Source organism: Nuphar pumila, chromosome 10 (assembly GCF_984573655.1).
Source record: "Nuphar pumila chromosome 10, dmNupPumi1.hap1.1, whole genome shotgun sequence".
NCBI classification, from domain to species: domain Eukaryota; kingdom Viridiplantae; phylum Streptophyta; class Magnoliopsida; order Nymphaeales; family Nymphaeaceae; genus Nuphar; species Nuphar pumila.
The window spans coordinates 47,620,060-47,692,148 of NC_143258.1; the positions used below are offsets into that span (position 1 = coordinate 47,620,060).

At 37.4% G+C, this 72,089-nt stretch overlaps 1 protein-coding gene across 1 annotated transcript; it reads left to right on the forward strand.

The window, feature by feature from the left end:
• The first annotated feature begins 28,604 nt into the window (after nucleotides 1-28,604).
• LOC149826798 (putative serine/threonine-protein kinase WNK5) lies at nucleotides 28,605-35,464 on the forward strand. The gene is made up of 8 exons (XM_090018382.1): nucleotides 28,605-28,697; nucleotides 29,729-29,766; nucleotides 29,898-30,125; nucleotides 32,225-32,448; nucleotides 32,640-32,797; nucleotides 33,046-33,478; nucleotides 33,958-34,320; nucleotides 34,833-35,464. The coding sequence occupies exons 1-8, from the start codon at nucleotides 28,605-28,607 to the stop codon at nucleotides 35,366-35,368; spliced, it is 2,073 nt and encodes a 690-aa protein (XP_089874508.1). The 3' UTR covers nucleotides 35,369-35,464.
• Nucleotides 35,465-72,089: the final 36,625 nt, after the last annotated feature.

Genomic DNA, 72,089 nt, shown 5'->3' on the forward strand with positions numbered 1-72,089 from the left:
AGGGATGCGACGGCCAACGGGCCGTGGGGCAACAGGAGGCCGATGGGGGGTCGATGGGAGGAGGGTCGAAGGCGACTGGAGGCGGGTTGGGGGGGCGACGGGAGGTGGGACAGGGGGCAACAGAGGCGGGACGGGGGGAGACGGTAGGCGGGCCAGAGAGACGCGGTGAAGAGGGAAACAAAAAGAGAAAGAAAGGGGGAAAATTAGGGATTTACAAGGAAATTAGCGACGGCTTAGCGATGGCCGCATTCAGTCTCTAAGCGATCGCTATTTGGCGATGACTCAGCGATGAAATAGGTATGTCATTGATCCATCGCTAAGCTGTAACGGATATAGTGACAAAATAAAATCCATCGTTGATCTGTCGCTCGGTTGCGATGGATTATTGACAAAAAAGTTTTTGTCGCTAAAGTCATAAATAATTGGTATTTTGGCGACGAATATTAGTCTCTCGCTAATCCATCAACAATTTGCGATGGATTTTTTCTGTCACAAATGTTCGTCGTTAAATAGGGTTTTTCTTGTAGTGGATGAAATCCAGGGGAAGCATGTAGTGAAGAAGATGTTCTCCCTATAGTCGACAATCTGAAATCAAATAACCAAGGAGATGTTGATGAAGAACCAGATCGTGCAGGGAGCTCAAACAAAGATAATGATCAAGTTGTCGAGCAACCTTGCAGATTATCTCGAACTACTCAATCTCCTACACACCTGCGAGACTTTTATACCTACCTGGTCAGAAGGTCAGGCGACCATCCTATTGAAAGTTATGTTGATTTTTCAAAGGTCTCGAACAACTACTTTGCTTTTCTTAGCAAAATGTATTCTCAAGGTGAGTCACAAAACTTCTCAGAAGCTGAAAATGATCCAAACTGGAAAACTGCTATGAAGAAGGAATTGACTGCTCTTGAAAAATTGACACTTGGGATATCGTGCACTTACCTCTAGGAAAAAACCCTGTAGGGTACAGATGGATCTACAAAATCAAATATAACAGTGACGGGTCATTTGAAAGATATAAAGTCAGAGTGGTTGCTAAAGGCTACACCCAAGTGGAAGGCGTGAACTATGATGAAACGTTTGCTCCAGTTGCAAAGATGAGTTCTATGTGAATTCTTTTCTCTGTGGCTGCAAACAAGAAGTGGAAAATGCATCAGCTTGACATAAAAAATGCTTTTCTCCATGGCAACCTTATTGAAGAAGTTCACATGGAAATTCCTCAAGGCTTTCAATGCTCAGGTAAAAATCTGGTATGTAAATTGAAAAAGTCGTTGTATGGCCTAAAGCAATCTCCTCGAGTATGGTTTGCCAAACTTAGTGATGCTCTTGTCACATTTGGGTTTGCTAAAAGTGAAGTAGATCATTCAATGTTTGTCACAAAACAAAACAACAAGACCACTGTTGCTTTAGTCTATGTGGATGACATAATTCTTACCAGTGATAATGATTTCTTAATTTCAAAGCTCAAGGAATATCTTCATAAAAAAATTAAAATTAAAGACTTGGAGATATTAAGATACTTTTTGGGAATTGAAGTAGCGCACTCTGAACAAGGAATATTTATATGCCAATGAAAGTATACGTTGGATCTCTTAAAAGAAACGAGAATGTTGGGTTGCAAACCATTTGAAACCCCCATCGAGGTCAATCACAAGTTAAGACAGGATGCTGAAGAACTCATTAAGGATATCTCAAGCTTCCAGAGATTGATCGGTAAGCTCATCTATTTGACTGTTACTCGACCAGATATAACATATGTCGTTAATGTCATTGGCCAATATATGCACTCTCTTCGAACACCACATTTGGAAGCTGCTCACAGAATTCTTAGGTATCTAAAGTCTACTCCCGGTAGAGGAATCTTCATGAGTAGAAACAATAATCTCAATATTGTTGGGTATAGTGATGTTGATTGGATCAGAGACATAAATGATAGAAGATCTACTACAAGCTATTATACTATGGTTGAAAAAAATCTTGTTATATAGATAAGTAAAAAGTAAAGTGTAGTAGCTCATTCAAGTGCCTAGGCAGAATACATAGCAATGGCCTCAACAACATGTGAGTTAGTGTGGATAAAACAACTACTCCAGGATAGAGGAATCAAAGTTACAGAGCCAATGCAAATGAGATGTGATAACCAAGCGACAATTCACATTGGTGCAAATTCAGTATTTCATGAGAGGACTAAACACATCGAGGTGGATTTCCACGTCGTTAGAGAGAAGGTTCGAAGGAAGGTTATATCAACCTCGTTTGTCGGAAGCAATGAGCAACTGGCAGATATTCTTACCAAAACCCTGGAAAATGACAAATTCACAAAAATATGCAACAAGTTAGGACTCATTGATATGAGCTCCCCAACTTGAGGGGGAGTGTTAAGATAGACGCCTAATTAGAAGGACGCCTTTTTTGGAAGGATGATCTCTTTCCAATCTATCATGTTATCCTCATCTCTTAGAAAGTTTCTTCTTTTTGCCTTTGTCTCGTGTATTATAAATGTATTGGACCTCTCTTTAGTTGGGAAGTGAATATATCAAAGCAAGCTTCTCATGGATGTAGGCTGTATAGCCGAACCAGTAAAATTTCTGTGTTGATTGTGTCTTTCTTCCTATGGGTGTCTACAAATCGTAACAATCCCAGTAGTTACACCAGGTAAATCGTAACTCGATGTTGCATGTAAATCATGACATAACAAGTATAGAAATCGTTATATGGCTTTACCTGTAAATCGTGACTGAGACTGCGTATAAATCGTGACAGTGTAATGACTAAGACAATGGCTCGATGGAACACGACGAGACCTTGGCGCTAGTGCTGGGTGTGGACAATTAGACGTGACGCTTAGCTTCCACGGTGGGTGACCAAGACAGGTGCCACGCACTTAAAAGGGTGTCAATGAAGCCCTTAATTTTTCTGAAACCTCAAATCAGAAACAAGAATCCTCATAACATATTATGGGAGTCCCATGCTTTCTTCAACGGCAACACATGGACGACCTTAGTGACAGAGACTCCAATGGGGTAACCTCGATAGTGGACTTCGGTGGTTGTTTCTTCTTCAGCAATGCAGGGGTGCCTTTTTTCAAGGCGGCTAACTGTGGGGGAGACACAAGCTATTTGGATGGTGGCCGTGCTGGTTTTGCTCATACGAGAGGCAGAGACCACCAACAGAGCAAGAGACTTCGGTAGTTTGTATGGTGGCAGTGGTGGTGGGTTGTACAAAGGTCGGGGCTAGCGGCGACATCCGCCAAGCTTATCGGCAGTGGAGAAGAGGAAGTCTCTGGCGATTCTGCTGGTGGTTTTCACACAGGCGGCAGGTGTCTCCCAGCGTCATGCCTGAAGCGATCCATAGGGAGGAAGAGTTGAGATGGAAAGTTGAGTGAGAAAGGGGTCCAATGGATCTGAGTCAATGAGCGTGACAGAAGAGGGAAAGGCGGGACATTAAAAAAAAATATTTAAATGAGACCGTTGATCAATTGAGATGGACGGTCCATTTTGGACTGGCTGAACCAGTACAAAAGGTGGGACTGGTTGAACGCATTTCTCGAGAGAGAAGTAAGTCTTAGTTATCTTTCGTGCACTCCATCCCAACTCCATTGCGAGTCATTCCAATGCAACAAAAGGTCAAAGAGGTTGGTAGCATTAATGTGCCCTTCCCATGGTCAATAATAAAGATGGACTAGATGATTCCGTTAAGGGATGGGTTTCAGATGGGCGATGGTTATCTATCACCCCATATGCCCTTCCCCTGGTTGAGTTCCAAATATTTGTGAAGGTCTTAGTAATATGACTATTATTATCACCAATTACCATGCCTCAACTCCCCATAATAATTTCACTTGACCTGCCTCCATAAGCAAAATCCAAACACTCATCATATTGTCCACCAAGTCAAGCCTCTCGTCAAGTCAGAGATAATCCCACTGTATCATCTATTTGGACAAAACTTTCCTAGCTAATAGTAACTCTAATATGATCCACAAAAACTAGGGATGGCAGTGTGGACCGGGGGAAAGCGGGGCCCGCCCCACCTCGCCCTGTTTGGACCGGGGATGCAGAGTATGAAATGGGGATGGAGGCGGGGACGAAGGTTAAAATCCATCCCCGTTGGGGGATGAAGGCAGGGATGGACTTACACCACAATCCCCTCCTAGCCCCGCCCTGCCCCATCTCCAGTCCTTCTAAAGGATGGCAATAGACTACGGGAAAATGGGCCCCAGCGCCCCCACCTCATCCCCATTTGAACCAGGGACTTTGGACATGAAGGCGGGGGGTGGAGGTTAAAATCCATCCCCGTGCGGGGATGGAGGTTCTAATCTTGAGCCGGGGCCGGGGTGGAGACCCTGTCCCCCGCCGCCACCCGGGTCCATTGCCATCCCTAACAAAAACGTATTATGTAGATCCGATCTAGTCATTGTATCGAGTGTTCAAGCATTAATTAATCCAGGGTAACTGGAACATTAGAATATGTAACCAGCAAATATTTTTATAAGTTTTTTTTTGTCATTTTTCTAAAATTTCACCGTACATATACAATCTAGATGTTTGGTTTTATAGAAACACTTTTAGATCATCTGATTACAGTGTACAAGAAAGATCTTTTTAAGGCTTTAAAATCAAGGATTCAAAATTTTAGTAAATATTCAAGCATACGATTACAATGATCCAATAGTAAATTCTAAGCAAATGGACTACGCCGAATGCCTCTGCAGGGTTAAATTTGCAAAAAACCTATAAAAATCTTGAATCATACTAGTTTACATATTTTACTGGTTTACGTATTCCAGTTTCTGATACTTGAAAAATATCATAATATTTGCAGCGGTATATTGGACTCTAAAAAAAATGTGATAAAACCATGATATTTAACATGTTATCATAATATTTGAAGCTGGGTGTACTTTCGGGTGGGCAGAGGGACCTCAAAGGTTTTACCAACCATAGGCTAGCCAATATGCGAAAAAAAAAAACAAAATAACCTGAATCTAGCTACTTGTCAACGGTTTGGAGTAGGGATGCCAACAATTCGGATTTTAGATAGATGTCTGACAACTCTGAATCCATTTAATCGAACGGGTTTGGTAGAGTAAACGACATTTGATCAACAATGGGATTCAGATTTTATGTAAAGTTTTACATCTAAATCTCAATACCTGAAAAGGTGTATCCGCTTAGCATTTTAAAGCTAGTGGGATTCGGATTCAGATTCAATGTTAGTTTCTTCCATCCAGCTCGATCTGAGTACAATCACGCAATCTTCACATAGGTCAGCTTTGGTAATGTCCCCTGCCCAAGCTGAATCCAACCCGTTTATCACCCTATATAGTGTATGATTTCTCTTATGATGGGTCCGATTGAATCCCTAATACGGACTTGGTACCAGCATCTCAAATCAGGTATGTCTGGTTTCACCTGAGTCCGAATCAAATCCAACCCGTTGATGATTGTGGATTCAGATCATACACTACCCCGACGTACCAAATACAGATGCTTACATCAAAGTTTTAACGCCCCGCATGCGTTTTCGGTTGGAAGTTTGCGCGTGCACTCTGCCTTTGTGGAGATGGTACGGCACATTAGGGCGCAGAGTAATGGATGTGTTAGTGTGCACCCATGTCTGAAGTCATGCATACGTGTTTGACACGCGCAGGCAGTTGCAACACAATCTCTCTCTCTCTCCCCGTAACGTATGAGAGGAATCCTTTCCTTTATCTGTGGAGATTAATGGTTTTATTTATTTATTTATTTTGGAACTTATTTTATAGTCCTCTCTTTCTCTCTCTTTAATGTACTCATTAACAGAGAAATTATTTTTTCCTAAAAAAACAGAAATTATTTTCCTTTATAAATGGTGGTTAATGGGTTGTCAGAAACTTATGATATAAAGTGTTAGGTGTTAAGTTGAGCGGTGTAGTTGACAAAAGACCTGTTCATAATGAACATGTTAATGCAAATGTTAGGACCTAAAATGAACCGGGCTCAAGTCAGTCCAGGTCTTATGCGATCCGATCTGCAAGGCCTAGGCCAAATGGAAATCAAGTTTTAGATATTTAATTTTTTTATGGAAAACAAAGATTTAGTTTTTCTCAATATTTTCCCTCGCTACCTAAAATTAACTCCCAATATCGAAATCAGTGGCATTGGCTTCAATCTACACCACGATGATTTGGGGGACTCGAGGACCCAAGATTCGTATTCAACTCGCAAGTTTAAAAGATCTTTCCAAAATGGGACACGAGGACACAAAATTTCTTTTAATGTTTAATCAATAAAAAACCTATTTTTGAATTTTTAACATTAAAAAACAGTTTTTTCATTGAAATAAAATTAATATATATTTAAAAATACTAAACCAATGTCGTACACGCAGCCAAAATGGCATGTCCCTGTGACATAGGCTTCAACATTAGGGCGCGACTCCATCCAACTGCAACAGGAAAAACATATACTCTCATGTTCAGGCGTTGACATGAACCCTACAAATGTAGGGCACAGATGAATGCTCATGACATTGGAAATTGAGAGGGGCCCATGGCGTTCACAGCTCTGGATAGGGACTTAATTGACATAACTTTGAATAAATTTTCACCGCAAATAAAATGATATAAGCATGCACACTACAATAAGGAATTGGAATGATGCAAGCAAAAACAACGTTCACTTATTGTTTCTATAATATGACAGAATCACAAGCTTAAAAATCAACAAAAATGGGTTCCAAAGTAGCTTGATGTATGGATATGCATGTGGCCATAAAGCTATTAATGAAACAATGATCCAGAATGAAGGAAGGAGTAAATTCTCCTTAATGAGGATCCAGGACTGTTGAGAGAGGGTCATCTCAACGGCCTAAAATCCTAAATATGTGCACAATCCAAACTGTAATTAATTAAGAAGTCTTTGTACATAATTTTGTTATTTTTTATATTTAAATAAAACTGTAATTTTGTCATCGTGGGGCTGGAGTCGTTTCCCTTGGTGAAACGTCTCCCTTGATCCTCTCATTTTACTGCTGACATGCATATCTAATTATTTATTTAATTATATTTAATTAAATATATTTTTATTTTATTTTCAATTTTAAGCTCATGCATTTGTCAGTTTCCATGCATGTAAAGACTGGCCAAGGATGGACATGTCCTGGTAACACCTACACCTGAGATTTGAGTATAATTTCAACCCGTTATGTGAGGGGCCCATAGCAATTTGAAAATATGGGAACAATAATGGCCCCTTGCAAAATTAGTATAATGAAAGGATAATAAATAAAAAAAAAAATCTTTTAAACTGTCAAATGTCAACCGATTATTGAATTATCCAAATGAAGTTGCTGAAAGTTGAGGAAATGAATTAATATATCTTGAAACCACCCTGGTTCTCAAAAACTGATGGCAGTGGAAAGAATGGAAAATAAACCCTAAAAACAAAACCATCCTTCTTTATTTTTGTTTGTGTGTGAAAATATTTGTATAATCTTGGTTAGTTCAAGCCTTCAACATCCAGCTGCGAAGTTTTTCAAACTGCAACATAGCATTTTTCAACTTGAGAATATAATTGTATATAAAACCTCTAGCGTGAATAGACTATTCCCATCATCTTAATCAAGTTTACCTTATTTTAAATGATGATGAAGTATATCAAACCTCTAGCGTGAATAGACTATTCCCATCATCTTAATCAAGTTTACCTTATTTTAAATGATGATGAAGTATATCAAATTTGCATATGTGGTCACTAATTAGTTTGTGTATTACACATTGCTTTTTTATTATAAGAAGAAGAAGCTACTATGGCTTGAATGTCACATTACGAGCCGGAGATGTCAACATTAACTTGAGACTTGGTTTGGTGTCTGCACTATGTTCTCCTCCCTAGCTACCAAAGATATTTTTTCATTGGTTTATGCCTCACGGCAAGGGATGTGCACTTAGGGATGGAAGTGGACCGGGGTAGGGGACAAGGTCTCCACCTCGGCCCATAGGGGACAAGGTCTCCACCTCAGCCCAGTCTCAAAATCTAGCCCTCCATTTCATCCCTGCACGGGTTTTGAGTTTAACCACCATCTTCACCTTCATCCCCATTTCATGTCATTCATCCCTGGTCTAAACGGGGTGAGGTGGATTGGGGGCCCCGTTTCCCCTCGATCCATTGTCATCCCTAAAGAAGGACTGGGAACGACGAGGCGGGGTGGGGCGGGGAAAAGCGTAAGTCCATCCCCATTTCATGTCCTCCATCCCTGGTCCAAACAGGATGAGGTGAGGCGGGTTCCGTTCTCCCCTGGGTCCACTGCCATCCCTAAGTGCACTATGTTCTTCAACTTCAATGGCTTAAGCCGATCCACTGGTCAGATCCACAAAGCTCTTGTGGGCTTCACTACAAGAAAAACATTAATTAGCGACAGAAATTTGTGAGAGATTTTTTTCGTCGCAAATTTGTGATGGATTAGCTAGAGAAAACTAGCCGTCGCCAAAAGTAGAAGTAACGATGGAATTAGCGATGAAATTTTTCCGTCGCAAAATTTGTCGCTAATTAGAGATGGATTCGTAACGAAAAAATTCTATCTCAAAATTTGGAGTTTTTTGATAAAAAAAAATATTTGGAAACATTTTTTTTTAAATTCATTATTCTTCTTCTCAAAAAACCATGTATGCAGACAGGATCAAACAAAATCTTTCTGTTAACAATCTCCAACAATTCTTCATCAATTTCCAATAATTCTCATCAAAAATCCTTTGGCTTCCCCTTCAGGTTAAGGGATAAACATGAGCTTTCCTCTTCAGGTTAAGGGATAAACCTGAGTTCTCCATTCAGGATAAGGGGATAATCCTGAAAGAAAGCCACACCACTACAAGAATCCTGTGGATTAGCGACGACCTAAATCCATCGCTAAGCTGTTTAGCAACGGATTAGAGACGGATAACTTCCATCATGAATTTTTTGATGCTAATTAGCGACGAAATATATTTGTCGCCAATTCCAGCTCTATGTAGCAACGGAATATATTTGTCGTCAGTTTCGTCGCTAAGTTGCGACGAAATAACGAATGCAACATCCGTCGCAAGGTCGTCGTTACTGTGCGTCGACTTTAATTTTGTGACGAATTTATAGTCATCGCTAGTCCGTCGCTACATTAAACATTCATAGTAATTAGCGACGGATATATCTGTCGCAAACAAGGAAAAAATAAAAAAAAAATATATTAGAAAATTAAATATCGAGAAAAAATTTCTCGTGATACAATTTATATTTTCTGTACAGTTTATATTTTCTATGAATAAAAAACAAAGTACATATTAAAATACATATAAAAGGAAACTAGAACAATTAATCGATCCACTATAAAATTCGCAAGTTCTAATTATTTACAATTCAACATTTACATTTTTGAAACAAAACGAAGGTAGAACAAATTCAACACATGAATCTAATCATCACCAAGATTTTGTGCGTCCTCTTGTTCATTGTCTTGATCTGTCCCTTCAGCTCCACTACGCTGATTATCGTCAGCAACCTATATAAGAAAAGAAAGGTCTGTATTGATAAACAAAATATATTGAAATAAATTATACGCTATATGTTATTCTATCATCTTCATATGTATTCTAAGGTAGTAAAAAAACTGTATATGTGATTCTATTATGCTCATATGTGTTCTAAGGCAGTAAAAAAACTGTATATGTGATTCTATCATGCTCATATGTGTTCTTAAGGCAGTAAAAAAAACTTTATGTAATTCAATCATGCTCATATGTGCTCTAAGGCAGTCAAAAAAATGTATATGTGATTCTACCATGCTCATATGTGTTCTAAGGTAGTAAAAAAACTTTATATGTGATTCAATCATGCTCATATGTGTACTAAGGCAGTAAAAAAATTGTATATGTGATTTTATCATGCTCATATATGTTCTAAGGTAGGCAAAAAACTGTATATGTGATTCTATCATGCACATATGTGCTCTAAGGTAGTCAAAAAATTTTATATGTGATTCTATCATGCTCATATGTGTTCTAAGGTAGACAAAAAACTATATATGTGATTATATCATGCTCATATGTATTCTAAGGCAGTTAAAAAAACTCTATATGTGATTCTACCAAGCTCATATGTGTTCTAAGAAAGTAAAAAAACTTTATATGTGATTCTATCATGCTCATATGTGTTCTAAGGCAGTAAAAAAACTTTATATGTGATTCTATCATTCTCATATGTATTCTAAGGCAGGCAAAAAACTGTATATGTTATTATATCATGCTCATATGTGCTCTAAGGTAGTCAAAAAAACTATATATGTGATTCTATCATGCTCATATGTGCTCTAAGGCAGTCAAAAAACTTTATATGTGATTCTATCATGCTCATATGTGTTCTAAGGCAGACAAAAAACTATATGTGATTATATTATGCTCATATGTGTTCTAAGGCAGTAAAAAAAACTCTATATAATTATACCATGCTCATATATGCTCTGAGGCAGTCAAAAAACTGTATATGTGATTCTATCATGCTCATATATGTTCTAAGACAGTCAAAAAAACTTTATATGTGATTCTATCATGCTCATATGTGCTCTAAGGCAGTAAAAAAACTTTATATGTGATTCTATCATGCTCATATGTGTTCTAAGGCAGACAAAAAACAGTATATGTGATTATATCATGCTCATATGTGTTCTAAGGCAGTAAATAAAATGTATATGTGATTCTATCATGCTCATATATGTTCTAAGACAGGCAAAAAACTATATATATGATTATATCATGCTCATATGTGCTCTAAGGTAGTCAAAAAAATGGTATATGTAATTTTATCATGCTCATATGTGCTATAAGGCAGTAAAAAAAATGTATGTGTGATTTTATCATGCTCATATGTGCTCTAAGGCAGTCAAAAAAATGTATATGTGATTCTACCATGCTCATATGTGCTCTAAGGCAGTCAAAAAAATGTATATGTGATTCTACCATGCTCATATGTGCTCTAAGGCAGTTAAAAAACTTTATATGTGATTCAATCATGCTCATATGTATTCTAAAGGCAATAAAAAAACTGTTTTTGTGATTCTATCATGCTCATATGTGTTCTAAAGACAATAAAAAAACTTTATAGCGAAGAAAATATTCAATGATGTTGAAAAGCCAGAAGCGAAATGATATTGATCACAGCTATGGTGCACTTTAAAAGATGATTCTTCTGGCAAGAAAGCAGTGGAAATATCCTGAGCAATAAAAAAGAAAATCCACTCAAGTTCTCAATAAAGCAAGTATAATTATTATCTGCAAAAGGGATCTCTCAGCTATCATCAAGTTGAAGACGGATATGCGAGTTAGACCCCAGGGGATAAAGAAGATTCGAATCACCTCCAAGTTGAAGGAGTGTGTGACGTATCCTTTTAGGGAAAGTTCAAATCGTCGCCAAGTTGAAGGTTGATGCGATGAACCTCCCGACCGACCCTAAAAGATATTTGATTCATACTATCAAAATATTTCGATCAAAAGAGACATCTCTATCAATTTCTAGAGACAAGGAAGACCCTGATCATCTCTAAGTTGAAGGAGTGTGAAGTGTTCTTTTAAGTAAAATCAAAGCATCTCCAAGTTGAAGGTTGATGTGATGAAATTCTCACCAAACCCCAATAAAAGAATTCATTTTTATGTCTCCGAAAGTGCGAAAAGTATATCTCGGATATCAAATTGCCAAAATTGCAAATAATCATCTTTCTCATGCAAAATTCTTTTATCAATATCTTTTCACTGCTTGCTTTTATGAAATTGAGAATATTTCTTTTCTTTTCATATCAAGGGAATGGATAGCTTCCTTAAAGAAAATCATCAGCATTAAAATTTGAATTTCACTCTTGAATCTATGAAGTTAACCTCGTTGGAGGAAATACTTTAGGTAAAAAAGAGAATATCTTTTGCACATATGTGCACATTTTCAAGCATTTGAATCAACTACAATTTTATCTTATTGGTAAATTTTTCTGGCTATTTAAACATGAAATAAATACTCAATGTCTATTCTGATGCAACATGGCATTGTTTACATCTTCAAAAGAGTTGTTTCACTCTAATGAGGTACTTCTTTCAGTCCTATCATGGTTTCCCTCTCCTGACGAGGAATCCATATTTTTCACATCCATTTAGGTAAGGATTGTACTTGGGCCTCGTCTCACGAGGTATTTTTTAAAAATGTCTCATCATGGTTTTCTCATTCTGACAAGGAATCCATATTTTGCATTCCCATACAGGTAAGGGTTAAACCTGAACCTCAACTTTCGAGGTATTTTCATTTCCTATTCAGGTAAGGGTTAAACCTGAACCTCAACTTTTGAGATTTTTCTTCCTCGTTCAGGTAAGGGTTAAACCTGAAATTCATTTTGAAATATCTTTCTTCCCATCCAGGTCAAGGGCTAAACCTGAACCATTTCAAAAAGCTTATTTTGTCTCAGCTATGAGACCTCTCTTTGATCAAAATCTATCTTTTCACCATTTCAGAATCTTCATCCCAAAGTCCCATCCTGATTTCCTTATTTTATTTTATCCAATTATCTCATTTTCGAGGATTTCATCTTTTTCCAAGCCATTTGGGATAATGTGCTAAACCTGAGAATCATTTTCGCAAAGCAATTCTTCTACACTCAGTTCAGATTTTCCTGATTGGGGCATTTTATTTTTGAAATTTGGTATATTTTTCTTTACCACTAGGCTCGGCTTTTAACCGGCTTAGCAGCAAAGATGGGTATCTGTAAGCACCCCAAATTTTTTAAAATTTCAAAATTTCCTTTTTGCCCTTGGCCCCAACTTCAGAGCAATTGGGTCAATTTCTAGTCAATTCTCGGATTCAGTTCCTGGTTGAATATTCGAAATCCAAATTCAATTTTCATATCTGACCCAATCTTAGACTCAGATCCGATATCTAAATCCAGTTCTGAGCCCGAATCTTCTATTTTCAAAAAATCAAAAACCAATTCTCTGTATTGGATTAGATATTTTATCCAGATCCAATCTCATCATTCAAGATCCAAAGTCAGTATTATTCTCAAAATCTTAGATCCAGACCCATTTTGAAACCCACTTTCTGAAATTAAACCATGTATTTTCACAAAACCTCATTTTTGTAAAATCCTCAAATTTAAAAGCAAATATTTTATAAAATCTTTCAAAAACCTTGTCCGAATCCCATATGTTAAAATCCCTCGTATTTCTCTCATATTTTTAGGTTTTCTCTCAAAAACATAAAAAGATTTCAGAAAAAGTAGCTTTTACACTATTTTGAAAAACCTTGTAAAAGAGCCCTCTTTTTGAAAATTTTCAAAACCCTGGAGGACCCGTTTTGAAAAACTTCTAATGGACTCCTCTTATAAAAACGACCATTAGAGGTCAATCTTCTCTTCCGTCTTCACCCTTCCACCCCTCTGATCCGTTCTCACCTCCCCATCTCTCGATCTCCTCTTCTTCCTTCCTCTACTTCCTTCTTCTTTTCCCCTCTTCTCTGATTCCCTTTCTTGCTTTGTGAAGAAATTTGATCCATCAGGAGTGTATACGGAGAAGACACCACATTCTCTCAATCGATTAACTGTGAGTAAATTCCCTATTTCCCTTGTCTCTATTTTTCTTTTCTTCTCGTCTTACTTTCTTTCTCCTCTCCTTTATGTTTTTCACGATCGCTCTGGTTTGATCTTCGTTGTTAATGGCAAGCACCCATGTAGTGTTGATCTGCATATAGCAGCATTAACCTATATGTTGCAATATCATTGGAATGTTTACATTCCAACACTTTTTTTTAATTTGTTACTGAATTTCTATGGTTTACATTTAAATATTTGTTTATGATGTTAAGGTCAATGCTCCTCTGTAACAGTATCATCAATATCATACAGGCATTTGCATCTATCTTCTACACTTGTGCATTTCTGATTCATTGCAACATCATTGCCTCCAATATGGTTTACGCTCTCATAGCATTATTTTATTCAGTTCTTATATCGGATGTTTAGTTTTTTATTCTCAATTGCAATAGGCTTTTTGATTTTCACCTGTTGTGTCTTCTTTCTTTCCGTGTTGAATCTGGTGTTCTTTTCTCAGTTCTGATGATTTTGTTTTTTTTAGCAGCACATTTTAATTCGTAGTTCATACACATCATCTTGTAGATTTCATAATTATCGCTTATCATTTAATACTGCATCAGTAGATAGTTTGATTCAGCATCGCAGCTTCATCCATCCGAGTTGTCATCCATCTACTGTGTATGCTTCAATGCATTTGTATACCCTTTGTTTCATCCAAATCGTGAGTTTCATTTACTGTGTAAAATCGATTGCGGAGGCTGATTTACTGTAAGTAAATTGTTGTATATGTTTTATGTGTTTTGAGTTATATTATCTCTATCCCAATTTCAACATTTTGTTGATTTCAATAGAAATATCTTTTTGTTTTTAAAGTTTTGTTTCCATCGATAACACTTAGGATGATCTTAGATAAAAAATGGGCTTGATAAAGGTGAAAACCTTGTGGCGACTGTGATGTCTGCCATGGGTGAGCAGCAAACCTGTGCTCTCAAGGGCATTGGACCTAAGTAGATGCCATACAACTCTCTGTACCTTAGCACTTAACTTTTATAAAGAATTTTTGTGGAGCCTTGTATAGTGCACAACACGTGAGACAATGCACACTCAGGGAGTGCATCTCACCGTGTGCAGTTATGGTGTTTCTTGTACTTCCTTTTATTACAACATGGTCCACTGTATATCCACTTCACGACCGGGCCAAACATTTCCTCATTAACGGCTGCTATGCATACACATTGGTCATATCTTCACTCACTCTGACATCTACATTCTACATCTTTGATGATGTATGATTGGAGGATATCTATGCTAGCTCGTACCTTGTCAAAGATATGGATTAGAATAACACATGTACATTTGTACTGTCTTCTGCACTTAATCCAAATTTACATCTATGTGTTTGCTGTATTTTCTATACATCTGCATACCACCATTCGTTGCATTTACTGCATCATACTTTTCATTATGGATCCACTGTATCCCCGACATATCACTGATATTAGTTGGGTTGTACCATACCCTGTGACTGCATCAACATTATTTTCAGTAAGGATTCATGTTTCATTCTGTTGAAACATTATCTGCAATTATCATCTAGTGTCATTGCTGCATTGTTGTATCATCATATCATATTACTGCGTGTTGTATAGTATTTCCTTCATACAAACATTATCTTTCGTTGACATCTCTCCATTCCATCTGCATAATTGGCATTCATTTCATTTCATTGCATCAGATACAATCAACATCATTATTGCACTTTCAGTCATTTATCCACATATAAACATAAATACCTGCCTTCTTTCAAAAGGAGCAGTGGTACGCCAACTGAGCTTTTAGAAAATTATCATGTAAATGATGTCGAGATCTTTGAGCTGATATGGACATAGCTATGGGGTATTCAATTTTTGTGTAAACGGAATCTTGTGCAGTGAAAGGAAGGACAAGAAGTGTATTAGAAAGTGCTGGAGGCATAGGATCAGTTGAGGTGAATGGGAAGCCTGTTAAAAGGGATTCATAGCTCATTCTTAAAGCTGGGGATCAACTGGTTTTTAGTTCTCTTAGCAATCATTCTTGTACTTTATTTTTATCCGCTTACAAATGAGAATGGGCCTACACCTGCACTATCTTCTCCCTTTGAAGTACCAAATGACTCAATTATTGTAATTGATATCAATGGCAGTGAGGAAAGATAGTGCAGATCGAAATTCTGGAACTGATGTATATTTAAATGATAATGCACCTTTGCATTTACACATCATTCGTTGTAGTTCATTTCTCATGTTACGTGGCATGGCATATCAGCATCTATATATACATTACATCCCCTATATTCACTGCATTTAAGTTTACAATATTATGTTTTAATCCCATCATTCACAGTATCATATAGCACCATTATATCTTCCATTTTTATGCACTGTCGGTATCTTGCATTTCTCATTCCTGCCTCTGAGACTACTATTGATGTCCCAACAATGAACGATCAAAAGCATATAAGCATTTCATGTTCTATCTATTTACTCAACCTCACTGGCGTGGTGTCCATTAGCTTTAATTAGAAGTCACCCTTGTTCCCATAAGCAGCCTTCAGAGACACGAGCAAGTGAAGATGACATGTTTTACTGCAGTCTTTGCAAGGTAGAGATATACAACTGACCTTTTAGGAATACATACCTAATTGTCTCTCATTACAAGGGACTTGATGTAAGCAGTTTATACTTTTATGGGCACAAATACACTGGCTTAGGATTTATATGTAATCTATAGATTTTTTCTATTAAGAGCACACACGTGTATGGCGATAAATAGTTATATCAGTGGCTTCCTGTGCCTTCATAGCACAACAGCCCAATGGCTGTCGTGTCTCCCTGTGGCTTCCTATGCCTTTATAGCACAACAGCTCAATGATTGATGTGTCTTTGAGTGGCTTCTTGTGTCTTCGTAACACAGCAGCCCAATGGCTATTGTGTCTCCCTATGATCTCCTATGCTTTCTTCATAGCACAACAACCCTATGGGCTGTTGTGACTACTTGTCACTTCATCTCACTACCAACCACTGCACTTACATTTTCACTTATACTTCTTACAACACTACATTCACACACAATACCTGCATTTTCATATATTCACTGCATTGCTCTGTATACCTGCACATTTTGCATACTATGCTTCACTCCCTGCAACACTGTTGCACCTACACATCACAACATATTTGTATATCACCTAGCATCACCTGCTATATCCTCTCATTCCAAACATTTATAGCACAACAGCCATGTGGACTACTGTGGCTTACTTTTTCTTCATAACACAGCAGTCGGCTTGCTGCAACTTCATAGCATAGCATTTGAGTTTCTCGCCATATGTTGCTGTGCATTTTTTTATCATAGCACTTGATGTTTTTCATTGCATATCACATGCCATCTTCATAGTACTTTCATGTTCATCCTGCACTTCACAACACTTTCATGTTCTCCTATAACTTCACCAATGCACAACATCTTCATACTTTCCTATAGCTTCATGTGCACACAACATCCCCATGAGTAGCTGCAACTTCATAAACACATACATCACGAGCTGTTGTAGCCTCCTAGCAGCTCATGAGTTGCTATACTGCCATGTCACCATCTCATATACACTCTCATGTGTATACCTTTATTAGTATTAGTATTGCATGGGTATTCATATATACATTTTCCCATTAGCATAATGCACTGTATATGCATTCTCATAAATATATTTTCATTAACATAATGCATTGCATATGCATTTTCATAGATATAGTTCTACTAACATAATGTATTGTATAAGCATTACACTTAGGCAATTCTACATGTATTCCTTCATTTGCATAGGTAGATACATATGCATTTTCCTCGTTAGCATTTGCATTGTACTTAGGCCTTGCATACACATTTCCTACGTTAGCATAAACATTGCATTTAGACAAATGCATATACATTTCATTCATGCATTATGTATTGCATCTTCATTAATATGTGCATTTCCATTATAGTTTAGGCATAATCATATGCATATTAGCTTTAACAAGATATTTTCAATCTCTTTTCTATATTCTTCTTCTGCTTGTATTACCTCATGTTTGCAGAAAAAACATAAAAGATGTTGATTTCCTTTCTTAGATTAGGAATTTTGATATTTCGATTTCAATTTAAGACTAATAATTTGATATTAATGAGAATTTCTACTTTTCAGTTTATAATAGAATGCATGAGCATATAGTTCTCATAATTGCTTGTGACATCTCATTTTATTTTTATTTTCAAAAATTCACAATGGTGAAACACGAATGACACGTGCACCTTTCTAATAAGAGGTAAATAACCCTAAGTAAATGATTAACATTTATGGTCATAGTCAAAATATGAACAATACTTAGGATTTTTATCTTTTATGGAATAACATTTGATCTACATCATATTTTTCTGAAATATTCTTTTCTTCCTCTATCAGAATTTAAGATATAAATTAACTTGAGATATATTTATGGTCACAGTCATGGATATATTAAAAGTTAATTTTATTTTAAATCCTATAAAGGTACAAAAATTTATTTTATTCTTTATTAGAATTTAAATATAGATTAGATTATAATATGTTTGTGACCATAGTCATGAATGTATTATAATTTAATCGTATTTCAATTCTATTAAAGAATAAATTTTGCTTTTAAATTCTAATCTTTAAATAAATTTCAAAGCATTCATCATTCAGGATAGAATTGCATTCTTTGTCAAACCATCTTCAAAATTCCAAATGATTTTTAAAATTTCAAAAATACATATTTCACCTCTAAATTCAAAACCATTTTTCAACTTCTATTTACAAATTCAAATCCATATTTTATCCTCAAATAGCACTCAATTTTATTTCTAATTTTCCAATTTTTAATTTTTAATTTTTAATTTTCAATTTTCAATTTTCAATTTTCAATTTTCATTTTTCAATTTTCATTTTTCAATTTTCAATTCTGAATTTCACATTTTAACTTCAAAATTTCATTCAAATTCTTTATTTCCATTTCAAAATCCAAATCTTTGAATTCTATTATAAATTCAATTTCAAATTCTAAGTTTTAATTTTCAATTCAACTCTAAGTCAAAGTTTTGAAATTCACCCTGAGATTCCAAGTCAAAGATTTACTTCAAAATTCAATTCAACTTTTAAATCCAAATTCTGATTTCAAATTTCAAGTCTGAATTCAAATTCTATTCTCAATTTCAAAATCCAAAGTTTATTTTAAAATTCTAATTTCAATTTTCAAATTCATTTCCAAGTTCAAAGTTAAATTTCAATTTCAAAATCAATCCAAAACTCCAACTTGAAATTCCAATTCAATTTCCAAGTTCAATTTTGATTTCAAACATCAAATCAAATTTCAAAATCACTTCAAAGTCTCAAATTCAAATTCTGATTCAATTTCAAAAGTTCTAGAAATAAGCTTAATTTTCAAATTCCAACTTCAAAATTTAGTCTCTTATTTTCCAATTTCCCTCTCTTTCAATTCCATTTTCGATTTTCATTTTTCAAATCCAAAAATTCTCAAAATCTCAATTCTATTTTAAACTTTGATTTCAATTGCAATTTCAACTTCAAAATTTCAAATTTCCTTTTCAAAATCTCAAATTCACTTCAAATTCCAAGTTTAGATTCAAATTTCAGTTTTTCAAATCAAGTTTAATTTCTGAATCACTTCTTCAAGGATATTTTCCAAACTTGTTTCAAAATCACTTGGAACATCCAAATTTCTGAAATATTTCCAAAGCATGCATCATATTTTAAATCATCATTTTCAAAGTTCATTGCATAAGCATGACTCTATGTGTATTTAGGGTTTCAGAATAATCATTTAGACAAAGCAAAAGGCATTGATTCGATCATTGGTTTAATTACCCCTGGTAAAGGCGCTAGGAACGGTTGAACCTCATATCAACGAGTGAATCTCATGTCTCCATTTTCCCCGCAAAATTTTTAAAATGGAGGCGAGTTAATTTTTCAAAATATCTTTTTCAAAGAAAGGTCAAGTGAGACCTTGCAAAGAGTTTCCTTCCTTCTTTCTTTCTCTTCTTTTCTCTTTCTTTCTTTTTTCCCTTCAAAAAGGAAAAAAAGGTTGAAAGGAAAAGAAGGAAAGAAAGGAAAGGGATTTTTTTTTCCAACGATCACAAAAGTGATGACCATGATGGAAAAAATTCCATCACTACTTTTCGATTTAAACCGGCCCATCTAGGGTGCCAAATTCTCTCCCCCCATCTTTCTTTCTCTCTCTCTCTGATTACCTCCAATAATAACATTCTCTCTGTCTCTCTTATCTCTCAAAATTTTCCCTCAAACCCGAAATCATTTGCTTCTCTTATTTTGATCGAGCGAAGAGAACCCATTAGCACCCATTGTAGTGAGAGCAGAGAAGAATTTTATGAATGGGAAGAGAAAAAGGGTCACATTTATATTGATCGACGGTCTTGGGGATGTCTCCTTGCCCATGCTCGGTTACAAGACCCCGCTTCAAGAGACATGCACTCCCCATTTGGATGCCATTGCCTCTGCTGGCGTCAATGGATTGATGGACCTTGTTGAGCCCGGCTTGGTCTACGGGAGCGACACTGTCCACCTCTCCCTTCTCAGGTACAACCCAAGAGTTTATTATAGAGGCAGAGGGGCCTTTGAATCGATGGGTGCCGGTTTGGAGATGTGCCCTAGTGATATTGCATTCAAGATACCCACTTCTTTTTTCCTATACCTTCTCTGTTTGTTGGCTTTGAGGATTTGTTTGTAATAGGATGTGAAAATTTGGTATTGGAGGGTCTCTTTTTTTTGTTCTTGGTGATTTTGTTCCTTGAAGTTTATAGATGGTGTTATGAAGAAATTGGATTTTGGGGATTAAGATTTGGTGGTGGAGTCTATGAGTTTTCATGTTACCTTGAACCAGAGGTTCCAAGATAGCATTTTGGTGAGCGAACAGCTGGAGAGGAGGCCCAAGAAGGTGAGGGCTTTTCTCTTACTCTCTGATCTGGTTATGTTTCTGTTTTGTTTATTCTCCGGTTTCTGGGAGGTCTCTGGTTCTAGCAACTTGGCTTCTCTGTGCTTAATTTGCTTCAATTGAAGTTAAGGTTAGGGTTTGGGTCCTCTTCTTTTGATTGATCTGGTGTGTTGTTTCCGTTAGTTTTGCCTCTAATAGACTAAGCAACTGCTAGCAGAAAGAAAGGAGTTTTTTTAATGGTAGAATCTCCAACCACTTTGCATTTTTGTTCATAATGGTGAAATAATATGGTTTTGTCAAGTTTGTTTAGAACTATTTTGGTTGGCATCAATATCTCATCAATCTAGCATTGTCTTATGTTGGAAATTGCCGATTAAGCTACAAAGATTGTTGACTACTATTACTAAATTTCTGTCCAACTCAGGACAAAAAGATGCTTAAAACTACCCAGCATTTAGTTGCATTCACAATTCTCCAACAGGCTTATGTTGCACGACAACCCTCTTCAAATCCTTTCATTTCCATTCTAATCGTTGTAAGTAGGCATACTTTGCTTTGTGGCTACTAAAATTACGAGAACAACCTTTGGCATATTTTCTTATGCTTGATGTTTATTAATACTTTGAATGCCTTAATTTTTTTTCCTTTTCTTTTCCATTTTTCTTTTTGTTTCATAGGTTGCGGGTGATGATACTGCCGAAAAAGCTGAGAGGGCTTTCATCTTGAAGTTGTTGGGGCCTGACTATGTTGAGGTACTATGCTCAGTGTTGCCAAAACATGTTTGGTGTTAGTGCACTTAATTCTTTTTGATGCACGTTCTTAGATTGAACTTGATGAAGTACGCTCCCACATATATGTAAGCTTGGTTTTGTTTAAGAACCAAGGTAGTTCTCACTTGTTTAGAACTTGAAGCTGGCACTTCCTGGCAATGACTTGTAAATTATGATGCTTGCAGTTTAGGAGTCATTTGTTCCATTGAAATGGTCACATATGAGATGATTCAATTGTAGCTATGGTGGTCAGTTCAAGCTTTATTTCTATTTTCTTTTTCATGGATGTTTTGCAGCTAATGAACCATTCTCCTTTGCTGGTCCAGTGATTTAGAGAAGAAACTTCTAAATTCCTTAGATAGTATTTTGATAACAATTCTTTTGTTACAAGTTTTAGTTGCTACAAAAAACCGTTGATAAACCAAAGCCATTACATTCTGATTTGAAAGAAGTCAATAAACACAACTGCTTGGATTGTTTAAGAAAATTTGCTTGCTGTCATGCCACCTTGGACATTGTAAATTATAGTATTGCTTCAAGAGTGATGCACTCACTGAAAAAACTCTGAAGCCCAAGTTGGTGATTTTGGATGGCCAGAACTGATAGCTAATGTTTGTGCAATGTCTGACACGTGAATAAATTTAGGTGGCTTCTGTGACCATATGTTTTACACACAAAAATATATAGTTCAAGGCCTTACAAATAAAGGATTTAAGCATTTTCTCTATACAATTGCTCTTTATAACAATAATGTTTCACTATTAAAAAATTTAATGATGAGGATATTCTTATTTGTAAGTTAAGATGTGTGGATAACTTGATACGGCATCTGCATTCCTTGTGCATAGATTCATGAACTCGTTCATTGTCTAGAGATCATCTCTCAAGAGCTAGAGCATTTTTTTTTAATTAATGAAATTTTTTGCCACAAATTCCTCTATGTCGTGAAGCTCCATAACCACTTTGTCAGAAGTGCTTGCATGAAGCACATTACTTGTTTGATCTACACAACAATTGATTTATCTATCTGAGATACCAGGCATGACATATCCATAGGTTATGTGATTACTGTTATTATCAGTTAAACCAATTTTGTTGGTATTTTTAATAGACAATATATTAGTATCTCATTTTGGTGAATTGATTAAGAGATCCAAAACCCTGATTGCCCATCCTAACCCTGATTGGCAACCATTTGGCACTTGTTAGTGTCTCATGCATGCAAAACTTGTGTGTTTATGTGTTAATGCACATGTGAGTCATTATTTGTATTATTTTTCCGTGAGTTATCATTTCTATTTTTAAACAGTTGGTGGCACTTTTTTGCTTCCTAACTATCCATTTTCAGGCCTATTATGGTTCTGCACTGGATACATCTTGAGCCACTATAATTATTATAAATCCTGCAATAAATACTCTGACAATCTATTGCTTTTGATTTTGAACTTTTTAATTGATTTTGCAGTTGTACAGCTCATGAGAGCATACGGGAAGGTCATATTGCTCTAAATGCCATTCAATGAAGACATACAAAAGTTTCCACTGGAGACACTACATATGTTTGTAGGTTAGATCATTTCACCTCCTTCACATTTATTTAGACAAGAATTCATTGTCATATGATCCTGCATATGCATTATATCATAGATTGTGACAGATTATATTTTATTTTATTTTAAAATTTTGCTATGGATTAATGATGGAATATTCGTTGCTAATATTTAGTTTTGCGACAAAATGTAATCCATCGCTAAATTAGTGATGAATTACATTTTGTCAAAAAACTAAATCCATGCTTATTTAGCAACAGACTCGCGATGGTCATGATCCATCGCTAATTAGCGACATATAAGTTTTGTCGCTAATTAGCGACCAAGAATATGAGACGGACACTATCTGTCACTAATCCATCGCTAATCTGTCGCTAAACACTTTAGCGATGGATAGTGTGCATCGCTAATCTGCATTTTTCTTATAGTGCTCGCACACTGCTTATTTACAATAATAGTTAAAAAATAAACTAATTTAACATTGGAATGCACATCCCTAATCCCTAGTGTTGGACAATATAATAGCTATGTCACAATGATTCATGGATTCCAAGACGCAGGATTCAGATTCTACTCAAAAGTTTAATTTTTTTATCAAAAATGGGACACGAGGTCACATATTTTTTAATCAATAAAAAACTATATTTGAATATTGTAATATTAAATTAGTTTTTTATTTAAATAAAATTTAAATGTAATACATTTTTATTTTAAAATATTAAAATAATGGTGTAAGTGTCAGTGTCTGCTTGTGTCACCATGGTCACACAAACAAAATGGTGTCCCTCTGACATAGAATAATAGTGTAAGTGATGCATGTGGAGGGTGCATAGATTTGACATAAATCCAAATATGGTCAAACCTAAGTGGGATACACTATTAGATACATCATGATGCTTTTGGGCTATTTTGAATGAACTTTCCATTATCAATTCATGTCTATTGGAATTAAAGACGTCAGGAAGAAAGAAAAAGGTTTGGATATGAAAGCCTATATCTAAGGTCAGCAAGAGCTAGTGTTTCTTTTTCTTTTTTTTCAAGGCAAACTGGGGTTATGCAGAACCCTACAATTATACAACTATACCATTGAGTTTTGAACATGCAACGTTCCAACACAAGGCGATGTGTACTAGTTGCTCCTACTAAATAAGTGTAACTGTAAGGCATGGCCATAGAGTTATTGTTGGAGGGTCATTCCAACCGTCATAATGTTCAAATTCAAGAGATGTGTCTTTTGAGAGAATGAAAGGATTTCTTCGAGGGGTGTGTCATAAATAAAACTAGAACTCTTCACAACTATAAATGCAATGAAAAGGGTATGATGAATACACAATGAATCATACAAGAAATTCACAGAAAGTAACAATTGCAGTTAATAAAAGCATTCATAAGTGTGAAAGGGTTGAGAGTGTGGACTCCCTGGCGATTTCGAGCATAATAGCGATATCTTCACCCCACTGCAATTCTACATTTCAGCATATAGGTCCCAACATTGGTATTAGAGCGGGTTCAATAAATCTCTGACGGTGTCAGAATCAGTTTGTGTGTGCGGACGTGTTGACCCAAAAATTAAACACCAGTGATGGCAGCAACTCATCGTCAGAAAAAGGTGCATAAAAATAAATGAAAAATTAAAACAAGAGGCTGGTTTTTATTTTTTTGATTTAGACAAATCGATGAACCAAGCGTTCTTGATTTGAGTAAAATAAAAAAAAATAGGAAGAGGGTCCAACACTCTTCATTTTTTTTCTAGGTAGAGAGAAGGAAAACCACCACCGGTGGTGATCAAACACTGATGGTGGCCCGGTTGTACTGACCCTCTCTCTGTGCATCAGACCATCCAATTTTTTATGGTCATAGTGCCAAAAAAAATATTTTGTGAGAGAAAGAGAGTTCAACTCCGTCTTTCCTCTCTCTCTTTTTTGATGAGCTCGAACCGAAAGGGAAACGCCTAAAGGAGCATCAACTGAACCCATTGAAAAAAAACTAATAATAAAAATAAAAATAGAGGCACAAAACTGTGTCGGATCTGTAGCCAAAGGTGTTGTCGGGTCGTCATTGATAGGAGGTGTCGTCGGACCGGTTGCCGGTAGTGATAGACATAGGCCAAATTTTCTCCAGCCCTCTAAAACCTCTCACCGACAGAGGCATTGCGCGACAACTATCGGTCAACCCGACTTGGTGAGGCATATCGCCGCTAGACTGACGTCTGACTAACCACCGGTCGACCCAACTCGGGCGCAACGTGCTACCACCTGACCAACATTGATTGTTTCATCTGCATGCAGTGGTAGACAAACGAAAAAAAAACAAAAAAAAAGAAGGGGGAAAGGGTTTTGCTTACCTGGGCATCACCGGACAGTTCAGAGGAAGTCACTAGAAGAATCCTTGCCAGAAAATAAGGGCCACTCCGATGGGCAGCGACAGGCTCCCCTCTTTTCTCAGAACAAAAGAAAAAGAAGAAGAAAAGGAACCCTAATAAGGTTCCTCTTCGTTTGACGTATAAATCTTAAAAAAAAATATTCAGATTAAACATGATTTTTCTTACAATTTCAGAAAAGGGGTTGATTTTTTCTTGAAAAACAAAAAACAATATTTGACTTTTCTGAAATAACAGAAAAGTGGTTCATTTCTTTTCTATTAAACTCAAAAAATTTCATAATCACAGAAAATCACTGATCTTTTCTGAAATTACAAGAAAAAGGTTATATCTTTCTGTGTAACTCAAAAATTTTCTTTTTAAGGTTTTTGTTTTTGTTTTTATTTTTGCTTAAAAAAGCTTCTACCTTTCTGAAAATTTCCGAAAAGAGGTTTATCTTTTTGATAAACTCAGAAAGTTGTAGAAATAGGTTTATGTGATTTTTGTTTATACAAAACCTATTATTTTACTTTCAAAAATTACAGAAAAGTAGTTCTGAGTTTTTGAAAACCACCTACTACTTATTTTTGTCAAATATTGCTTAAATTTAACAATTTTTATAATTTTTTTGTATACTTAAAGATCATATTGCATGCTAAACTAGTTTAGAAGGATCAAAACTAGTTATATTTACAAATATTAGTTGGAATACACTTTATTAATTCTAATATTTGTTTATAATTAAGAATATGACAAACCGAATAGCTATGTCTGAGTTATCCAAAATCGAAGAACTCAATGGGATGAACTTTAGAATGTGAAGGAAGATGAAATATCTATTAACACATGACAAGATCCTATACGTATTGAACAATGTAAAATCTTAACTAACTGATAAATCGAGTGAAGAAGAAAAAAGAGCTCATAATAAGTTTATCAAAAATAATCAACTTGCTTGAGTAACTCTTCTAACATTTATGAAAGATGACCTCATCCGAGTGTTTGAAGATTTTGACACTGCGAAGAGAATAATGAAAGAAGTAAAAAAGAAGTATGATATGACTTAAGAAACCCACATTCAACTTCTTCTAGAGCAATATAACTCTTGCAGGATGAAAGAGTCATAACATGGTTGATCATGTGAATCAAATGCTAGTAATGGGTAAGGACTTAGTCATAGCAGAAAATGATATTCTCGAGTTCATTTCGTGTAGATATTTTTATATCTCACTCTCCCGTCTCTAAAAGTTATCATTTCGTGTAGATATTTTTATATGACGTGAGATTGGCGTTATATTGAGCGGCTGGTTATCACTTTCAGCTTGAGCCGTGAGTCGTGAACGTGGTATCAAGATCACTGGGTGGGCCACAACGCATATCTGTCCTACTTCAGTAAATATTTTTTATTATATGACAAGGATACCCCAAATGAGTCGATTATTGATGGTGTCCAGAGCCTAGTTTGCACAAACCAGGTCCCCCTGATTTTCCCATAATTATGCAATCAAATGCATTTTACACCCCCAAAAGGGTTTGGCGTTGTGAGATGGAGCTTAGGCCGCTAGGCAGGCGGTCTAGTTTCAAATCACATGGGTGTCACTCCTTGAGCGAGTCGAAGCACATGAAGTTTTACGCTGCCAGGACAATGATCGTAAGTATGGCAGACAGAGCCACTACTAGGTCTCTGATCTTGAGAACGGTTTTATGTGTAAAGATAAAAAAAAATGCATTTTACTGGTCACAAATAAAAATATAAGAAGGTGCCTCCCAACTCTTCATAGGAACAAAAAGTAATTTTTTTTTTTTTTTTAAATTTGTAACGTGTTTACCACTTGCAAGTTCGAATCCCAATGTTATGGTTGTATAACTTGTAGGGGTCTCCTAACCCCATCTTTCTCTGTAGGAAAAAACAATTAAGAAAGCTGAGTAGGTAAATATATAGCCTGCATCCATTTTGGGATGAGGTTCTGCTGACCCTTATTTTATTTTCACCTGGGTTTGGATCAAGTGTCTTGGAACCAAGCCAATGGGATTCGATGGTGGGTTGGCCTTGAGCTTAATGTGTTTGCTTCTAGTTGAAGTCAGGGATCGATGTGAATGAACTGAATTTTATTTGATATGACTTTGGTAATTAAGCTGAAACCATATATAATTAGAATGAGATGTGGATATAGTTTTGATTTTTTGCCACTCAATCGATGGACATGCAGATTTGATGGGTATAACAGATTTGGTATGAGCTCTTCACCATCTGAATCGGAATCTGTTTAGTTAACTTCTGATTAGTAGTATCTGGTATTGTATCCCATCCCATCTGATAAGGACCCAGATCCGCTCATATATAGATCCAAGTTCTTAAAAATTCTTCAAAAATCAATGTTATCCAAATCATCATTGAAATAGAATTGGATAAAAAAAAATCCATAAAATCCTATGTCTTGATTGGGCAAGGGATACGTTTGACAATTGCAAGCACAAAAGTCAACGTGGCCATTTTCTCCATTATTCAAAGCTTGAGGATCATTAAGGCCACTTGACCAAAACCATGGGGCATATTCGCCATTTACTTTCAACATTTTAATTATTAATTTCTTCTTGTGGACGTTGTTTCTTCTTCCGAATACCCCTCTCTCTCTCTCTTTTTATGACCGCCCGTTCTTTGCTTGCACGCAAAGATCAACACGCATCACTCCCTTCCTCTCTTGTCGCCTCCCCCGTTTCCTACCACCACCGCTACTCTATTTCTCTCTCTCTCTCTCTTTTCTCCTTCGTCGCAAATGCTAACGAAAATGCCTGGCCGCCGATTCTTCAAGTACAGAGCCACCCATCTTAACGAACCATTCTTTAACGATTAGTTCTCTTCTCGTTTCTCGACTCCCCACAAAGAAAATAAGTGAGGAAATCAAAGTCCGCCCACAGAAGAAAGCCCAAAGAAAGAAGGAGAAAAGGAAGAAGGTAGAAGCGATCTCGGGGGGTTGTGTTTGGAGGATAGCTTTTCTCGACTCCAGCGATATCTGTCTATCTCTCTCGATGTTCGCAAGGGAGTTCGACGACTTCTCTCGCTGCGTGGTGGAGCTGGCGGGGATCATGCTGAGGATCGACTACTCGAGGCTCTTCTGGCTCCTCTTCGGCGTTTTCTCTTACGAGAACCACGAAGGGAAGCCTCGGATATAGAACCGACCGAACGCTGCTCCCTCCCCTCTTCTCTTCTCTTCTCTTCTTCCCTTCCTTTCTCACCGGAAAAAAGATAAATAAATAAACTAACTTCCCTTGACTCCTCTCTCCTGCACCCCCTCCTCCGGCGACGACTCTCAGCCCTCTCCGGCGGTTGTCGCGTTCGGGTGTCGATATGTTCGACCCAAGGCGGTTCTGTGACGGTGGTGGTGGCGGCAGCGGCGATCTTGGCTATGCCGAGACCGACCCCTCCGGTCGGTACGGACGAGTAAGTTCCTTTCTTCGTTTTTAATATTTACACAGAGAAACCGCCGGCAAGAACACGGCTAGTCTCACTGATTTTTTTGAAAGACATGCTGGGGTTCGGGTTAGACAGATCCCTATCAGTTATACAACGTCTCAACACAAGGTGGCGTGCACTAGCTACTCCTGCCAGACCTACCAGACCAGCTGAGCCCCCGCTTAATCACGCGTCACTGTTCACTGTCCTGATATTCGTTGTTTTTCTGAAATAGCGAAACACTTACGAGACATTTTGTTTTTTTTTATTGTGTCCATTTTCTATTTTGCAACGTAAATATATATCTTGATTTCCGTGAGCCAGGATCAGGTGCCATCATGGCACACTTTGAAGTGTAACCCCGCACCTGATGCCCTCCATCTGACAGTAATCATTTGTGAGCCCAAAAGCAGATGGAGGGCAGAGGCACACTCAAAGTGAAGTGTGCCATGCGATGGCACTAGTAGCCTGATGGATTTCTAAAAGTTTTAAGAAACTTATATTTGATAGTTAATTTATATATAACGATATTTTCTTGCGCTTTTTTGAAGAACAAAAAGTTGGCTACTAAATAGTGAATTTATCCTCAGCAGGGTTTGTAAAATTAATAATTGAAAGTAACCGACTTTTTAAGGGTATTTTGACGATGGTTAGTGTGAGGGTGAAAGGTGAAGGGTATTTTAGTCAATTTACAAAATGTCAACGTCACATCTTGATCGGGGTATGCATCGTAATTTGGCCACTGGAATAATTGAAGCTCTCCATTTTTTTTGACCCCTAAAGTGACTAAAACACCGCTGTACCGATGGTCGCTGGAGAAGGATAGTTTTGTCAAGCATAAAGTCAAAGTCAACAGCCAACCCACTGCCCCCCCCCCCCCAACTGATCCGAAATGACGATAAAGTCGTTGGATTTTCTAACAAAGACATGAGCACTCCGAAAAATTGCGTTTGAAATTACAGAATGGTTAAGGAAATTTTAGTCATTAAAAGTTCTGATTTTTTTTCCCTCAAGTGCAGTTCAACGACGTTCTCGGCAAAGGATCGACGAAGACCGTGTACGTCTTTTTTTCCTTTTTTTTTTTTGTTTTTTCCGGCCTTCTCCGGCGGGATCTTCGAAGTTCTCCAGCGAGGTTTTAGTGTTGGCTGAGTTCTCGTTTTTCTCGTGGGTTTGGTTATCTCCAAACAGGTACAAGGCGTTCGACGAAGTGACGGGGATGGAGGTGGCGTGGAATCAGGTGAGGTTGGCGGATGCGCTGAGGTCGCCGGAGGAGCTGCAGCGGCTGTACTCGGAGGTGCACCTGCTCAGCACCCTCGACCACGACTCCATCATCAAGTTCTACGCCTCCTGGATCGACGCCAACTCCCGCACCATCAACTTCATCACCGAGATGTTCACCTCCGGCACCTTACGAGGGTAGGGTACCCTACTCATTCACTCGCTCTCTCTCTCTCTCTCTCATCACGTGATACGCCTATTACAAAAGAGTGTTACTTTTGGTTTTAGCGCCACATGGATGGTGAACTTCGTTATCGAAACTCCACGTGCCTCTCGACGTATTACATGCGTCACACTCGACAATCTAATGAAACCAGAGGGACAGGGAGCAGTTAGGAAGTCACATACTATACTCCATCACAACCGAACATCTCACTATTTGGCGACTTTATTTTTATATTTTTATTTATTTTTGAGTAAATCAAACATTATTGATGTGATTTACATGATTTGTTTAGTAGGAAATGAGCTTTGAATAATTTGATTGTGAAGGTTTTTTTTACAGTCCACAATATATGATATTTTTTAATCAAAATAACATAACTCAAGATTTAATCCTTAACAAACATGTTAAACACATCATCTATGTGATCATATTGAGTTCATAAAGCTTGAACCTATGATTTCCTGCTCGAAAATTTTGTGCCTTTTATACCAAATATTAGCCCCAAAAGACGCATCCTATTTGAAAGAAAAATAGATCAAACTGAAAGTAACGTAGGGCTGTCTAGTAGAAGTAATAATTTTTCTACAATAATGGTATCATCAAAACTAAGTTTAAAATTTCTTGAAATATCTGTTGAAGTGCCATATCATTTTGAAACAAGCTTATGTATTTCTGATATAAAAACATGATTTTTTGAGTTATGAAATTTTTGCACGTAGGTCGGTTGATCTTTTAAAATGTAGCATTTGATCTACAAAAAATTTAAATTTTTTTGAAGAAAAGAGTGTTTTCTACTCATTAGTTCCTTACCAACCAATCTTTATCCTGTTTATATATATAAGAAAAAATTGTAAATCTTTTTTAGGGCAATAATTGCATGAATGGGCCCAACTGCCTGAACTATCAATTTGTCTCTCTTCCTAAACACTTGGCTTAGGATAAAAAACATGTTTCTGCCTTTCTTTTAGGGGGCGAGGTTATATGCCCCCCCCTCCTACAGAGTGTGTGTTCGGGGTCCGATTAAGCTCTGTGTGGTGCTCAATCGGGTGTACGGACCCGTACACCTGCAAGCGAGTGTAGGGGTCCCATACACTCAACACGCGGTCCTCAGTCGTGACCCCGACGCAACACCCTCTCTTCTTTTAGGGATATCTTGACATCCAAATCATGATGAATTGACGTGTTAATTAAAAAAGAATAAACTTTTTGATACATTCATGTGCACTCCTAAGAAAGGAGATAATAGAGTGGTCTCTCTACGTGCGTTTAGCACCATAGTGGCCTGAACGAACCAGGCATGGATGGAGACACACCAACCATTTTCCAGCCACATGCACGTTGCAACCATGCACACGGTAAGGAATTGGTTGAACTGTCGAAAACCCAACCGAAAGCATCCAAAATATCAAATGAAAATCAATATAGCAACTTGCATTCAGTGGTTGCATGGTCGACGAGCAGTACAGTAACGTGCCAAGTGGTTCATTTGTCACTATTTTATTCTTCTCCTGCCTTTTTCATGATCCACCCTTTTATATTAATCTTTTTAATGGTTCACACACACACGCGCGGGCGCACACACACAGAACATGCACATCGGTGTCTGGGATGAGGCATGTGAACGGAGAGCAGATCGGCTCATCATATTGGATATAACCAATCCTTTGGTGGTATTCAATCCCAACCGCACATTTCACTTGATGGCAATTTGTGTTGGCCCCACTCTCTCAGTTGCATGGTGAGATGAACGGTTAATTAAGATTGAATATAACTATTGATCGGTTATATACCAGTATGAGCTGATCTGCCCTCATGGAAATGTCATATACCCTCACAAGAATAGTTGCATGCAGTGAGCGTGTGGGCACTAAATATACTTATGAGCAGCGTTAGACATGTAAAAATGGGATCAGATTCAGTGATAGGCCGTGAAACTTGCAAAAGATACTCATCCCAGCACACTAAAAGTATGCAATGGCATTGCACCTGATCCTCCCTCGTATAAGTATATATGCATGTAACTACCGATATATTGCATCAATATTTATGTATATACAATTTCCTGGTTCAGTTACCGGCAAAAGTACAAGCGTGTGGACATCAGAGCCATCAAGAACTGGTCCAGCCAGATACTCCAGGGCCTCGTTTACCTCCACAGCCACAACCCTCCCGTGATTCACAGGGACCTCAAGTGTGACAACATCTTCATCAACGGCCACCTGAGCAAAGTCAAGATCGGAGATCTCGGCCTCGCCGCCATCCTTCACCAGTCACACGCTGCCCACAGTGTCATAGGTCTCTCTCTGTCTTTTGAACACTTTTAGTGTGCTGCTGCAACTGATCACCCAATCTTTTTTTGATATAGCCTGTCAGCTGTAGAGCCCAACAGCAAATGGTGGGTAATCAGCAGCACACTTAAAGTGTGCAATCACATTACACCTCATCTCTCTCTCGTAATAACACTTTTTATTCTGTGCTGTCTCTAGGGACACCGGAATTTATGGCTCCGGAACTCTATGAAGAAGAATACAACGAGTTGGTGGACATATATTCGTTTGGCATGTGTGTGCTGGAGATGCTCACTTCCGATTACCCCTACAGCGAGTGCACCAACCCTGCTCAGATATACAAGAAGGTCACCTCGGTAAGAGATTTTTTTTTTTCATTTCTGAAATTTAAAAGATGACCATATTCAATATCACCAAAATCTGGTGATATCCAATCTGGACCGTGCACGTGTCATACATTGTAGACCCCACATTAGGAAAGAGACAGTTTCTGTCAAGGTGTGGGGAATCATCTCCTTGACACGTTTGCAGTTCATATTCGATCGGTATCACCAAAAAATGATGAGGGTTGAGTGTGATTGGATCCTCTCGTGTGGTCATCCAGGGCAAGAAGCCAGACGCATTCTATCGTGTAAAGGACCCAGAAGCCAGAAGGTTTGTGGGGAGGTGCCTACAGAGTGCTCCTAACAGGGTGCCAGCAGAGGAACTGCTGCTCGATCCTTTCCTCCTTTCCGATGACGAAGGGTTACCGGAGTATTCGTCGGCGAGGCCTCCTTCCCAACCCGCTGCGAGTCCCCGCTCGGCTCCGACTCCGGTGCCCGGGAAAACAATGCGTGCACCGATCTCGCCTAAAACCAAGCCGCACCATGCGAACCCTGCCAGCACTGATATGACAATCACCGGAAAACGGAACCCAGATGACACCATCTTCCTCAAGGTTCAGATTGCTGATAAAGATGGTAGGAAACGATCAAGTTCGATCTCTCAAGTCTCAATCGGTGCTGTTTTAGCTACTTGTACGCTTGATCATGATATTAGTACTTTTTAAATGTTTTACATTTAAAAAAAAAAATAAAACTTGAAGAGAATTTTTAGAATATAGAAATTAAGAAAGTGTTAACATTGTGAAAGATTTTCATTGCTTTCCGAAAATATCACAATGCAATCACAATAGTTTCAAGATATCACAAAATTTGTGTGCGATTTAGTCTGTCAAAAAGTATGCCCTATGAGCGTACATTGCTTTCATGAGTTCATGGAGGGTTGGCACAAAAGACGTACCCCCAAGTTATTGAGAATCGACATACAGTTTTTTTCCTTACATGAGTTTCTTGGATACTCATGTGACTGACTACTTGTACTATTGTCAGTATAGCTTTCTGTTTATATGCTTGCACCTAATCTCCACCCAAATGCCTGTTTTAGTGACTCAGTTAATCACTTAATTGGGTAATCATTTGATTACAATTGCTATTAGCAGTTATAAAGCATTTTTTTGGGCATGAAATGGATGCAGGTTACATAAGAAATGTACATTTTCCATTCGACATAGTGAAGGATACTCCCATGGAGGTGGCTGTGGAGATGGTGAAGGAGCTGGAGATTTCAGACCGGGAGCCATCAGACATAGCACGAGTCATTGAAGCTGAAATCTCTTCCTTGGTTCCCGATTGGAAGGACGATGCGCCTGCAGGAGACTATGATAGTTTGATCTTGGAAGAGGAAGATTCTGCCATTGATCTTGATTATGATTCACCTTCTTATGCTGATTTCCAAGGCCATCGCTTTTTTTTTTATCAGTTGCCGAGGCAGATTGTTCCCGATAGACGACGACAATCGGGAGGAAGAGATGAGAAAACTCTAGTTGATTGGTTACAAGGTATGCTTCCAGATGAAATGACCAAGATCATGATTTTAAGTTGGATCATCAAGCAGCATAAAATGGTAGTGACTAAGCCATTGATGTCATGTATTTGGTAATGCATGTTTCCAACATGATATGGTAGCTATTCAATTGGGCTCATAGCATATCAACAAACTATGTGTCTATGAAGATAGCTACCTCCACTTTTCCATCAGAAAGCATGCATCTTTGATCAGATACATGATGTTGGTTCATCTTAAGGGTCTTGTGCTAGAATATCTAACATTTGCTCCAGAGTGCTGACACATTGGCTACAATAGGATTAAATAAATAAATATACAATGATGATGATGAATTGAGTGGTACTGGAAGTTTTTCTTCATTGTAAGCTAGTTTATTGTACAATGATGATGAATTGTTCAACTATACTCATACTTGCTACACGGTATGCTTAATTGCATGCAGTTTGTGGTGACAAGTAAACAGTGGGAGTTCTTATTGATCATTGTATTTAATCATCCATGCAGTTGAATCATGCAATGATGATGATGATGATGATAAGATCTCCCAGGGCTCCACTTTCTCTGGCCACTATTCTAACTGGACCCATGCCTCTAGCGACAATGACAATGCTGGCATTTGCATGGGGGAAATAGAATTTGGTGGACCCCGGCATGTCCATCCACTGGGGAACCATGATCTACCTGGTCATGGCCGGACAAATAAGTCTTCAAGGTTCTGTCCATGGGCCACGGATACACAAAGTCCATTCATTAGGAAATGCAACAGTGCCAAGGCTTCAGTTCCTGGCACAGCGGATCGGACAGCCTTGGGCAATCGCCGGTTGTCGAAGATGCGATCGTCGATCGATTTTCGGAGCCAGCTTTCTCACAAGTCGTTGCTAGAGGAAGTGAGGAAGCTTCGGTTGTTCAAGACTGTTGCATCAGTTGAACACATTGGTTTTCAGGAGCCAAGCAGGTCTTCTGGTGGATGGGCTCTTGCTGGGAAGTGGTTTACTGGGAGAGGCCAAAGGCAGCATGAATTGACAGGAGGTAGAGGGTGAGATGATTTCCTATTTTATATGTAGCATTTGGTTGTGAGTTTTGAGTAATTTTGATGTGTTTGTTTGAGGAACATATAGAATATTTTTATGTAGAAATGATTCATATATTTGTATGGAGTAGTTATCCTTTTATTACTTAAAGTTGTAATAAGGACTTCATTTCCTAATCATTTTTCTTTATGCTTCAAAAACAGCATTCATTTTTCTTCATTTTTTTTTGGGGCTCTAGGCAAAGGAAAACCCAGTTCTCATCGGCTACAACTGGAACGAGTGTGAACCCAGCTAGCCCTAATGCAGGCCTCCACTGATAAAAAAAAAAAACCCTGAGATCTGTTAGGTGTAAGAAAGAATGGAGAGAAATTCAAAGAAGGAATGAGGTGTTTAAGATAGAGGTCTTGATGAGGTGGAATAGTCCCATATTGCTTTTGCATGAGTTTTCTAAGAGCTTTACAAGCAATTAGTGAACTCATACACTTGTTCCTGAGAACAAGGGAGTGGGATGACCACCACACACACGCGCGCGCGCGCCCGCCGTGCCGTGCCGCGCCGTGCCGCGCCGGGTCGGCTCGGGCTCGGGCTCGGGTAATTGGCCCTTTAGGGCCATATCCAATCAAGACAAGTATCTTTTTACCCAAAGTTTCTTTGGATTCGGTAACGGGTTATGAAAATGGATAACGGGTCACGACTCCTCGGATTCCGTAACGGATCTCGATCTTTCGAAGTCCGTTAACGGATCACGTCCCCTCGGATTCCGTAACGGGCTCCTTCCACGTTTCATAACCGTTCGTGGGTTATAAAAGCGTGGTCAGGGGTGGGGTTACGGAGGAGGCTGAGACAGGCGATTTTCTGAAGGAGAGTTCTGCGATTTCCCATCTCCCCCGTTACTCTCTCTCTCTTTCCTGTGAGTTTTTCCAAAAGAGTGGTTCTGCAACTTTGGTTCGAAGAGGCTGTTTTCGAAGGACGACCCGCCGGAGTGCACCGTTCGGTTCGTCGTGGCTATTGTATCCTGGGGGAAGGACGCCGGACCCTGATTTGCACAATATATGTGGGGGCGAATCTTCTCTAAGGGGAGTACTTTCGTACGCCTTAGCCTATTACATAAACTAAACATGTTCCTGTTGTTTTCTTTATGTTCTATGCATCTGTTTAATCTTATGCTGTCGTCTGGATTTTGGTCTGATGCGGAAAATGTCATGCTTGCTCCCTGTCACTGTTTCAGTCGTTTGTTAATCATGTTATTTACACTGTTATATTTCTTGATTTATTTCGTGTTTTATATCATGATGACGATTGTGAAACTGTGTGATTTGAAAAATGATTCAACAGTCTTAGAGAAGATTCTAAGCATGTCGTCTTCTTCTGCGTTTGTACCAAAAGTGGACATGTCCGGTATGCCGGAAAAGTTTGCCGGACAGAACTTCAAGCGTTGGCAGCAACGCATGAAGATCTGGTTCACTACGATAGGGCTGTTGAATGTTCTGGAAGTCGACTGCCCTTCGGTGTCTGATACTAACCCTGACCCTGCTGCAGTTACTGCGGCTGTAGAGTGGAAAGAAAAGGACAGTATATGCCGTGGTTGCATACTGTTGGCTCTGTCCAACACATTGTTCGATGTGTACTGTTCTTCGTCTACCACTGCTAAGGGTTTATGGGATCAACTTGACAAGAAGTACAATACCGAAGACCAAGGTCTTGAAAAGTACTCTATTGCCAAGTTTCTGAAATATCAGATGGTAGAAGGCAAGTCGGTCACTGAGCAGGCACACGAGTTTCTGCTACTGCTCCATAGTTTGGCTGAGGCTGAAATGAAACTTCCTGAGAAGTTTCAGGTTATGACCATCGTAGAGAAATTTCCTAAGTCTTGGGTAGACTTCGGTATGTCTCTCAAGCACCGTAGAGGAAAAATTTCTCTAGATGATCTTATGGTAGCCATTGCCATTGAAGAAGAGCATAGGAGCCAGAAACAGATCGTAATGCCAACTGAACCGCCTAAGGTGAACATGATGACCGGAACTTTTAAGGGCAAAGGACAAAAATCGAAATCTGCAATGAAAAACCAGTTTAAACCTAAGGCCAAAATCCAGAAAAAGGCAAAGAACAAACCGTGCTGGAACTGTGGGCAGGTTGGGCACTGGGCTAAGGAATGTCCTTCCAAGAAAGCCAAAGCTCATGGGACCACAGAAGGAACGCCTCAAGTCAACATGGTGACTGAGGTCGTTGGGACCAGTACTGGGTATGTTTCTGTTAACCCACAAATCTATCACGTTTATGAGCCAACTGAGTGGCTGGTTGACACTGGGGCTAATGTGCACGTTTGTGCTGATAAGTCTGTCTTTGTCTCATACCAGGCTGCTGCAGGCAGATCCGTGACTATGGGCAATTCAACGGCTGCAAAGGTGTTAGGAATTGGACGCGTGGATCTGAAGTTTCCTTCAGGACGAGTTCTATCTTTACACAGAGTGCACTATGTGCCTGTAGTTAGAAGGAACATTCTTAGTGGTTCATGTCTTGTTAGAGAGGGTTATGGATTTAACTTTAAATGTAATAAAGTTGTTATTTTACATTCTGGAACTTTTATTGGCAAGGGGTATTTAGATGATGGTTTATTTAAAATTCGTGTTGAACATGTTTGCAGTGATAAATTAGAAAATGATGTATCTTTTGACTCATTGTCTAATGTTGCTTATAACATAGAATCATCTGACTTATGGCATAATAGATTAGGTCATGTGAATTTCAACTCTGTGAAACGCATGATGAACTTGAAAATGATTCCTGAACATTCCATTGATAAAACTAAAAAATGTGAAATTTGTGTGCAAGCAAAGCAATGTAGGAAACCATTTCATACGATTGTTAGAGATTCTGAAATATTGGATCTGGTGCATACAGATATCTGTGAGTTTAATGGAGTGTTAACTAGAAATCATAAAAAGTATTTTATCACTTTTATAGATGATGGCACTAAATACTGTTATGTGTATCTGCTAAAATCAAAAGATGAAGCTTTTGATAAGTTTCTTAACTTTAAGAATGAAGCAGAAACACAAACTGGTAGAAAACTTAAGAGATTGAGGTCTGATAGAGGAGGAGAATATACCTCTAATAAACTCGATGAATATTGCAAATCTGTTGGAATAGTTCATGAGTTTACTGCTCCATATTCTCCTCAATCCAATGGGATTGCAGAAAGAAAGAATAAAACCCTAACTGACATGATAAATTCTCTACTTGGGAGTTCTGGATTACCTACCTATATGTGGGGGGATGCTCTGAATACGGCTTGTCATATTCTGAATAGAGTACCTCAAAAGCATAAGAATAGTAGCCCTTTTGAACTCTGGAGAAATAGGAAAGCTAGCTTAAAATACCTTAAAGTGTGGGGGTGCCTTGCTAAGGTACTTGTCCCAGAACACAATAGGAAGAAGCTGGGTCCTAAAACAGTAGATGCTGTCTTTTTGGGTTATGTAGAGAACAGCTATGCCTATAAGTTCTTAGTAATTAAGTCTGAGATATCTGGCATAGATATTAACTCTATTGTAGAGCTTCGAGAAGCTACATTCTTTGAGGATGTATTTCTCATGAAAGTTGGTGTACCTTAGAATTTGTCTTCTTTAGATATACCTTCAACTTCTGGTTCAATTCCCGAACATGTGGAAATGATGACAGATGTGGGGGTAGAACCATCTTGTTCCCATCCTAGACCCGATGAGTCTGAGGAAGTGGTTGAACCTAGAAGGAGCAAGAGACCAAGGATTACCAAGGATTTGGGAAGTGACTTTATCACTTACCTTATCGAAGATGATCCTCCCACTTTCCGAGATGCAATGGCTTCACCTGAAGCAAAGCATTGGAAAGACGCCATCAAGAGTGAAATGGACTCCATTATCTCTAATGGTACTTGGGAACTGGTTGACCTCCCTCGTGGTAGTTCCACAATTGGGTGCAAGTGGATTTTTAAGAAGAAGTTGAAACCAGATGGATCTATTGACAAGTACAAGGCGAGACTGGTTGCCAAGGGGTTCAAACAAAAGGAGGGAATAGATTACTTTGATACCTATTCTCCGGTTACCCGGATGACCACTATTAGGGTGCTTATTGCACTGGCTTCCATTTATGATCTCTCGGTCCATCAAATGGACGTGAAGACCGCTTTCTTGCATGCCGATCTTGAAGAAGAGATCTATATGGATCAACCTGAGGGTTATGTGGCTTCTGGTAATGAAGATAAAGTTTGTAGACTTGTTAAGTCATTATATGGACTGAAACAAGCCTCTAAACAATGGCATGAGAAGTTTGATAATATTATATTATCATTTGGCTTTGTTGTCAATGAATCTGATAAGTGTGTTTATTGTAAAGTTAAAAGTGATGGTTGTATTATTTTATGCCTGTATGTAGATGATATTCTACTGTTTGGTTCCAATATGGAAATTGTTAATGAGACAAAGTCGTTTCTTAGTAGTAAATTTGATATGAAGGATATGGGTGTTGCAAGCGTGATCTTAGGCTTAAAGCTGACTCGTTCAGCTGAAGGGTTAACCATTTCTCAATCTCACTTTGTCGAGAAAGTACTTGTGAAATTTGGTTATAACCAAGGGAGATCTGTAGCAACTCCATATGACCCTTCTATCCCTCTTCATAAGAATACGACTGGTGTTCCTGTGTCTCAATTGAGGTATTCCCAGATTATTGAAAGTTTGATGTATCTTGCAAATTGCACGAGACCGGATATTTCGTTCTCCGTGACAAAATTAAGTAGATACACAAGTTGTCCAAATCGCTCTCATTGGAAGGCATTGGACAGGGTACTTAGATACCTGAAATGAACCATTTCTTTGAGTTTGCATTACAAGAGATTCCCTGCAGTTCTTGAGGGATATAGTGATGCGAGCTGGATAGCCATGAACTCTGGCAGTTATGGCGTGACAGGGTATGTATTTACCTTGGGTGGCGGCACAGTCGCCTGGAGATCAGTAAAGCAGACCATCTTGTCTCGGTCTACTTTTGAGGCTGAACTTTGTGCTTTAGATGTCACTGGATTGGAAGCTGAATGGTTAAAGGGACTTCTTGAGGAACTTCCTTTAATGTGCAAGCCAATTCCTGCGATATCTGTGCATTGTGACAATATGGCCACTATTGCAAAGATTAAAAGCACAAAATATAACCAAAAGCAGAGGAGACACATCCAAGTCAGAATAAAATCTGTAAGGGAACTGGTGTCTCAGTTAGTGGTTGTTGTGGACTATATTGGATCCAAAGAAAACACAGCTGACCCATTAACGAAAGGACTAGATAAGTCTTTAGTCCTAAAATCCAGAGAGGGGATAGGACTGAAACCCATCAGTAGTTCATCTACAGTAGCAACCCAACCTATCTGAATGGAGATCCCACAAAGTAGGTTCAATGTGGTAATAACAAGCTGTAGGGTGAACTGGTTAGCACCTTACTAAAGATGATACTTTGTATCTGTGTCTGTTCCTCTGTTTACTCTGGAAAGGTGCTGTAGCTGCAAGTTAAGGAAGAGTTAAAACTCTGAATGGGTTCAAAGTCTTCAAGGCGAGATGTTAGCAGTGCATCTTTGGAGAAGCCCACCTATGTGAGTGTGACTGTGTGGCCGCAGTTCAAGGAATTGGGTTATTCCTGAAGTCACTCATGAAACAGGATTCGGGCGCATGGCCATTAACGCGCTGCCCCTAAAGATTACAACCAGAACCTTTATCATGTTGTTGCTGATGGACACTCCTACACCAAAGGTTCAAGTTCAAGACTTCAGTTCACTTCGTTCCTGTGGGGGTAAAGTTAGTCAACTAAGGTAGTGGTTCAAACCGGAAGGTACCATTGCTGAAAGCATGATATGTCTTGTTGCAGAATGTCTTTTTTAGCACTTTTGTTTCCTCTCGCTTCATTCTTTGAATTTGTGGGGGAATGTTAGGTGTAAGAAAGAATGAAGAGAAATTCAAAGAAGGAATGAGGTGTTTAAGATAGAGGTCTTGATGAGGTGGAATAGTCCCATATTGCTTTTGCATGAGTTTTCTGAGAGCTTTATAAGCAATTAGTGAACTCATACACTTGTTCCTGAGAACAAGGGAGTGGGATGACCACCACACACACACGCGCGCGCGCGCCCGCCCGCCGTGCCGTGCCGTGCCGAGCCGAGCCGGGCCGGGTCGGTTCGGGTTCGGGTTCGGGTTCGGGTTCGGGTTCGGGTAATTGGCCCTTTAGGGCCATATCCAATCAAGACAAGTACCTTTTTACCCAAAGTTTCTTTGGATTCGGTAACGGGTTATGAGAATGGATAACGGGTCACGACTCCTCGAATTCCGTGCCCGTTATGGAACTTCGGATTCCGTAACGGATCTCGATCTTTCGAAGTCCGTTAACGGATCACGTCCCCTCGGATTCCGTAACGGGCTCCTTCCACGTTTCATAACCGTTCGTGGGTTATAAAAGCGTGGTCAGGGGTGGGGTTACGGAGGAGGCTGAGACAGGCGATTTTCTGAAGGAGAGTTCTGCGATTTTCCATCTCCCCTGTTACTCTCTCTCTCTTTCCTGTGAGTTTTTCCGAAAGAGTGGTTCTACAACTTTGGTTCGAAGAGGTTGTTTTCGAAGGACGACCCGCCGGAGTGCACCGTTCGGTTCGTCGTGGCTATTGTATCCTGGGGGAAGGACGCCGGACCCTGATTTGCACAGTATGTGGGGGCGAATCTTCTCTAAGGGGAGTACTTTCGTACGCCTTAGCCTATTACATAAACTAAACATGTTCCTGTTGTTTTCTTTATATTCTATGCATCTGTTTAATCTTATGCTGTCGTCTGGATTTTGGTCTGATGCGGAAAATGCCATGCTTGCTCCCTGTCACTGTTTCGGTCGTTTGTTAATCATGTTATTTACACTGTTATATTTCTTGATTTATTTCGTGTTTTATATCATGATGACGATTGTGAAACTGTGTGATTTGAAAAATGATTCAACAAGATCCACCATGGCTCTTGACAATATCCCCTGCTTCAACCTTGCCGTAAAAGATGCACACCTCAGGTATCAAACTTGCGACATCATTCGACTTGGATGCTTTTAAGCCGACCTACCTAACCAGGTGTACAGAATCGCTAGGTTTTCTCTAGAATCTTACTAGTGGGTGAATTTTAGTGATTAGGAACCAAGGATCTCTGCTGTATGTACAGAACCAGATTGCATTCTGGCAATAAATTGTGTAGGAATACAAAGGCAGTCTGAAGAAAGTTGTTTTTACTCCATGTAGTAGCTATAGATTTGGTGGCCTGATCCAAAGAAAGATGGGGAAATATCTTCGAGATCATGGCAAACCTCCTTTCTAAAGCATTCAACATTGTAACAGAAACATAACACCAAGGAAAATTTCTGGACGTAGGAAAAATTTGTTTTTATGGTAATTAATAGTTGCAACATTTAGACCAATAGACAGACATATGGACTAAAATGTGTAAAACTTGAAAAAATAGGAAATATCGATGAAGAAAGTTTGGCCGGAGATAATCAATCAAAAGGGTGATCGTGTGCTTTAGGAAATTAATCTTTTCTTGAGTAATGGCTAATAGCCATTAATAATTGGCTAAGAATGGAGTCTGAAAATCAAGCATAATTATCATATTACTTTCAAGACAATGGGATTTCAAGCAACACAGAGAAGACCTTGTTCCAAGTTTTACCAGAACTTTTTTGCCCGATATCACAATTTTATCCAAAACAGATGGACGGGTTGCGAAAACTTGCAATGTCATTTCCTTCCAATTAATTCCCTAGTTCTCAAGAGAATTGAGATCAAGTGCAATGTGATTGCGCGCTTTAAGTGTGCTAACCCACCATCTGATGTTGAGCCCCACAGCAGGCTGTATGCCAAAGATGATGTTTTATTAGGGGTGTCAACGGGTAGGGTTTACCTGGACCCGACCCTGACCAATCCCTATAGGGTCCGGTTATGATGACAAATAAGAAAACCCGATTAGGACCTGGGTCTGGACTCAAAGGTCCGATTAATACATGGACCCAGGTATAGTTTGTGAAATTTTATACCAGACCCGTGCCCAACCAGAGTTCCTATTAAGACTCACAAATTTTCAATGCAAAAATGACAAAGGGTATAGTCTAGGTATGGTTCATGTAGTTCTTATCGGGTTTGGGTATGGTTTTTCTTACAGTAGACCAGATTAGACATGGGTCTGGACCCAATACCATACCCAAAATTAAATCTGGTCTAAGTCTGGTTCCACCTAGGTCCTAACCAAACCTAGCCCGTTGACACCCCTATGTGTGATTAGGTGCAGCAGCACACAAAAAGTGGTCACATTGTACCTGATCCTCCCTCTTCTAAAGATGGTGTGGGAAAATGCTAATGCTTGTGTTTTATAAATGAAAGGATAATACTACCCTGCAATATGTACTACATAAAATAATTGTAGTTATAATTTTATAGTTTACTTTAGTAAATAAAAATACATATCCTATCCTATCCTATCCTATCCTACATGAGGGTAATAAGTGCCAAATAGTAGATGCTTCATGAGCTTTTTTAAATTGACATCCTTGCCATGTATTCTAACAATGTCATTAAAAATTTGTTTACCCATTCTCTATATAGTTTTCTCAAAAAAAAAAAATCTTACTTCCATGGCATATTGTAATTTTTCAAAAACTTTTGAGTTACCATGTATAACTCTCTCTCTCTCTCTATTAATTGTCACTAGAAAATATAGCGGCCCGTCAATATGGCCGGGCTATAGATAAATAAGGTTTATATTAAAATATTTATTATAACAAAAAAAGTAATAATATATATATATATACATTTAAAATAAAATAATTTTGTATTCAAAACATATGGTTGAACAAATATTAAAGTAATCACGTACTTTTCTATGGTGAAACATCTTGTTTACCCATCTATACAGTGAGAGAAAGAAAATGAAAATGAAAATGAAAATGAAAAAAATAATTTTAAAATATTTTAATGAGAAAAAGTAAGGTCACCTATATTGATCCAAGCTCATGCACTGTAGAACAATTGTGCTCCAGTGCTATGCAAACAGATGTTTTGGATCTGAGCAACCTGAATACAATTGATTAGGGTGGATCTCGATTCTCATCTCATGTCCACTATTTATAGATTGGCCTTGTGGAAATTGCAATTTGCCTTCTTTAACCTACATTGAATGTAAAAAAGTAAACAAATTGGACTAACATACATGAGTTACTAAAATAGTTTGTGTATCATGCAATGTATGTAAAGAAAAAACGAGGGTTTTAAAAATCATAAGATGCATGCAATATAACGTGAGGATCCAATGGCCATATATATATATATATATATATATATATATATATATATATATATATATATATATATATATATATATATATATATATATATATATATATATATATATATATATATATATATAGAGAGAGAGAGAGAGAGAGAGAGAGAGAGAGAGAGAGAGAGAGATTTATGGAGAGTTCGGTGGAAAGAGAGAATAATTTATGAAGATTTTGAAGCGGCAAGTGTCCGTCTATTAAAAAGTTAAGATTCCATTTTTTTTGTCACTCATTCAAATCTTTAAATTTTACATAAGTGCCATGTAAGTAACATTTTTTTTTAAGAAGAAAAAGATACAAATGCCCAAACAAATTTCTAATTACATTATGGCATACCTGTCACTAAGAAAAAAGTAATAAAAAGATAAAATTTTGGCACTCATTGGTCCTGTTTTTTCCTTTATAATATTTAGGATAGGATAATAATGTTGCTTCATTCACTATCCGGAAAACGTCTCTCTCTATCAAAATAGTAAAAATGTCTCTTAAAATATCTCAACAAATCACTCCTCTCTTTTTTATTAACCATGAAAAAGGCCAAATCTAAATGGGTCATCATGTGTAAAGGAAAGTAAGGGCGGTTAGAGAGAGATTCCTATTACTTAATGGTTAAATTATTCTCGATATTCATGTTTAAATTCATATATTTATTTGTCATAAAAGTATTTGTATGTCTTCAATATATATATATATATATTCATTTGTCATAAAAGTATTTGTATGTCTTCAATATATTCATTTGTCATAAAAACATTAATTTAAACATGATATATCTAGGCCCATTCATATGGACGGTAGGGATAAAAATGGGTCAGGTTTCAAATCCCAAAATACATTGGGTAGTGGGGTAGGTTCGGATCCGGGACAGCCAAATTTTGCAAATTCCTCTTCCTGGATCCGACCCATTTGCAACCTTAATGGACGGGGGTAGCTAAATATCTAGTAAGAGTAACAGAAATTTGATTGAATTACTTTCTAGTTAGGTGGAACATCTTTCACAATGCTTGAAAGGCAAGTAATTCAACTCATTCACATATAGGTCATAAATGTTTGGAATCCATATTATGGAAGGTGACATTGCTTTTGTTAATTCTAATTGGAGGATGATCTCAAATCAGTCTCAGTCTGTTTTTTTACATCATATACATGGCACATTTATCATCCTCTCCGCCTCAAGTAGCACATTTCACCTTTTCTTGACAGATGGTCGGTGTTCAAACAGAGCATATGTCATATGTTATTAATTAACTAAAAATTTATATCTTGCATGTCATTGGGTTTTGAAGGATTTTCTTTTTTTTTCATGCGTGGCTAGAACTGATGAGCAGGAAAACTTATGAAATGCATGATGTTTTGAGAGAAATATTTAGAATGTATTAATCATAATCATTTAGAAAATTTACAGCAACAGCAGCGAGTGGTGAGAGACCACTCAATGCTGATTACAAGATGAAAATTTACAGCAGAAATTTGTGATTTCATATTTGTGGTTCTTACAATCCCTTAATCCCCTGATAAATTTGAAAAGGTTTCCTGTCATCTGCTCCATAACAAAGAACCTATGGTAAGTCCATAGTTACCAAAGAAAGAAGTGGGGCTGAGGCATAATGCATGAAGTGTTTAGGAAGTATAAAGGGGAAGTAAGAAAATGACATATACTTAAAATTTGTGTTCTTTATGTGAAAGAATTTGTAAGTATCTGTATCAAGAAAATTCACAACTATGTATATACTAAAAATAAATATAAAAAAGAAAGTATAATTCTTATAACATGAGGAAAACATTTAGAAAATAAGGATAAAGATCATTTTTACATTAAGCGAAGCAAGCTTTCCATTTTTTTGTAGTGAGTTTCTCATAAAGTTTACAATGTGTGAAAGAAGTACGTGGTTTCATGTTTCAGAATCGAGGTTCCTAAGAAACGAGCTTAGGAAGTTTTAAGTAGTTTAACTATGGGATAGTCACGTGACATGTGTCAAATGACACTTTTTTATGGGGGACAATCACGTGCTCATGTAATTGGTCCCTTACCAACTGAGGGGGGAGGGGGCGGGTTGTTCTCTTTGTGGTGGGACTTTGCAGGTTCAAAACCTAATGATACGTTGAATAATAACTGGTGGGGGTCTGTCTAACCCCAGCTTGCCTTTCAAAAAGAAAAAGTAATTGGCCTCTCATGGTACACAGATGATGACTTAACCTTTTTTCTATAATGTCAATGCACTTTCAGTCAGGTCGGCCATACACCATCCCGAATCATGGTACGTCAACACAAACCCAAAATATGGGTGGCTGGGTGTGTGTGGGGTGTGGGAGGAGAATATAACTGAAATCGTGTGCAATGTGATTGTATGCTTTAAGTGTGCTGCTGCACCTGATCACCCACTATCTTTGTGATACAGCCTGTCAGCATGGGTGATCATGTGCAGCAGCACACAAAAAGTGTGCAATGATCCCACCTCGCCGGAGGACTGAGTTTGTAGCAGGGGCTTTGTAGGTTCCACCAAGAAAGAAAAAGGCAACTTGTAAATTCTTATGTAACCTCCACTATGGAGCAGCATTGTGGGGCTGGTCCACCCTCCCAGGGTTTCTCACTATAGGATGGGGCCAATTAAGGCAACATGCAATGTCAAGTGAGCATCAAGTAGGGCTGGCAAACAAGTTGAATGAACCTAACAGAGGGTGTTCAAGCTTGGATTCTTGTGGCGCTGAATTCAAGCTCATGGTGAGTCTGAGTTAAATGAGCTGAGCTTGAGCTGGCTTATTTACAAAAAGTACATTAGTTTTTTCAGAATTGAAAATAATAGAATTTATACTTTAAACCTATTGAGCAAGGTCAAACTGGCTCATTTACAAAATAAATACATTGTTTTAAAGCTGTAAGCAATAGGACTTGAATTCTAAACTTATTGCTTGCAAGTCAAACACTTCAACCATCTACACTTTATGAGATAAAATATATTTATGACTAGTTAACGAGGCTATAAGAACTGAGATGATGAGCACCAGTTATTCATGTTCGGCTTGTCAAGCCTATTTCATGAGTTCGAACAAGATCTTTATGATTCTAAAACAAGCCAAATCACGAGTAGCTGGTCTCGTTTCCCATGCCTAGAACCAAACTCATTTTCAACAAAGTCAAGCACTATTCTGACAAATCTGGTATCCAAACTAGCAAGCTATTGCAATATCTATCTTCAACTCCATAATCATTTCAGTCGTATGTCTGGTGAGAGCATTAGCACCATCCTCCAAAGTTTGCTTTTGGAGCACCTTACCACCATATTAAATTCAAAGTTCTCATGGGCAAACGTGGTGCTGAGAAGGATTACAATGAGCTAGATGGCTAATGGTGTGTATGCTAGTGCTTCAATGAGTCCAATGTCTTAACTATTTATTGGTATAATAATCCACTTGATGGAAAAGGTATTAGTGCTCACTGCTGTTCTGACACTCATCATGTGCCTTTTTTCTTTCCAATCATGCCAATTATATAAATTTTTTGTCCACTCTTTGATAGGCAAGCAAACGACGATAACCTTTGGCTCGAGACCTCTTGGTTATGTTAGTGTAACTTAACTATCCAACTATCTCATTTGACTCCAAATTTAAGAAAACCTCAAGAAACATGATGTGTCTTAATTTGTACACCAAGCAGCACTAAATCAACTAGTGGTGCATCCTCCTTTCATTTGACAACAAAGGATTAAGTCACGGAAAAGCTCCCCCTTAAACCAAAAAATTGACAAGGAGAAGGAGGAGAAGTAGAGGAAGCCTTTCTCACCTTCCCCCACGAAAGAGACGGAGAGGTGAGCTCACGAAGTAAAATCTTCCATTGAGCTGGAAGCTGAGTGGGCTTTGATGAGATGGAGCTGGGACTGGGAAGTAGTTTATGAGTTCACGAAGGGAAGCAGTATGTCTCTCAGAAAAAATATAATGCTCTAATGAGTATCTCATAAGGAAAGCTCACTACAACAAAGTAGTAGATTAGCGACGACCACATTCCGTCGCTAATCCGTCGCTAACATGGTTAGCAACGGATTAGCGACAACGAGGCGACAATATGCTTACGTCGCGAATATTTCGACGCTAACTGGCGTCGCCAGGTCCGTCGCTAATTGCGACGGAATAACAAGCGCTATATTCCGTCGTCAATCCGCCGGTACTAAACGGCGACCACGGCTTGGCGACGGATTTAATTCCGTCGCTACGCCGTCGCTAGATTAATATGAATAGCGACGGATGGTTCCGTCGCTAATCCGTCGCAAACACGAAAAAAAATTTAAAAAAATTTATTTGAAAATAAATTACCGAGAACTGTACAATTTCTATTTCCTGTACAATTTATATTTCCTGTAAATAAAAAACAAACCACACAAAAAAATTCATATAACAAGTATCTACAACAATTAATCGTTCCACCTTAAAATTAAGAAGTTTAATTATTTACAATTCAACAATTACAATTAGGAAAAATAAAAAAAATAGAACTTCTTCAACACAGTCCTCTAATCATCGCCAAGATTTTGTGCATCTTCTTGTTCATTGTCTTTATCTGTCCCTTCAGCTCCACTACCCTGATTATCGCTAGCAGCCTACACAAGAAAAGAACAGTCAGTATTGATAAACAAAATATAATGAAATAAATTACACACTATATGTGATTCTATCATGTGCTCATGTGTGATCTAAGGCAATAAAAAAACTCTATATGTGATTCTATCATGCTCATATGTGTGCTAAAGCAGTCAAAAAATTGAATATGTGATTATAGCATGTTCATATGTGTTCTAAGGCATCTAAAAAAACTCTATATGTGATTCTACCATGCTCAGATGTGCTTTAAGGCAGGCAAAAAACTATATATGTGATTCGATCATGCTCGTATGTGTGCTAAGGCAGTAAAAAAATTGAATATGTGAATATAGCATGCTCATATGTGCTCTAAGGCAGGCAAAGCCAAAAATTTTATATGTGATTCTATCATAAATGATATATAACATGTTCATATGTGTTCTAAGGCAGTAAAAAAACTCTATATGTTATTATAGCATGCTCATATGTGTGTTAAGGCAGTCAAAAAACTGAATATGTGATTATAATATGCTCATATGTGTTCTTAGGCAGTCAAAAAACTGAATATGTGATTATAGCATGCTCATATGTGTTCTAATGCAGTCAAAAAAACTTTATATGTGATTCTATCATGCTCATATGTGCTCTAAGGCAGACAAAAAGTTATATATATATATATATATATATATATATATATATATATATATATATATATATATATATATATATATATATATATATATATATATATATATATATATATATGTGATTCTATCATGCTCATATGTGTGCTATGGCAGTCAAAAAATTGAATATGTGATTATAGCATGTTCATATGTGTTCTAAGGCATCTAAAAAAACTCTATATGTGATTCTACCATGCTCAGATGTGCTTTAAGGCAGGCAAAAAACTATATATGTGATTCGATCATGCTCGTATGTGTGCTAAGGCAGTCAAAAAATTGAATATGTGAATATAGCATGCTCATACGTGCTCTAAGGCAGGCAAAGCAACTTTATATGTGATTCTATCATGCTCATATGTGTGCTAAGGCAGTAAAAAAATTGAATGTGTGATTATAGCATGTTCATATGTGTTCTAAGGCATCTAGAAAAACTCTATATGTGATTCTACCATGCTCAGATGTGCTTTAAGACAGTAAAAAAAACTATATATGTGATTATACCTGAGAGGGACCTGGAATCGAAGATCCCCTATCCTGAACAGCGGCCTTGATCTCATTTCGGAGAAAGGGGGCGACGGTGTATTGGAAGTAGTTATTCAGTGATTCATTAATGATCTCGCGTACATCATCACTGGAAAGAATAGTCGGCTGCTTGGAGCTTATGTCGGTGCAAGAAGTCGGTGAGCCGTAACTGGAAGAACCAATAACTGGTGAAGTGTTCATATTACTCTCAAACCCGAACACGCGACCTTTTTTGGGTTCACCTGCTGCAGTCACCCATGCTGTAGGATAAAATGATGGATGTTGAGTAGCGTCTTCGCCATATCGCTCTACCATCTGTTGCTCATATGCCTCCTACAAAATAATGTTTAAAGTATTCATTAATAATTAATGATAACATTATGATAACTTGCATATATATTGCAATGATTATTAATAGAATTAATACATACCGTTGTCGTTCTCGCCTTCTCTGATACGAAGACTCCCGTGGTCTTCCGTTTATGTGTTTCTACAAACACATCCTTATATGGTACACTGCCTCCTTTTTCTGCTTCCTGCGAAGTTAAATGACAAAAGATTTAGTACACAAGTTTGCAACAATACTTATAAAATTAATATTATATATTGATGAGTTACCATTTTCTTTAGGTGGCTCCCAAATGTCTTAGATCCACCTGTGTGTAGATGGGCTTCGGGCATCTTCGATCGATTTTGTGAAGCCTTCGCAGAGCGATTTTTAAATGCATCTCCCGCCCACTTATCGCACATTTCATCCCAGTAATCTCGCCTGATAGTAATAGGACCATGGCCCTTCCACGGTAATGGATCATCTACTACGCCAGATGCTTTTTTTGCTGCAGTCTTCATAGTGTGCAGCATGTCTGCAAATCGATTGGCAGCCACCTTCTGCTACACCTTCCTTGCATCATTTTCTTCCACCGTAGTTGCGAAGCGATTCGAAGCCTACAAATATTTTCAGAAAGTTAGTAGACATTGCTTAAATAAATTAAATATGAAACACATTAACTATGAGGAACAACTGTATACCATGAATGAGGACCACAATCTGTCTAACACCTCCTTTCGGTATTCTTTCCATTGAACAACTGGTCCTGGTAGATGTTGAAGAAGTGAATTCCTAATCTCCCGTACTACTTCTTGTGGCTCAAACCTCGTGCTGCACATGAATTGTTACACAGTAAATATCAATATAAAATATTTAAAAGATATGCAATAATTGAAAACAAAATACTTACGGTCGATTATCGATATACACTATTCGAATGAGTCTTCTTGTGCCAGCCTGAGAAGACCCTGTTTCCTGTGTTGGCTGTTGACTTGTGTGATCAACTGGTGTAGGTGGGTCGTGTACAGGCGCAACATCATCTGTAAAAAAATACATTAGAAATTCTTAGAATGTGCATTTGAACTAATCAAGCATCTAATTAGTTATATGATATACCTATCACAGGAGCCCGTGAAGATGAAGGTTGAGCCTGGCTACTACTGGATGAGTGACCACTATAACCTCCACGAACCATATTCTAACAAATAACATATGTCATACAATACATTCAAATAATTCACATCAAGTATTACAATGCATTCAAGTCATTCACATCAAGCATTGCAATGCATTCAAATAATTCAAATCATTGACATCAAGTATTGCACTAATTCAAATCATTCGTTAATTGCATAAATTATAATACATTCAGATAATTGAAATCATTCACATCAAGTATTACAATGCATTTGAATCATTCGTATCAAGTATTACAATACATTCAAATAAAATTTTTAATCATTCACACCAAGTATTGCAATACAACTCACATCAAGTATTACAATGCATTTAAATAGAGGTTTGTAGTATAAGATTTTGCTCACTAGCTTGAGAATTTCTCCTCATCACTAGTTTGACTTTCTTCTTCTTCTTCTTCTTCTTCATTGTTTGCCCATCCACTTGGTACATCATTTGGACCACATTCCTCTATGAATGTTTCATCGGCCAATGGAGATATGACATGCATATCATGCGCAACATCGTGACCATAAGCGAAGTCACAGACATCATCTGATTGATAGTAATCACTGTCTTCAGCTAACTCATCTTCCTGTAACTGATCATACTCGACGTATAGTTTGGATTTCACCTTGCAAACTGCCCACCATTCATTTGTATCTGACTTTTTTATACTCGGATATGAAGTATAATAAACTTGTTGAGCTTGCGAGGCTAATATGAATGATTCATATGTTCCAAACCTGGATTTATGATTCACCTCCACAATGCCTGAAGCTTTGTCGAGTCTTGTTGCAGTTGGATCAAACCAATGACACTTGAATATCGTAACCATGTTATTCATGCCTAAGTAAGTCAACTCCATTATTTCCTCTATAACACCGTAGTAATCATGTTCATTTTCACCGTAGCTGCTACCCTTGACACACACGCCACTATTTATCATTGATTTGTTTATACCGTAGTCTTTTGTATGGAATCGATAACCATTTACGATATACCCGTTGTAGCATTGCACAACTTTTGTCGGACCATTTTCTAAATCACATATTCCTTGATCTTTAACATCACCATTGCGAACCTACGCACAAACATAAACAATAATTGTGATCACGATCAATTAAGTAACTTAGTTTTGTTTATAAGTACAAAATTTATGTTAGCTTCTTTACCAACTGTTTCAACCACTCCACAAACTTAGTTTCACGTTCTTTTTGTAATTCTGCATCAGTGAGATGTGAAACTTTGTTTTGCAACTCCAGATCAAATCGTCTGCAAACCACAAATACTTATATTACCGAGTCATGTATCCACATATAGAACATAAAAGGATTTATAATTGAGTTGCATATACATATACTTACTCGATATATGGGTCGATCACTGAGCAATTAAAAAGAATATAGATGTGTGCTGCATCTTGCTCTCGATCTGTCAATAGCCTTGATCGGCAACTACCAAATGCATGCCCAAGTGGTTGAAATATCGACAGCTTGTCAGCTACAGTTACTTGTTCTCCATCATCGTTACGGGGCGGGCATGTGTAACATGTTGGAATATGAGGTTCAAAGTACATAGATGAGAAATTTGAAATCTCTTCTAAAGTGTACGCCTCACAAATAGAGCCTTTTACTCTTGCTTTATTACGAACCTTTTTTTTTAGGTCGAACATGCATCTGACAAGAATATACATTTCAAATTTTAAATTCATGCACAAACGGTCAAAACATGATTGACTCAAATTATACTCGGACTTCAAATTCATTAGTTGAAGAACTGCAGACAAGATAGTGTGACTCTCACAACCGTTCCAAAGTGGCTCATCAGCATCTCTAAGTAAATCATAAAATCTACTAGCTGCATCGTTTGGTGATTCTTCATCTACGACAGTTCTTACATCACTAGAACTCATAGCAGAACCCAGTTCTGTTCCTGCAGCATCAAATATCAAATTTGTATATGGATTATCGTGCACCACATTCACCCGTGCATCAAAATCGTTTCTAAATTCTTCTCCATGAAACGTCCAGTTCTGATAATCACTCACAAAACCCTTCCTGTATAGGTGATGTCTAATGCCATGAGGTTCTACAAATCGATTATTCTTACAAATCTTGCAGAGACACCTAATCCGACCTGTGGGATCAACCGTACTGACACTTGCCGTTGCAAATTCAATAAAACTGTCGACACCATCCATATATTCATGCGATAACTCATTGTCCACTATCCTACAGTACATCCATTCACGGTTTGCAGTCATTCTGTCGTATGATGTTACGAATAGTATCCTAACCAGTTAAAAGAGAACCATTAAAATGCTATGATGAAGAAAATATCAAATTTATCATGCAATATATGATGTCATACAATCACAAGAATTATGATGCATGCATTGATAACTTAATATTTTCATGTGCAAACTATTCATGACACGATACATTCATTTGAAGCATGCTTTCAGTATACAATTTCACATGGAAGACATAATCAAATTGAAAGTAACTACATGCAAGCATGGATACAATCACATCAAACATTGCAATACATCGAAATAATTCATATCAAACAAATGTCAAACATGTACCTGCAACAAACACACTTTAATATCTCACTAACTACTACCATGCCTAGCATGGACTCCGTACTCCAAAAATAAGAATACTTCCATATTCATACATTAAAATCATGCAAAGCATGATCTCCGAACTCCAACAAAGCAGTCCTAGATATCAACAACTGAGTGTGTGAACAATAAATTGTTACATTCAATAAATTAAATAACATGTGATGCGCTTGCATCACTTACTCACCACGGGTATTTACCCGATTTGCATTGTTTTTGTCACTTACTTACCACGGGTGGCGGGGCACAAGCGAGTTTCGTTGAGAAATCTGCAAAAAACACTGTGTTAAAATGAAGTCACCACTTGCCGAAAAAAAAACAAGAGGCAGATGCAGTTTCACAGAACGCAGGGGGCGGCCCCTTTGCCAAAAACACAGGGGGCGACCCCCTGCCGGAAATGCAGGGGGGCCGACCCCCTGCGATGTGCTGCCAGAAACGCAGGAGGGCGACCCCCTGTCAGAAATGCATGGGGGGCGATGCGACCCCCTGCTGCCGAAAACGCAGGGGGTCGACCCCCTGCTGCCGGAAATGCAGGGGGGTCGACCCCCTGCCGGAAATGCAGGGGGTCGACCCCCAGCCGAAAACACAGGGGGGGGGGGGGGTCGACCCCCTGCTGCCGGAAACGCAGGGGGGTCGACCCCCTTCTGCCGAAAATGCAGGGGGTCGACCCCCAGCCGAAAACACAGGGGGGCGACCCCTTGCTGCCGGAAACGCAAGGGGGTCGACCCCCAACCGAAAACACAGGGGGGCGACCCCCTGCTGCCGGAAATGCAGTGGGGTCGACCCCCTGCATTCCGGCAGGGGGTCGACCCCCTGCTGAAAACACAGGGGGGGGGACCCCTGCTGCCGGAAACGCAGGGGGGTCGACCCCCTGCTGCCGGAAATGCAGGGGGTCAACCCCCAGCTGCCGGAAATGCAGGGGGTCAACCCCCCAGCCGAAAACACATGGGGCGACCCCCTGCTGCCGGAAACGCAGGGGGGTCGACCCCCTTCTGCCGGAAATGCAGGGGGGTTGACCCCCTACCGGAAATGCAGGGGGTCGACCCCCAGCCGAAAACACAGGGGTGGGCGACCCCCTGCTGCCGGAAACACAGGGGGGTCGACCCCCTTCTGCCGGAAATGCAGGGGGGTCGACCCCCTACCGGAAATGCAGGGGGTCGACCCCGAGCCGAAAACATAGGGGGGGCGACCGGGCAGTGGCGGAAATGATTACCTGCGCGTCGCCGGGCGGTGGCAGGAGGCTGACGGCGATCGGTGGCTGACGAGCGGTGGACGGTGGGGGCCGGATAGAGGCCGACGGGCGGCGGGAGGGAGAGGGCGGCGGGCGGGAGCAAGACAACGAAACAGGAAAAAGAGAATGAGGGATGGGATTAGGGATTTACGTGACATTTCGCGACGACTTAGCGACAGAATTATTCCGTCGCTAAGCCGTCGTAAATCAAAAATACCAAACGAGCGACGGAATATATTCTGTCGCTAAGCCGTCGCTAATTAGCGATGACATAATTCTCTCTCTAAATCCTTCGCTAATATGGTTTTCTTGTATTAAGAATTAGCGACAAAAAAATGATGTCGCTAATCCGTCGCTAATTAGCGACGGATTAGCGATAAAAGTTGGTTTTTCGCTAATCCATTGCTAATTAGCGACAGATTCATGAAGAAAGGTTTCTCTAGCTAATCTGTCGCTAATTAGCGACAGAGTTTTCCGTCGCTAATTTCCGTCGCTAATTAACAATTTTCTTGTAGTGGCTGGAAGACAAAACTCTAGAAAACCTAAGAAAGCAACTCATAACATGATAGGAAGATTATCATTCCCTTGATATGCAAGCATGGAAGAAAGAACTGCGAAATTTGAATCTTCCTTTCTTGATTAAGAAGGTGAAATCTGGTTAAACCGTAGTGAAACCATGAAAGTCAAGGTTAACCCAATGTGTTAGTAGTCAGGAGCAAGTGAGTCATCTCCTTCACTTCCCATTCACTGTTAGTTCACCATATTAATCTTTCTCAAAAAGGTGAAACCGTGCTTGATGGAATGCCACTCCGCATATGGTTTCACTTTCACTTTGGTTAACCTTGAGTCGTAGTAGGGAGATGGCCAGATAAACAGAGAGCAACCTCTTTCTTATATGTTGTGAGTCTCCCCGAACACATATGCATGTTAAACAAAACTCTTTCTTGCAATACGTAGGGTGCTCCATCTATCACTCATGAATGCTCCTGCCCATCCAATAGCGAAAGTGACAAACAATATGGTCCTCATTGGATTAGTTAAATAGGCCCACTTATGCTGCAAGCATTTGGTGCAGATTGATATGCATTTCATGCTAACTCTACCTTCCACCCCCCAACATTGCATCTATGTTTATAGAGGAATGTTGGACATGGTTCATATGTGAATGCTAGCTCTTCTGCTGATGCTACTAGATCCTTAGCCCACCTCAACCCTAATTGGTTTGCAACCATGGTCTGCTTCCCTCCATCAATGCATTCTATATTGTGGAATTCCCTTACTCCAGACACTCAGCCGCTTCCCACTCTCGGTAGGAGGAGCAAAGCTATCAAACAAAATGAGAAAAAAGAATTTGTCGAGAGTTCCCTTCCCAATGGAAGGTCTGCTCTACAGATGTCAAAAGTAGATCGCAGGGGGTCACATACCAGCTAGATTTAGCTACCGGTGACCTTCCCATTCAGGTTGCGATTCTTGAGAATATCAACGAGAAAATTTCTGGTGATACTTTTGAAAACTATGGATTTTCTTAAAATTATTGGCACATATAAAATCTAAAATATGTATATAATATATAAAATAGAGTGATTGGTTCCTCCTAACCGATAATCTTAATTTTAATCTTTTTAGTTTTGTTTTTAGAACCTAACATTACAGTATGATCGACATGGTCTGCTTAGTAGGAGTAGTCTTTTAGATCATCTAATTATGACATATAAGTTTTTATGAGGCTTCAAAAATTGACTCATAAAATAATAACTTTCATTAAAAAAAAACACAACGCATTTGTCGATTCCTAACAAATGGAATATGTTGAACAAATTTGTGGGACCAGATTTGCGAAACATGTCTTGAAACATAAAAAATAGGTGTTGTCCACGCTGTATGGACAATTAGGAGGAACCAATTTTTCATATAAAATATACAGTATATAAAACATATCAAGTATAAATAACATTAAAAAGTTTTTGTCTATAGACAGGCAAGCTAGGGGATAACACTTGTGGGATTTGTACCTAACCATCCAACTATATTTCTCAGCCCTAATGATATAAATATTGCAAAAACTGTTCTAGCACTATAGTATCACAAAAAAAAGGTGATATATTTAAACTAGGAAATAATTTTCAAAAGATATCACATTTTTTGGCATTATATCAATTTTTGAAAAAATTATAATGAAATTACAATATTTCAAAATATCTGAAATATTTGTGACATAGGTTGTTCTTTGATTGGGCTGGGAAATCTCATGTAAATTAAGGAGTTAGATCTTTCTTCAAACTTACACAAACATTATCTTTTCTACAATAATTTTTTACTTAAAAAAATTCAAAACTAGATTTTGATGTATAATAAGTTGTTAAAAAATTCTTTGATTTTTAAAAGTTTTGCACTTTTAAGTTTTATGAACAAAAGGAGATAAAACCCTTTCTATGCATCAAAGACCCAATCATGTCATAGGGAAACATCATTTAGGGTTCTATATCAAGGGGGACACAGTATGAGACATAGACATGCCATGTAGCATGTTATGATGTGTCTGGAGCTAGTTTGTTTTTTTAGTAGTCCTTTATATATTTGTTATTAATAAATATATTATATACATTAAAACTATTTGAATATATTTTTGTATGTAAAATATCTAAAAAATGTATCTCCCCATGTCCAACTTTCATAAGAATTGAGTATTCATTTTTCAAATCTGTATTCTATTTGGGGTCTTATGTTTATGGAACATCAAGAGCTAGACATGGATAAAAGTTGACAAGAAGTCAGTACTGGCACATCTGCTTGGCACAAAATGAGATTTTTTTCTTTTCACAGTTGCGATAGAATGATTTTTATTTGCACCATTTCACATGTGCAAGCAAACATGAAGAAATAGAGCAGTGATATTTGAAATTATATTTAGGGTCATTTTATGTACTTATGTGATTCCAAAACACATTGTCTACCTTGTGATTTGGAATAATGTGATTTCAAATCACATGAGATGGAATCACATATGATGATTTGTTCTATTTCGTCAAATGCTAAAATGGTTGTTAAGTTCAAAGAAGGCATGATAAAAGAATATGAGATGACAGATGTGGGGATTATGAAATATTTTCTTAGAATCCAAGTAAAGCAAAAAAAAAAGGAATTTTTATTTTTCAAAAAAAAAATATCTTTTGTTGAAAAGATTCAATATGGTGAATTGCAAACCAATGAGCACACCAATGGTTGTAAATGAAAAGTTATCAAAAAATGATGGGGCCAAAAAGTGGATGATTTGATGTATCAAAGCTTGCTTGGTTTTCAGGTTCATGAGTGAACCAAGCAAACTCTACCTTGCAATAGCAAAAAGAATTTTGAAGTATTTGCAAGGCACAAAAAGTTTTGAAATCAAGTATGTTGTCGAGAACAACTTAAAGCAGCTTGGCTATATTGATAGTGATTTGGCAAGATCGGTCGATGATCAAAAAAGTACTTCAGGCTATGTTTTTTGCCTACAAAAGCGATCTCCTGGTCATCAAAGAAGCGAAATAATATTGCATTGTCTTCTGTTGAAGCAGAGTATATCACAACCACTACCACATCAAGTGAAGCAATTTCGATAAGGAGAATTCTTTTGAACTTGCAGCAGAAACTCGAAGGACCAACCATTATCACTTGCGATAACAAGTTTGCTATTGCATTGATAAAAAATCCAATTGAAGCACATTGAGATTCTTCACCATTTCATGAAATTAAGAATTTGTTGAAAAAAGAGAGATTTTGCCAAAGTTCATGCCAAGCAATGAACAAGCAGCACATATGTCCTCCAAACCATTGCCCATAGATAAGTTTGAGAGTTTCATATCCATTTTGAGAATTATAAATTAAGAGGGGATGTTGAAATATGTAATTTGTAAGGACTAGAATCCAAAGAATTTTTCTACTTTCATGCAAGTCGGTAGCCCCATTTTCTAAATTTAGAGAAGTCAACAATAATGAACCTGTCTTGTGTTTATCCATATGAAAAAAATGGTAAGGAGCTTTTGGGTTCTCCTTAGGTTATTGTGCCCCATACCAAAATTTGTATGGATCATTTTTATCTTCTCAATTCATTGAACTCTATATAAACCCTCATGTATTCTCCCTTGACATCATGTAATGAAATGAAACTTCTCTTGAGTGACTGAGAGTGTGTGCAGTAGGCGAGTGTGAGTGATTTGTGTTGAGTGCTTGATTTTCTAGCCTCACACCTCCTTTTTTCTTGTTCTTGATTGGTCATACCATTTTCCGCTGCATTAATTGGGAGCTCAAAATCCCAACATATATAGATAGAGTAACGTGTATCTTCCAGACTTTTATCTCTCTGACCGTCCCAGCCCCTTTCATCAAAAAACATACTTGTATTTGTTTTTTGCTTAATCCAAACATGTAGATGTGTTTATCACTCTTTATTCACTAAAACCCATGCTTTGGATTGAATCAATTTAAAAAGAAATCTTGTTTTTTAGTTAATCAAGTCTGTGGCGCAATATGAATCATTGTTCTTCTTTTTTGAGTTAAAAACACGTTTAAACATAAAAATATTAAAACTAATACATATTTTCTACTAAATAAAGCATAAAAACCGCATTTATGGGTTTAGATTAAGCAAAAAACACATGCAATAATGTTTTTATAAAAGGGTTTCGGACAATCGGGGAGATACATGGTCTCAAAAATACACATTACTCTTATATATATATATATATGAGAGAGAGAGAGAATAAATTGTAGACTGAGATTGATTCCATCTACAAATCTTTTGTTCAACTGAAACAAGTGCTTCTTAAAGAGGACATGCCATGTTATCAATGTTAGAATTGGAAGCTACAGAATAGGTAAAAGCACCATGCTTGGGTGATAGGTGCACAACAAAAACCAAAATGTTATCAGCATAGATCATATACCTAGAGTAGAAGGATTCAGCAATAATTAATTCTCTGAACTTATCTCATCTTGTATAATCATTTAAGTCAAGGAATTTTTACTATACCAAAAAATATTTTGGTTTAATTGAAAGTGAAACCAAATTCTGATGAATACCAAAGGAGACAGAAGAGAAGTGCACCTGCAGGTGCCATTCATTATAAAACCATATTTTGTCTGCCACATGCAGTAAGAATCCCCAGTCTACCTGATGGAATGCTTTTAACTGACCAACTCATATAAAAAAGTCTGTTTTTTCAATCTTCATTGGCTGTAAAGCTTCATGTGCCATGTTTGCCCCAGCCAAAATAATCTTTTTGAAGATGCCCTTGAATTTAGGAGATGGATTTGGATTTCCCAATAATTCAGTGAGGACTTGGAGGCAACTTCATGGGCATAGTATTTAGGAGTGGGAACAATGAATGACTTTGTGGATCAATCTATACAAACATGAGAAGATTTTCTTTTTTTTTGTAATATCCCCAAAAATATGGAAAAACCTCTAGGAAGTCAATCTCACTATGCCTTCTAAACAACTGCTTTATCCAAGTATTTCTAATCCATAGTTTTGAAGCAATTTTTCTTGTATGGTCTCAACAATGTAATTAACCCCTGGTGGGGAATTCCATCAAATGCAAAAAAAAAGGGTGTGATTTTATAACTGTCAGCTGTGAAATTAGGCGGCAAATAAGAATCCTTTGAGTAGAGATTCTTAGAAATGAAAAACATATGAAGTCACATGGTCAGTACGCTCCCTACCACCTAAGGAAAGTGGTGACGAGTTTTCTTTTAAATAAAGGTTATAGTTGTCCTCATTTTTGGATAAAGTATGGATTGGTTTAATTGTATTATTCATTCTTATTTAACCAAAACAAGGAAACTGTCGGCTCAGTTAGAATTCCCATTAATACAGATTTTCTCCTATCATATCAAAACTGCTTGTTCCCAAATGATGCTCAATCATTGATTTGTTTGGCACTTAATTCCCTTCTTTTAGCCGGTGAACTTTGTTCTCTATCATCATTTGTTTACCTCCTAAATTCACCATCATTGATGCAACTTCAATTTTTTGCTAGAATCTATAAGCTTTTCAAAAATTGAGATGTTCTGCATGTAATTTCAATCATTCTTTCCCATTTGAAAAAGATATTTATTGCTTAGTGATTCCTCATCTTTTCACCATGCATTGATGGAGATCTATGTCACATGGATATTCCATTTTGATCTCCATTCTGTTGTTGGTCATACTGGAAATTTTGTAAAAATGGTCATACCTCATGTTCATAAAAGGCCACTGATTTACCCTGAACATGTGTTTGTTTTTGTGTGCGCGCCCATGTGTGTGTGTATAGCTGTTACCATCCACAAATATTTACAATTTTCACCACAAATTTATACCCTCACATACCTTCAGTCTCCAAATTGTATTGTACAAATGATATATTTTGTGTTTTGCATATCTGACCCTCCAGATGTGATCTACATGTTTAGGTTAATAGAAATCGGTGCTTGGATCATGTTGTTTCAACGTTTATGTAAGATTTTGCAGGAGTTGAAAAAACAACCCCTGCAATATCAAAATTTCAATTGTCATAAAATCTTATTTTTACGTTGAAAAAATATGATCCAAAAGTCGGTTCCTACTATTTTGGCCATCCTGAACACATCCATAAGGTTAGATATGGTCAAAACACCCTCCTCTGTTATGATTTCCAACTAGGGGTTCACATACTTTCCTTTTATTATCTATACTTTGGAAATGCACAATTGACTTCTAATTTGTTTCTTGTAAATTTACTAAGATGTTGGTTTGTGACGATGAATTAAACCACAATGACAATTGAATAAGGATATACAATGGCAAATTTGTGGTCTACATTGTTAACATTCACATATGGCCATGGAAGTATATATATGAGAATGGAACATATTAGGTCTTCTTTTCTTGTTCTGCGCCGTTAGGCACCATAGTTTGATCTGTTTTATGATAGATGTAAACGTTAGATATGTTTAGCATGCTCGCTTTAGTGGGAATCTATTCTTGGATCATGTTTTTTTTTTTTATGAAAAAATGCATTTTTGGGAGCTAGAAAAAATTGATGCCTTCATAGTAATTGATTTTGGATCACCAAAAAAACCTGTATACGAGTAAGATTCCAGTGATTCAAAAGTCGGTTCCCAATAAACAAAACCTATAGATCACATCTATAGTGTTAGATGTGATAAAAATATCAAAAACTATGATTTTTGAAGGGGCCTAACGGGGCAAAAGGAGCATATTACTCTCTTTCCCTATATATATACACGTGTTTGAGAGAGAGAGAGAGAGATAGAGGTGCTTTAGAACTAAAATGATTCAAGATTTCTAACCTTGATTCCATTTGTCATGTGCAAGTCCGTTTTGTTATGTCCTCAGATGATGCATATAATGCTTGGTTGGTGAAGGGCAATGAAATTTTGTGAGAGTTGCTCACCATTTTTCTATTAGAATTGGGAGCTCGAATGTTAAACGGTTGTCATGCATCCAGATCCCTTTCCTTTATTTTATGGGCATGCAGATATTCTTGTATGTAGTGTAAATCCACTAAATAGCAAAGACTTTTGGGACCTACTAGCTACACTGGTTGCAGCTTGTCTAGTAATAACTTCTTGGGTTTCCCTAAGGCAAGTGTTATCATCGCAAAATTTATACTTTTGCGAGTCAAACTGACCTTTGAAAAAGTTTTTGAAAATAACTCACCTCCGTTTTAAAATGCAGGATAATTCCAAAGAATGGGACTCACCTGTCGGTACGAGGTTCAACCGTTCCTGGCGCCTTTACCAGGGGTAATTGAACCAAGGATCAATTGTGTGCTTAGCTTTGCTCAACTTGTCTAAATCGTGTTCTATTTCCTAAATGCACAAAGAATTAGGCATGTGCTATAAATTTTCTGAAAATGCAAATTGAAAACATGATGTTTGCTTTGAGATTTGAAATACTTGGAAAATTTTGAAAAAGATAACACTTGGAAAAACGTGAGCTTTGTGAGAGAATGTTTCTGAGGAAAGTGAAAATCGATTTTTGAAGAATTCAAGTGTTTTAGGAAAATCGATTCTAAGAAATTTGGAATAACTTTGGAAAAACTTGATTTCTCTGAATTTGAACTTTGAAATTGAGTATATAACTTGGAAATCAAGATTTTGAACTTGAGAAATGCTTGAAATATCCTTTGAAAACTCAATGTTTTTGAGAAAATCGATTTCTGAGTAAGACTTAGAAAATTTTGAGAAAATCGATTTCTCTGAATTGAAATTGGAATTTGCAAATGAATGAAATGAATGAATATGGATTTGAAAGACATGGTTTTGAGAAATTGAGAAAATCCTTTTGTATTTTTGAGAAATGCAGTGCATTTTGAAGTTAGCCTAAGAGTGTAGGCTGAATGTGGCTAATACGAAGATCACAAATCTGGTTCTTATTCGTATTCTGACTATGGCCATAAATACGAATTCCACCGAGTTTGTCAACTCCATAAGAGCTAGTGCACGTGCAATTCGTGTAGACCATAGTGGATTTGAAATATGTGCATGAATGACAAACATAACAGTTATATATCAAAGTTCAAAACTATATGCAATGTAAATCCTAATCTAAGCATAAATTGGAATTCTTATTCCAAATTTAATTACAATTTACATCACTAATTGAATTTAAAATGACTGAAAATTAAAGTCTTTAATGTCTCTGCAAAACTAGAAAACTGGTTAGTGAAGATATGTTGGCTTTTGTAGATTTATCCAGTAATATCTAGAAATTGCTGGATTTTGCTAGATATAAGCCATTTTCCATGATTCCCTGATATAAACTTAATAAAATATGAAATAAAATTGAATAAATAATAAATATGAGATTTGAAAATTCGAAATTGGGGTCAAAATGACCAAAATACCCCTAATAGCAAGACTATGACCTTGAAACCAGGGTTTTCAGAAAGATATTTTATAAAATAAAACTTTTGAAATTCAAATGAGGATAAATTAAACCAAATATGATATGACATGATTAAAAACATAAAAATTAGGGTTTTAGAATTTCGAAATAGAGGTCAAATGACCAAAATGCCCTTGATAGCAAGACTATGGCATTGAAATCAGGGTTTTCTGAAATAGATTTTGGTAAAAACTTGGGATTTATGATTGAAATAAACATAAAATCAAACATAAAACATCCTAATATGATTCTAAACATGAACAAACCCTAAAATTGTAAGCTTATACACGAAAATCAAGAAATATCACAAATATCATGATTTTGGCAGTGTTTTTGGATCTTTCAGGTACCCTGTTTTGCAATTTGATCTATTCAAGCATCAAATGAATTCTAAATTTAATAAAAATCAAAACCTGCACTTAGTATAACCCTAAAATCATAATGGAATCATAAAAATATATTTTTGACATTATTTTAATTCAAAAATAGCATTAAAAGTCTAAAATAAGCTATTTTCACCCATATTCAGAGACAAGTTCCAATGTTAGACCCGAATCATGGGTCAAATCACCATGAAAATTTCTGAAATTTTACAAAGGTAAACTAGACAGAAAAACAGAAAATATCCTATTTACAGATCGTAAAAATCATCTTCGATGAGGGAGAAACTTTTCCGGCAATCCGGACTAAAATTTAATGAATCTAACATTGGTTAAAACAGATACTTTGAGTTGAAAATACAGAAATAAATAGCAGACCTTATAAAAAATCCTTGAAATTTCAGCAGTGAGTAGTAGACATAAAAATAATAAACTTTCTTTTTTACAGATTATGATTCGGATCTACGGTTTGAGATCTATGATCATTACAAGTCTGATTAGGGTTTTGGTAAACCCTAACGAGTTCTAAATTTAAAATCCGACTCTCTGACAGAGGCAAAATACTAAACAGAAGCAAAAAATTATCAAAATTTCACAGTAAATAGTTCACATCATCATGAAACCACTGCACTTTACTGATCTAGAATCGGATATCGGATGAGAGAAATAACATATCTGCAAGTTAGACTTATTATTTAACAACGATTTTAATTAACAGAAATCCCGATTTGACTTTATATTTTATTAACAGAGTTCCCGAATCCCAAAAAATCCAAATTTTTTAAAGTAATTCATTAACATATCCATGTATCACATATAAAAAAATCAGAAATTTACAGTGAGTACTTCAATACGAAATAACATGTTCTTTACTGTTCTAAGCTTAAAACACACAGAAATTTAATAAAACTCAATAAAACATTCTTTAATCAATGAAAACAATAAAAAAAATACTTAAACAGTAAAACAAAATTAATTTTTATGCTGTAATACATGTAATAAACATGAATAAGTAAAAAAAATAACTAAAAAATAGGGAATCCATGGCTGGAATTGCTTTTACCCTTGAAACCATGAATTTAATCCATTTAATCGGATAAATCTCATGTTTTCTTGGTTAAGAATATAAAAAATAATGCAATAAACGATTCTAATGGATTAGAATCATGAAAAACAGCATGGAATAGGGTTAGATCATCTTCTTGAATTAAACTTGAGGTTCTTGAGGTTGAATCCATGATTTAATCCATGAAAGGGGAGGTGCCAATGGTGAAATCTAATATAAAATCATAAAAAAATAATAACAAATAAAAAAATAATATTAAATAACTCACCTTGGGGCTGCAGCTGCAATGGAGGAAGGTGGAAATTTGAGAGAAAAAGAGCTCCTTTTGACCCCCCTTAGGTCCCTTTTTATAGTTTTTCAAAAAGTCACTTAATTAGGGTTAATTAAGAGGTTTTTCATTTTTTGAGGACTCTTTTTAATAAATCCACTAAGGGCAACGATTTTCATAGAGTCTTCTAACCTAAATGAACTCTAACTAAACCCTAATTAACAACTAATTAAACCCTAATTAGTTCAAATGTGGCACCACCTAGTATGGACCCACATTTGGTTTTTAAAACTTGAATTTAAAACCTTTAAAAACCAATGGTTTAAAACTTAAATAAAATGGATTTTTAAAATTGATTTTGACTCTTGACCTTCCTAATTAAGCCCCTAACTAACCTAATACTACTAATTAGACCTCTAATTGACCTAAAAACCCCAAATGTGGCGCCATTTGGGTTTTTCAAAAACCTATTTTTTTAAAACTTTAAAATCAAAGTTAGAAACTATAGTGAAGATAGGGGTTTTTAAAATTAAATTTTGACTCACCTAGACATCTAACCTAGGTAGGACATTGACCAATCCTAGTCTAACCCTGACTTTTACAAATGTGGCGCCACCTTGAGTGGGCCCCACTTGAATTTTCAAAAATGATTTTAAAGCTTGAAATTGAGAGAATTTTCAAAAGATCTTCAAAAGTAAACTTGAAATTAAAAGTTTTGAAATGGCATAGAGTTCTAACTGGGTCAGAACTCCTCTGGATGTGGCGCCAACTGAGTGGGCCCCACATCAGAGTTTTGAAAAGTTGAAATAAATACTGAAAATGACTTTGAAAAGGGGTTAAAATCAATAGTTGAAATTCAAAGTTTTGAAAATAGAGTCTCAAGCGAACTGGAACTCCAGGTTAGAGTTTTGGATTTTTAGGACTCTGTGATTTTGGTTTTTAAAAGCCAAATGAAGGAGTTTTTGAAAAGATTTCATCGAAAATGGTGAAACAAGTCAGAAAATACAGTCAGTGTTAGACTCCTAACTCAATCAGAACTCTGAAATAGAGTCCTGAATTAACTGAACTCTACAAAATGGCCTAATTTTTGAAAAACAAATGAAAATAAATAAAAATAGAAGTAAAAACAGACTCCAGAACAGACTGCTGTCTGGATTAGGACTTTGGGACAGAGTCCTGATCGGACTGAAACTCTAGATTTTTTTGGTATTTTCTGAAAAACAGTTGAAAAAACTTGTGAAAATAGTGAAAACAATAACAAATATTAAAACAAAACAGAGTTCTGATTCAACTGAGACTCTGGGAACAGAGTCCTAATTGAACTAGAACTCTCAGATTTTTGGATTTTCTGAGAAAACAAATGAGAGAATTTTGAAAAACAGTTAAAAACAGGATAAAACTTGAAGTTTTGGTTCAGAGTTCTGATTTGATTAGGACTCTGAGAAAGAGTCCTGATTCGATCAGAACTCTAAGAATTTTTGGTTTTCTGATAAGTAAATGATGAAATTTGGGGCAAAGCTTTTGAAAACCAGTGAAAATAAAGTATGAAAACCAATTTTGGATAGAGTCCTGATTCGATCAGGACTCTGGGGTAGAGTCCTGATTTGATCAGGACTCTGGGATAAAACCTCAAAATTTTGAAATTCTTTGATAAAAGTGTAACAATTTTGATAGATGGAAAGATTTTTGAAAGATTCTTTCAAAATTGAAATCAGGATCAGAGTTCTGATCCAACTAGGACTCTTTGAACAGCGTCCTATTTTGACTAAAACTCTGAGTTTCTGACTCATTTTAAAAGATTTTGAAAGATTTGATTGAAAATGGATAAAATAGTTGTAAAAGATTAGAGTCCTAATCCCATTAAAACTCTGAAGAAGAGTCCTGATCCGACTGGACTCTGAAAGAAGAGTCCTGATCCAACTAAGACTCTAAAATTTTGGCCAAAACTGAGGAAATGGACAAGAGATATGACCATAACTGGTTTAAAATCAGAATGGTGTTTAAAAAGATTCAAAAAGATGAAAATACAGAGTCCTGATCCAACTAGGACTCTAAAATTTTTGAGATTTTGATAAATAAAGGAATCCAGAAGCGACACCACCTAAACGGGCCTGATCTGAGAGTTGAAATCAATTGAAATTGAGTTTGAAATAAATCCAAATTGTTTTCTGAGAAAATACTTCAAAATATATGGTCCTGGGGGTTGACAAATGACATAATGTTGATTAAAAACCCAGGTTTTAAAATTGATTTTGAAAGAAAAGTTTTAAAAACCCAAATCTGGATTAAATATTTTGAAAACAGGAGTGCTGGATCTCGAAAATGAGATGTAATGACATGCAATGCCATGCAATGCAATGAAATGGTATGCCGAATGCATGCAATGATATGCAATGACACATGAAATATATAAACACTGGATGAGGGTGAAAATTTGGGGTGTTTACAGATGCCCCTCTTTGCTACTAAGCCGGTTGTAAGCCAAGCTTAGTGGCAAAGAAAACACACCAAATTTGGACAATATATATAAAAAAAATGCCCCAGTTAGGAGAATCTAACTGGGTGTGAAGGAATTAATTTAGATGATGATGGTAGATACGAAATGGAGAACAAAGAAGAAGATTCACCTTATCGAAATGAGGCTCAGGCTTAGCCCTTAACCTAGATGGGGCGGGAAATAAAATACCTCATCAGAATGAGACTCAGGTTTAATCCCTTGACCTGATCGAGAAATGAAATACCTCATCAAATGAGGCCTAGGTTTATACCCTTAACCTGATTGGGCGGAAAATGAAATACCTCATCAAATGAGGCCCAAGTTTATACCCTTAACCTAATTGGGCGGAAAATGAAATGCCTCATCAAATGAGGCTCAGATTTATACCCTTAACCTGATCGGGAAATGAAATACCTCATCAAATGAGGCCCAGGTTTATACCCTTAACCTGATTGGGCGGAAAATGAAATACCTCATCAAATGAGGCCCAGGTTTATACCCTTAACCTGATTGGGCGGAAAATAAAATACCTCATCAAATGAGGCCCAGGTTTATACCCTTAACCTGATCGGGAATAGAAATGGTAAGTTGGATGACAAATAAGACGACTTTCTTGAAGAGGAATAAGGCAACTCTTTCGACAACGCGAAAGATGAATAAGGTGATCCAAAAGAGCAGGGCGATTCTTTCGACAACGCGAAAGATGAATAAGGCGATGGAAGGCAATTCTTTTGACAATGCGAAAGATAAATAAGGCTATCCTTTCGGAGAAAAGGCTAATCTTTTAACAACGCGGAAGATGAATAAGGCGATCCAAAGGAATAAAGCAATTTTTTCGACAATGCGAAAGATGAATAAGGCTATCCAAAGGAACAGGGTGATTCTTTCGACAACACGAAAGATGAATAAGGTGATCCAAAGGAACAAGGCGATTCTTTCGACAATGCGAAAGATGAATAAGGTGATCCATAGAAACAAGGTAATTCTTTCGACAACGTGAAAGATGAATAAAGTGATCCAAAGGAACAAGGCGATTCTTTTGACAATGCGAAAGATGAATAAGGTGATCCAAAGGAACAAGGCGATTCTTTCGACAACGCGAAAGATGAATAAGGTGATCCATAGGAACAAGGCGATTCTTTCGACAACGTGGAAGATGAATAAAGTGATCCAAAGGAACAAGGCGATTCTTTCAACAACGTGAAAGATGAATAAGGTGATCCAAAGGAACAAGGCGATTCTTTCAACAACGCGAAAGATGAATAAGGTGATCCATAGGAACAAGGCGATTCTTTCGACAATGCGAAAGATGAATAAGGTGATCCATAGGAACAAGGCGATTCTTTCGACAACGCAAAAGATGAATAAGGTGATCCAAAGGAACATGGCGATTCTTTCGACAACGCGAAAGATGAATAAGGTGATCCAAAGGAACAAGGCGACTCTTTCGATAATGCGAAAGATGAATAAGGTTATCCTTTTAAAGAGAAGGCTAATCTTTCAACAACGTGAAAGACGACAAAGGCTATCCTTTTGGGGAGAAGGCCAATCTTTCAACAACGCGAAAGACGACAACGACTATCCTTTTGGAGAGAAGGCTAATCTTTCAACAACGCGAAAGATGATAAAGGTTACTCTCTCAAGGAGGCAAAAGGTGATGCCAGAATGTGTCAAGATGGGCATTGAGCTCTTCACTTCATGTCAAGATAGTAAGAAAATATTGCCAAAATATTAAAAATTGTTTGTTGATTCAAAATACTAAACAATGATGTATATCGATACGAAAATATTTTCTCTTTTCTACTCAAAGTATTACCTCCAATTGGGCTAACTCCGTAGAATCAAGATTCAAATTCAAATTGCTTACAATTGGCATTCTTTCAAGAAAGCTATCAATTTCCTTGATAGGGACGGAAAAGAAAGTATTTTTGATATTGCGAGAGCTATTGGTGAAAGAATATTGATAAAAGAATTTCACAAAATTAAAGAAGATTCTTGATAGATTTGGCAGTCTGATATCCTAAGATTCTTTTCTCATGATGATCTTTTTGCACTCTCTTTTTGACAGAATTGGAGCTTTCTTGGGTATTCGGGGATTACATCATCCTTCATTCTGGAGATGTCCTGAATTTTCTCTCTTTCTCTTTTTTTTTTGGAAGGGTACGTCACAAACTCCTTCATCTCAGAGATGTTCCGATCCTTCTTTTCTCTTAGGGATTATCTTGACAGTATTGACTCATTGGTTGGAAATCTCTTGGTGATAGCAGAAATTAAATATCCTTTAAGGTTTGTCGGGAGGTTCATCGCATCTGCCTTTATCTCGACAGTGCTTTGGACTTTCCCTGGAAGGATTCGTCACAAACTCCGTCATCTTGGAGATGATTAAAATCTTCTTTGGCCCCGGGGGTCTACTCGCCTAATTTGCCTTCATCTTGACGATAAATGAGAGATCCCTTTTGCAGATATTTAATTGCAGCTTAGGTGATTGAGGAGATATGAAGATTGAGTGGATTTTTCTGTATCACCCAGGATATTTCGACTGCTTTATTTTCGAAGAATGATCTTTAAAAGTGTGTCATTGACTGCGATCAATATCAATCACTTATGGCTTTCCGACAATATTGAATTTCCTTTGCTGGCCATATCGAGGATTTATTCTTCATCCTTTTGGTTGGCCAATAGAAAGATTTTGAATTTTGAATCCTTCTTCGCAAAAGCTTTGTCCTTTTGGAAGTAATACTGAAGGTAATTTTGAGGTAATTCTTTTATGCAATAAAGGTTTTGAAATCAACAAATATTTAATGACAAATTGGAAAAATATTCTTGGAATCTTTGGTGAAAGAAATTGCTTGATATCCGAGTTGACACATCAGTGGGATTCTGGATGAAGGTCCAACACGAACCTAAACTCTAAAGGTAAATCCAATACAAAATTGGAATTCTGAAGGTAAGTCCTAGCATAATGCTGAATTTTGAAGGTAAGTCCAATTCAGAAGTTGGTTTTGAAAGAGCATCTGAATCAGGACTCGAGTTCTACAAGGAAAACAGGAAAATTCGAGTCGAAACTCGAGCCTTTGAAGGAAAGCTAGGAAGTTTGGTTT

Coding starts and splice junctions, on each gene's coding strand:
- LOC149826798 (XM_090018382.1), top strand. CDS start 28,605: ATGTTCGACCCAAGGCGGTTCTGTGACGGTGGTGGTGGCGGCAGCGGC. Junction 29,767..29,897: donor AAAGGATCGACGAAGACCGT/GTACGTCTTTTT, acceptor ATCTCCAAACAG/GTACAAGGCGTTCGACGAAG. Junction 32,449..32,639: donor CGCTGCCCACAGTGTCATAG/GTCTCTCTCTGT, acceptor TGCTGTCTCTAG/GGACACCGGAATTTATGGCT.